This window comes from Triticum urartu, chromosome 4, assembly GCF_003073215.2.
Source record: "Triticum urartu cultivar G1812 chromosome 4, Tu2.1, whole genome shotgun sequence".
Classification (NCBI taxonomy): Eukaryota; Viridiplantae; Streptophyta; class Magnoliopsida; order Poales; family Poaceae; genus Triticum; species Triticum urartu.
This window is the reverse complement of record NC_053025.1, coordinates 609,790,994-609,861,805: the sequence shown is the minus strand read 5'-3', so window position 1 is coordinate 609,861,805 and position 70,812 is coordinate 609,790,994. Positions and strand designations below refer to the sequence as shown.

General features: G+C 44.5%; 4 protein-coding genes and 2 long non-coding RNA genes across 22 annotated transcripts in view; 5 read left to right on the top strand and 1 right to left on the bottom strand.

Annotated features, from left to right (window-relative positions):
- The window catches only part of LOC125553189 (monothiol glutaredoxin-S7, chloroplastic-like), a 4,462-nt gene extending 347 nt beyond the window's left edge, over positions 1 to 4,115 (top strand). The window contains exons 1-2 of the mRNA XM_048716983.1: positions 1 to 189; positions 3,859 to 4,115. The exon at positions 1 to 189 is cut by the window's left edge and continues 347 nt beyond it. Coding sequence (XP_048572940.1) covers positions 1 to 189; positions 3,859 to 3,914 — 245 coding nt within the window. The 3' untranslated portion in view covers positions 3,915 to 4,115. The remainder of the gene's footprint in view (positions 190 to 3,858) is intronic.
- A 3,450-nt stretch (positions 4,116 to 7,565) lies between these two features.
- On the top strand, positions 7,566 to 9,356 carry LOC125554412. Its single transcript, XM_048717975.1, has 2 exons — positions 7,566 to 8,014; positions 9,185 to 9,356. Exons 1-2 carry the CDS (start codon positions 7,613 to 7,615, stop codon positions 9,203 to 9,205), a joined length of 423 nt encoding a protein of 140 aa, XP_048573932.1. The 5' UTR covers positions 7,566 to 7,612; the 3' UTR covers positions 9,206 to 9,356.
- Positions 9,357 to 11,048: 1,692 nt separating this feature from the next.
- On the top strand, positions 11,049 to 15,798 carry LOC125553188. 6 transcript variants are annotated; one of them, XR_007303980.1, is made up of 6 exons: positions 11,049 to 11,721; positions 12,600 to 12,731; positions 13,202 to 13,543; positions 14,283 to 14,336; positions 14,543 to 14,884; positions 15,076 to 15,798. It is a non-coding gene; the product is annotated as an uncharacterized LOC125553188 (long non-coding RNA). The 6 variants fall into 6 exon arrangements; XR_007303978.1 differs by lacking the exon at positions 14,543 to 14,884 and having other exon boundaries at positions 11,053 to 11,721; positions 13,202 to 13,264; positions 13,332 to 13,543; XR_007303979.1 differs by lacking the exon at positions 14,543 to 14,884 and having other exon boundaries at positions 11,052 to 11,721; positions 15,061 to 15,798.
- Positions 15,799 to 29,086: 13,288 nt separating this feature from the next.
- On the top strand, positions 29,087 to 35,376 carry LOC125553187. Of its 8 annotated transcripts, none has more exons than XM_048716979.1 (7): positions 29,091 to 29,591; positions 30,490 to 30,630; positions 31,530 to 31,811; positions 33,753 to 33,810; positions 33,906 to 34,031; positions 34,162 to 34,245; positions 34,733 to 35,376. In XM_048716979.1, the coding sequence occupies exons 3-7, from the start codon at positions 31,530 to 31,532 to the stop codon at positions 35,137 to 35,139; spliced, it is 957 nt and encodes a 318-aa protein (XP_048572936.1). In that variant the 5' UTR covers positions 29,091 to 29,591; positions 30,490 to 30,630; the 3' UTR covers positions 35,140 to 35,376. The 8 variants fall into 8 exon arrangements, 5 of the variants coding, with proteins under 5 accessions (XP_048572939.1, XP_048572936.1, XP_048572935.1 ...); XM_048716978.1 differs by having other exon boundaries at positions 29,093 to 29,591; positions 31,530 to 31,843; XR_007303971.1 differs by lacking the exons at positions 33,753 to 33,810; positions 33,906 to 34,031 and having other exon boundaries at positions 29,092 to 29,591; positions 31,530 to 31,843.
- A 9,844-nt stretch (positions 35,377 to 45,220) lies between these two features.
- LOC125553186 lies at positions 45,221 to 52,302 on the bottom strand. 5 transcript variants are annotated; one of them, XR_007303966.1, is made up of 8 exons: positions 51,863 to 52,294; positions 51,452 to 51,713; positions 49,430 to 49,612; positions 48,503 to 48,625; positions 47,713 to 47,808; positions 46,994 to 47,391; positions 46,678 to 46,810; positions 45,221 to 45,561 (listed from the first exon to the last, which is right to left on the bottom strand). It is a non-coding gene; the product is annotated as an uncharacterized LOC125553186 (long non-coding RNA). The 5 variants fall into 5 exon arrangements; XR_007303965.1 differs by having other exon boundaries at positions 46,931 to 47,808; positions 51,863 to 52,302; XR_007303967.1 differs by having other exon boundaries at positions 46,678 to 46,892; positions 46,994 to 47,808; positions 51,863 to 52,302.
- An 810-nt stretch (positions 52,303 to 53,112) lies between these two features.
- LOC125554411 (mitochondrial import receptor subunit TOM9-2-like) lies at positions 53,113 to 53,641 on the top strand. The gene has a single exon (XM_048717974.1). The coding sequence runs from the start codon at positions 53,279 to 53,281 to the stop codon at positions 53,639 to 53,641; it is 363 nt and encodes a 120-aa protein (XP_048573931.1). The 5' UTR covers positions 53,113 to 53,278.
- The last annotated feature ends 17,171 nt before the right edge of the window (positions 53,642 to 70,812 follow it).

Here is a 70,812-nt window from a genome sequence, read left to right as displayed (position 1 = left end):
ACTTCCCGCAGTGCGGCTTCTCCCACACCGTCGTGCAGATCCTGCGCTCCCTCGACGTGCCCTTCGAGACGCTCGACGTGCTTGCTAACGAGGCCCTCCGCCAGGGGCTCAAGGACTACTCCAGCTGGCCCACCTTCCCGCAGCTCTACATCGACGGCGAGTTCTTCGGCGGATGCGACATCACCCTCGGTATGTATACATATGAGCCCTCTGCCTTTTCCTTCTCCCGCAGCTCTACATCGACGGCGAGTTCAAAATTTGAGAATTATTGCTGTGCTACTACACGCCTGATGTTATGGTGTGAATTGTTCTGTGACGAACCTATTTTCTTCTCTCTAGTATCGGGGCGTAGCAATGCGTCATTAACCTGAAATACTTTCAGTTGAGGGCGATAGTGGTAGATCTGGCATGTGGAAAACTCTATGTCTGTGTAGCTGTTTCAGGCATATAATTTGCTCATGTTCAAGGCACACTACATTCATGCTGCTTCTTGTAACTGAAAGAGTTTTGGGGCAGTGTCAGTTTTAAATAGGAGTAGTTGGGTTCTTCACATTCAAGAGATAAACTAGGATTGGATTGCACTCGTCCCTCTGTTTCTTTGTAATCTCCATATTAGTGTAGAAATGTGACGGACGAAGTAGCCGCACTGCTTTCTTCCGTAGTCTACCTGATGCAGTGCTTATGTGTGCGGGAATGCCTCAGGGATTCGATGCTCTATAACTTAGCCAAACTGTTGGGACTTGGGAGAGTAGGAACACGCATGGTGATGTTGCACTTGCTTAGTTATAGTCTGCAGTTAGCTTTAGAGAGAAAACAAAGATCGAGTTGACATGGCTTGGTGCCAATATCAGAATTTGATTATGCCAACCTATGGGATCAGAATTATCAAGACTAGCTGAGTTCTGATCAGCAGCTTTGTTGTAAACTAAGAACCAGCTTTGTACCTCCCTGAAGTTTTTCAGCATGGGTTTAGTGTTCCTTTCCTATGACTTAACTTGATGACAAACAATCCATCTTTACTGTATGAGCAACAAAAGACGCATGGATATTCCTGTTGCTAATTAGAATCCATGGTGTGCTCCCAGACATGCTCACCATCATTATCATAATCAAAAATAGTTGTATCCCCACTATTTGCACCACCTTGGGTAGGTGCAAAGTTTTCTTTTCTAGGCAGAAATCTTGCATAACAAGTCCATTTCATGCCAGGATGAGTTGGACTGTGGTAGTGTTAAAGTCTGGTGATAGTGTCAGACAGTACGGAAGCGATGTGGCTTGCTGCAAGTCCTGCGAATAAATATGGCTTCCTATAATCGTAATTTTGTCTCGTGACTTTGATCATTCCCAGCGTTGCCCGAAACCTCTGAAGTAGAAGCAATTGAAATAGAGCCCGAAATCTCAAATCTCAAAATGGGAACAATGCTTTGTTTCTTGCTGTAAGATCCCCTCTGTGCTACAAAATAGGAGCATTGCTTTCTTTCTTACTGTAAGATCCCCCTCTGTGCTATGACATTATCTATCTATGGCGGCAACATTATCAGGAAGGACCATCATAATGTAAGTTGGTACCCTTCTTTTCGCGGTTGCCAACATCAAACCGGCCAACATTGCAGCAGGCGAGGATCTCATTTGTTCTGCTCCTGTTTCAAGCTCGATTAGCATTCATGGCCGGATACTTCCTAGTATACATGAAAGCTCAACCATTATTTTTATTTATGCTTCGGTGTCAAATACATGGAATAGTGCCAGCCTTTGGGAACACCAATTTCCAGACTGGTGCAAAATTCCAGCCACATGGCTTAAATTTGTGGTAAGCCATTCCAATCAAGCAGCAGACTATGCATTGCTGAGTCACCTACTCGAAAGCTTTATTAGACCATTCCATGCTATGAATGTGTGGCATTCAAGCTTGAAAAAGATCAGCTTGCAGATCTCTACCTTTATATAATCTAGAACATCTGAATTCGGTGTTGAAGAAAATGTGAGATTTTTTGCATCGAAATTATGATTATCAAGAAAGATTAGTGTCACACTTGGTCTATGGACTGGTTTATTCAGTAGTCTGCCTCAGGGTTCCATGCTCTAACTTAGCCAAACTGCTGGGACTTTGGAGAGTAGGGGACACGTATGATGATGTGGCACTTGCCTAGTAGAGTTTGTAGTCAACTTTAGAGAGAAAAATATATTGAGAATGCCATGGCTCTTGCCAATATTGGAGGGGTTAATTAGATAAATGCCACTCCAATTATGGTGATTCATAAAAATGCCACTGCAATTTCCAAACTTTGAAGAATGCCACTGCAATTTTTGCAAACTTTGAAAAACGCCACTACAGACTTCGAAAGAAATGGCATGAAATGGCATTTTTCAAAGTTTGCAAATTGCAGTGGCATTTCTCGGAATCGCCAAATTTGGAGTGGCATTTATCAAATTAACCCAACAGCTTTGTTGTAAACTAAGAAGCTGTTTTGTAGCTTCCACAAGTTTTCCCATATTAGATGGTGCCAATTTCTTGGATCAGAAATTATCATGGTACATCAGTACTCAGACTAGCTGAGTTCTGATCAACAGCTTTGTTGTAAACTAAGAAGCTGTTTTGTAGCTTCCACAAGTTTTCCCATATTAGATGGTGCCAATTTCTTGGATCAGAAATTATCATGGTACATCAATACTCAGACTAGCTGAGTTCTGATCAACAGCTTTGTTGTAAACTAAGAAGCTGTTTTGTAGCTTCCACAAGTTTTCCAGGACGGGTTCAGTGTTCCTTTTCTACAAGTTAACTTGATGACAAACAATCCATATTTATTATGAGTAACAAAAGATGCTTGCTCCCCCACCTGCTCACCATCATTACCATCATCAATAGTTTCATGCCCACTATTTGCAGCACTTCAGATAGGCATACTTTTTTCTTTTCTAGTCCGAAACCGCCTAGTAAGTTCATTTCATCCCAGGATGTGCTGGGACTGTTGGGACTGTTAGTCTGGTGATGGTTGTCAGACAGTACGGATCACATCTGGTGATGTGACTTGCTCCAAATCCCCCAAACAAATATAGCGACTTCAATCATTCATAGTGTTTCTTTCCATGCTCTAAAGTCTAAACTCCGAAGTACTAGTAGCAGTTGAAATAGTAATCACAAAATCTCAACTCTTAAGATGGAAAAATTGCTTTTTCCCCCTGGAATATTGCTTTGTTTCTTGCTGTAAGATTCCCTCTGTACTATGCGTTTATCCCATCTGTGATTTCAACATTATCAGGAAGGACCATCATAATGTAAGTTGGTAACCTTCTTTTCGCGGCTGCCAACATCAAACCGGCCAACATTGCAGCATGAGCGATCTCATTTGTTCTGCTCCCGTTCCAAGTTCAAGTAACATTCTGACCAGACACTTCCTAGTACAGCTTCGAGCTCAGATCCATTGTTATTATTTATGCTTCAGTGTCAGTGACATGGAATAATGCCAGCCTTTGGGAACACCAATTTCCAGGACTGGTGCAAAATTCCAATCACTTAGCTTAAATTGCTGCCACACCATTCTAGTCAAGGAGCAGCAGATTATGTATTGTAGGCTCATGAACTGTATGTGTTGTAGGCTCATGAACTGGAAGCACTTTTTTAGTTTTATCAAGTACAGATGAGAAATGTACAACATTGCGGTGTCAAAAGGATCACCTTGTTGACGAAAATGTGAGATCTTTTTGTATCGAAATTATGGTTATCGAGAAGGATTAGTATCACTGCTTCTCCATTATACCCATGATTAGTGTTAATGTTTCTTGTATACTTGTTTGTGTTTGAAATCAGTGCTTGAATGAACCGAGTTTCTAACGCTTACGCTGCTGTATGTTTTGCAGAGGCATACAAGAGTGGGGAACTGCAGGAGACGCTGGAGAAAGCAATGTGCTCTTAGCGAATGACGGGCGACATCATACAGTAAACCATTATATATGCTCTAGCCCTTGTCGATCGTACGCACTCTTTCAGCCCACGGCAGAAAAGTGGAGATACAGTTGCTAAGTTGTAGATGATTCAAATTATGAAGCAGTGAGTTACAAATGTACAATGCACTTTGTCTAATGTCTATGATAAATTTTGTGCAATGTGTGGTCAATCGCTTGCACGATGGTTTCCTGTGACATGGAGGGCAACCCTGGGTAAGGTTTTTGATGATCTTCCTCAACAGCTTTATCTGCAATAGTGGGTGTCCAACTGTTTAAAAGGACGTTAAACGACACGATGTCACACAACAAAGAGTTGTAATGAGAACCCGAAATGGGGAGTTTCTTAAACGACTAAATTTTTTCTTCAATTTCAATGTTTGTTTAATAATCTCAAGATTTTAGGAGAAATATTTGACAGTCAAGTTTTTCCAACTCGAAGACCCAAATCTGAGTCAAGGGAACTTGAGCTCGGATCCGACGGTCCGTTAGTAAAAGTGGGCGTGTTAGCACGAGTGTTTCTTTCTTAATTTTATAATTTTATTTTTCCATTGTTTCCATGGCCTGGCCACATTGAAGCGCAGTTCTTTTTACCTTTTGATTATATTATCCAGAATCAGCTTCCGACAGAATCAGCCATCGAGTTCTTTTCTAAGATTGTGGTATGAGATTATGAGATGAGTTGTGTGCTGAAATATCTGTAATGTCCCTGAACTGAAGAATGATGATGGTCTCGCCTTTTTTTCCACATCAAGAGTACCCAATGAGATCCAGAACAGAAAACTCCTGCCTCTCATGCTTCAGAAAGGTAGCAAAGTTCCTCCATGAGGGAGGAAGGTAGTAAAGTTCCTCCATGAGGGAGGAAGCTTAGTGATGATGCCTCCGGCAAAAAACTTGTCCGGTAACATACAATTGAAGTGTTCAAGTTCTTTAACAAATGACTATCTCGTCCGCTTGCTCAACCATGAAGCGCTCATCAGTCATCATGTAGTCATAGAATTGTTCCATGATATACAACTTAGTGCCGGCATCTGAGACCCCAAACTTGGCCTCGAGTGCATCTCACGTATCCTTGCCATTATCATTTGACGCATAGGCAGCAACTATGTTCTCACCAAGAACACTCACGAGAACATCCTTAAACAAGGTATTCGTTTTCTGAAAAGCTTGTTCCTGTTGAGGATCAAGAACTCCTTCAGGTTTACGAAGGGTGGCGTCATAGTAGCTAATGGTTTGAAACCATAGAACGGCTCTCACGCGTCTTATAGTGCACGCCCTCAAACATAGGAGGTCTCATGAAAGTAGCAAAACCATTCGGGGTAAATTGCCTATAATAAGATTTTTTTTATTGTTGAAAATATGATCATATCTAGAACATATGGAGGCTCATGAGCAATTTACCATATGATTTTAATAACAAAAATAGTAGATAAAACATGACTATCATAGTAGAGATAAGACAAGTCATGCAATCCCACATAGAGTATGCAAATAGCATCTGAAGTAGTGAAGTTGAACAAAACATATCTAGAACAAGAAACTGTGGTAGAATCTCAATCAGAAAAGAACACGAAAAGGTACTGAGCCGTGGCAGTAACATTGGGGTTGGCGTTGACGTCGTCGCCGGTCATGTCGTCGAAGAGGTTGTCGACGCCGAGGAAGAAGTCGTCGACGCCCGTGGCTTTCATGATGAAGAAGTCAATAGTCCCGCATAGCGCTCTTCAAAAACCTTATCGCCCTTCTCCGGTATATAACTCGAAGTGGCGGGATTTTGGAGGCCTACTATCCCGACCTGCGGTGCACGCCGCAAGCCGGGATGTGGACGAACATAGCAGCAGCTCAAAGTTTGGAACTTGGTGGCGAGAGGCAGACGAAGTTCTGATGTGCCTATCTGAAGAGCGGCTCGGCTCATTTCCGCAACCCGCGACGCATCTTGACCAGGTGGGCGGCGGCGGAGGAGCGCACATGAATGTCTGTCTTATTCTCATCCTTATACATGTGAAGAAACAACCTTCCTTATAACAAGGTATAACTCTTACTAGGTGAGCAGTATGAGACTAATAAACTTTAATCCATCTCTTATCTTGCATGAATGGGCTAAGTGGGTCTCTAGGATCTATTAGGAATCTTAAAATTGCTATTGGGTTGGTTCAAAAATAGACTAAATTTCAGCACTAGTTATTTATCTCTCATGAGTTAGGTTGGACGGATTAAATGGAATAGATGGATTGAGATGCTAAGAAATATTGCCATTTAGCATAAAATAGGTGTTGTGTTATATTAACGGGGTGCTCGCAAAACTCGTTAGCTCCTGAAAAAAAAACTTGTTAAGTTTAACAAGTTAAAATCAGTTATCGGCTATGTGTTACTTCCTCTATTTTATAATATAGTGCGTCCGTGTTTTTCGAGATTTAAGTTTGACTATAAATTAAACCAACATGGGCGACTAAATTTGTGTCATTAGAAACTTCTTTCGAATACGAATTCAATAGAAAAATTATATCATTAAAAACTTCTTTCTAATACGAATTAAATGGTATAATTTTTGTTCCAGCCTTAGTCATCACGTTGGTTAAAATTATGATCAAACTTAAATTTCAAAAAACGCAGTGCACTATATTTATTATGAAATAAAGTGAATGTTAAAATATTGGCCTATAGTCCCGCTATCCCTCGGTCAAATCTCCGTCGCCATCCTCCAATCTCGTCTCGGGTCCGGCGCCATCCTCCGATCCCCCCGTCGCCATCCCCCAGAGCCCAGAGGTCAAATCCCTGTCGCCATCCTCCGGTGTCCCCGTTGCATTTCAGTCCGGGTAGTCTCCGTTTTCATTTCAGTCTGCTAGTCTCCATTTTCCCGCGGAGCATCCCCTATAAAATCCCCTTTTTACATAATTTTTTTGCTGTGACGCATATGCTTCATATGCTGTTGATTTTGAATATCTGTCCATGCTTCGTATCTGTGGTTGACTGGACTGTCGAATAGCTGCTCGAATTAAATTACCGTGAGTAACTGTTCACGCTGCACAACTGTGGTATAGCTGCCTAAATTGGATTATCGTTAATACCCATTTCCTGTTCTTTTCTTCTCTGCATCTATCGCTCTACTCCTACTGTTGGGGAAGACCATTTCGGGGATTTCCCATCCTAGTTCAAAGCCATATGCAATAACTAGCAGTGTTGTGTCCATTCGTATGACGCACCATAGTCATATTCATAGGAGGTTTTTGTTTTCAGAAAACTGATTGTTGTACACATTTCTTGCCTGTCTAGAAATAACTGTTTACCTGTTCTAGTTGGAATCCTATCATGGTAGATCTGAGATGATTTATATCCAGCCAGAAACATTTTAGCTGCTGCTTTAGACTGGGTGCAATTTTTGCCTGCTTCCTGGTATTTAGCCCATCTGTACATATTTCACACCAAGATAACACTCTGAGTTTGTTGCTAGCTATACATCGGTATAGTTTCCTCTAAACATTGCTAGTTAGACTTGCAGTAAGTTATACTACTTCATATAAAATTATTTCCGCATGTAGTATTTGGATTGCACAAGACTATCAGGTAAGCTTATCTGGCTGCTGCTGACTGTATGTACATCCCCTGTTCTCTTCCTTCTCAGATCTTCCTGCCCAGACAGAACAACTCAACGAGACTCGAGATCGATTCATCCATGGGGGCCGCACTGTCCCAACCTGAGGGCAACGGCGTCGAGGACAACGCCATGCCCGACCTGGAGATCGGTCGATCCACCATAAGCAACATTCTGCAGTCAGTTCTACCGTTTGCTTCCCCGCCATCGGTAGCGCAGCTCGTGCGTTCGCTGTGGGGGCTGGGCTCCCTCACCCTTGTTTTGTCCTTGACCACTGTGCTCCACCTGCCAGCTGCAGGGCCCGTCTTCGGGCACTACAGGGAAGCCTATTACACCATTCTCGCGACCGTCCTCCTTGTCGTTGTGCCGGTGGAGCTGGGGACCGCCTTTTTCTTGCCACGCTGCAACAACAGGGGCCGACTCCTCAGCTTTGCCACAGGGCTATTGCCCTGCGCATTCGTGCTGCTCCTCGTCGTCATCTCGGTTGGTGGTTTCGCCGTCCCCTTTAAGCTCTGATCTTATGCAAGGTCAAAACTACTAGCTGCACAGATGCCTGGATGTATTCTGTTGATTGGTCCGGTTGATTCGGAGGTTAATTTTGTATTTGGTGGAAGTTTCTCGGTGGTGTCAGTGATTATTTGGTTGGTTATTTCTGGGCAGATATGCAGTACATAGGTTTTGTCTCTAGATACTGGAGGATATGTGTTATACATATGCAGTATATAGGTTTTATCTCTAGATACTGGAGGATATGTGTTATACATACGCAGTATATAGGTTTTTGTCTCTAGATACTGAGGACATGTGTTATACATATGGAGCATGTATGTTTTGTTCTAGATCCTGGAAGATATGTGTTATACGTATGGAGTATGTAGGTTTTGTCTCAAGATACTGGAAGATGTGTTAGCGAATATAAGTATGTATGCGGCAGCGCTGTCCTCGGTCTGAAAACAAAACAAAAAGTTCTGGTCATGTTGTCCATGTGTTCCATGTATGCATTCTTCTTCCTCTCATACGAGGAGGTGTCTGTCAAGATGGATTTTATGCCTGGCTCTGCTTGAATTGAGTGTATTTTGTGTGAACTGAGCTAAATACTGGGGATAACTAAAAAGTTCCCGAATCTGCTGTATGCTTGTTTATTAGTGTTTGACTGGGAAATAAAACGAACTGGGCACATGTTAGGTGGACTTTTCATTATCTCTGAGTACATACATTTTGCCTTTTGGTGTTTTGACTTGGCAAATCGAATGAGTAGAAGCAGACATTAATTGGCCTGGTAAATTAGAAAATAGAAGCTGGTTATTAATTATTAGCAGAACTGTGGACAATTAGAAAATAGCCTGTTATTGGATTCAGATCGTTTGAGTACACATTAATTGGCCTGGTAATTAGATGCAGATCTCAGTTATATGTGCTGAGTAATGCTACTCATCTAAGGGATAAACAGACCACGCAGTTTCTGCCCTTATGCATGTGAGTTTGGACCTATGCCATCATCAGTAACGTTGCTCATGTGTTACGCTACAGTCTATTGTCTGTTTGTCTTGCTCTTGTATGACAGTTAATTTATTGCTTAAATGGAAGTTGTGGCAATGTATATGCCTGATAGGGCCTTTTTCATGGAATTAACGTGCTTCCATTGTTTACCAGTCCAGGAATGCTATCCTTTGAAGTTAGTCTTCTATCAATTCTAATTCAAGGAAATGAAGCCAGTGGTATGATTTCTTTGGCGCGCAACTTAATTTGTTATCGCTGGTGCTGTAGCTAGTGCTGATGTACTGCTCAAGGTATGTTACTGCACAGTTTTTATGATGTAGGCTGATTTTTCGTGGCATAAGGATTTCAAGGATTGATAAACTGATTTTTTTTTTCCTAAAGGTAAATGGTGGCACCCTGTTGTTAAATCTGTTGATTACATTCTGAACTGTCATTAGCAGTCGTCCTCTGAATAGTGAATAGACAACCCTTATATTCTGAATCGTCAGTGCCTTCTTCTGCAGACGTCTCCCAAAATATGCAGAGCAAGACGTGTTCTGTTCTTTTTTTTGGAAAGGTGTGCTCTGCATTTTTGCTCCACGTGGTCAGCACCAACGTCTTGCCGAAGCAGCAGTCGGTCGCGCAGCTTCTTCCACACGGTGTTGCAGATCCTGCGCTCACTCAACATGCTCTCCAGTGAGGCGCTCCGGCCGGCCCACCCTCCGGCAGCACTACATTGATGGCGAGTTCTTCAGCGGATGTGACATCACTGTCGGTATGTATGCACTTTGGTTTCCTTCTCCCAGGAGTATGGTTCAAAATTTTGACTCTCTGTTACAGTACACTGTACACGTGGAGTATGAACTGTTCTATGAGAAATCTGTTTTGTCTAGTATCTGGGCATCGGAATATAATTATTACTCTGGCATGTTCTGAATTTCTGAGGACAATAATGGTAGATTTGGCAAATGGAAACATCGTAGCTGTTTCAGGCATAAGATTTTATCAGGTTTAAGGAAGGACACATCAGTGTTGCTTGCGGCTTAAAGGGTATGTGTCAGTTTGGATGTGTCATAACTGCAACTGGTAAATTAGTTCAGATCTTGAAAGTCAAGTGATAAACTAGGAGTGGAGTGCAGTCAGAGTCAGGCACCCTGTTGCATTCTGCTTTCCTTTGTCGTTGAAGGCTATGTTCTTTCTCTTCTTTTTTGAAAAGAAAAAATGGAAACATTGTTTGAGAAACTACGATCGACTATCGTCAGTAAGGTCGAGATGGAAAGAATTCTCAACATGATGGGACAGGTCGAGATGGAAAGGAACCTAAAAGCATGAAATGGCTTATCAAGTTATAAGCCAACAGAGAGTTAAGCCCATTGCTTCACAATTTACTTGTGAAATAAACTACTCAGCACATAGTCTATGTGTTGGGAGTTGGGACTTGATGTTGGTTTTCTTGAGTAGTCCATGCCCAAGAACTCAGCCAAAACTGATGAGACTTGCGAGTGGTAAGTCTGTCACGAACGAACCTTGCTATACGTACGAACAGAGTGCCTGTCCAACATTGTATGATTATTAGAGACAATCGCAGATAATTTAGTTTGTGGGTCATAGCATTTAGAGATGATTTGGTCTCTGGTCGTACTAGTCGGACGAGAAAATCATCGTATGCAGAGCAGTTTCGGTCACGAACTCATATGGTGATACAGTCATGCAGCACTTTCTTAGTTAGAGGTTCTGGTCAGCTTTAGAGACAGAAGCTTAAGATGTCATGTTTCAGCGCCAAGGATGAGCCCATGATTCTAGCTCCTCACTGCCAAGGATGAAAAATCAGGCGCGCCTGTTTTAGCGCCGCGTTGTCGTCTGGTAGATGGCCGATTTTTTTTTTTTTTTATGAAAACAGAAAAAAGAGTCGTCGAGCCTGGGCGGAGGCCGTCGGGCGCTGAGATCGGACACGTGGAGGCAGATGCCATCAGGACGGTCAAATGCGTCGGGACGGGCTCTCACCGCAGCTTCGCCGCAGCTTCCTCAAATCGCCAACGCGGAACATTTTTGCGGGTTTCGGTCTTACAAAACAAAGCCCCCACACCACAGCTCAGTATCCCACAAACAAAACTGTAGATCGATTCCATCCTCCATGAGTTCAACTTCAACTTCAATCTCGGTCTTATCCCAAGGCAGCGGCGTCGCCGCCTCCGCCGCCGCCGACATGACCGACCTAGAGAGCATAACCCACATGCTGCAGTGGGTGGTGCCGTTCGCCTCGCCGCCGGCGGTAGAGCAGCTGGGGCGCGCGCTGTGGGGGCTGGGCTCCCTCACCCTTGTGCTGGCCCTCACCACCGTGCTCCACCAGCCGGCCGCCGGACCTGTCTTCGCCCACTACAAGGCCGCATACTATACCGTCCTTGCCTTCGTCCTCTTCGTCGCCGTGCCGGTGGAGCTGGGGATCGCCTTCTGCCTGCCCCGCTGCAGCCACGGGCGCCGGATCCATCATTTTGCCAGGGTTCTCGTCCCCTGCGCTTACCTGCTGCTCCTCGTCGTCATCTCCGTCGGTGGATTCGTCCCCTTTAAGCTCTGAACTACCTGCTGCTCCTCGTCGTCATCTCTGCCGGTGGATTCGTCCCCTTTAAGCTTTGATCTACGTGCTGCTCTTCCTCGTCGTCATCTCCGTCGGTGGATTCGTCCCCTTTAAGCTCTGATCTACGTGCTGCAGGGTAAGTCGATTGGTCTGGTTGATCGGCGGTTCATTTGTATTCTGTCAAAATTTGTCCGTGCTGTCAGTGGTTATCTGCTTTCTTATTGTTCTGGGTACATATGCATGCACTAGATAGTCTGTTTCTAGATACTTTCCAAGTACGTTGTGTTAGGGAATGTGAGTCTGTATGTCACGGTGTTGTCCTCGACCTGCACACAAGTAAATATTTTTTTTTCATGTGTCCATGTGTTGTTACATGTATGCACTCTTCTCACTCGCATATGAGGAGGGGGTCGTCAAGATGAATTTCATATGCCCGACTCTGCTTGAATTGAGCAGGTTTTCTGTGAAATGACTTAAATATTGAGGAGCACACAATAAATTCCCCAATCCAAGCAGGCCCTCAGTCTTAATAAACACTGCAACTTTTGTATGGATGCTTGTTAATGTTTGAATGGGAAGTAGAATTATTGGGCACAAATTAGGCTGACTTCTCATCAGACAGCTTCGTTTTAAGTACATACGTTTCGCTTTTTTGTGTTTCAGTTTTGCAATTGAATGAGTGTGCCGGTCTTTGATCGAAGCTGGGAATTATTAATTATTCGAAGAATGGTGAAAGACTACACAATAGCCTGGTATCGGATTCAGATTTGTCTAATACTAATTAGATCCAGATCTCAGGTTCATATGCTGGGTAACACCGTGCATCTAAAGGATAACAGAACGAGCAATTCATGCTCTTATGCATGTGAATTTTGACCTATGCCATCGTTAGTAAAGCTGCTCATGTGTTATGCTCTGTTTCTATTAATTTTGTATGACAGTTTATTTATTGCTTAAATGGCAGGCGTGGCAGTTTACATGGAATTAACATGCTTTCATTGTTTACAAATTCAGGGTTGCTATTCTTGGAAGTTAGTCTTGTACCTCAAGGAAATGAAGCCAGTGGTTACGAACTTACGATCTCTTTGTCGCACACCGTAATTTGTTATCTATGGGGCTGTAGCCAGTGCTGATTTAATGCTCAAGGTATGTTACTGGCCAATATTTATATATGATGTAGCCAAAATTTTCATAATTTGTGATATCCTTGCTTCATCAATCTTTGTTAAAATATACTCCCTCCGTCCCATAATATAAGAACGTTTTAGTGTCAAAAACGTTCTTATATTATGGGACAGAGGGAGTATATACTATGGAAATAAATGACTAGTTATCAGATTCATCATGTGCTTTTATACAATAAAATAGTACAGTTACAATGTTTCATATTCTAGTAACGCTATATCTTGCTGGCTATTTTATTGTCTCTTGAAACTGCAATATGAGTGTTGGGCTGCTCCAAAGCAGGAATAGTTGTGTTTGCCTGAGGAAGTCACTAAATCATACACTTATATTCTGAATCTTCATTGTCTTCTTCTGCGGATGTCTCACAGAATATGCAGAGCAAGACATGCTCTGTTTTTTTTCTGAAAGATTTGCTCTGCATTTTTGCTCAGCGCAGTCACAATTTCCAGATGATCAGCACCGACGTCTTGCCAAAGCAGCACTCGACGTGTAAGGTCGGCTTCCCGCAGCGCGGCTTCTTCCACACGGTGGTGCAGTTCGTGTGCTCGCTCGATGTGTCAGGTCGGCTTCCCGCAGCGCGGCTTCTTCCACACGGTGGTGCAGTTCGTGTGCTCGCTCGATGTGTCAGGTCGGCTTCCCGCAGCGCGGCTTCTTCCACACGGTGGTGCAGTTCCTGTGCTCGCTCGACGTGCTCGTGAGTGAGGCCGAGGCGCTCCGGCAGGGGTTCAATGAGTACTCCAGCTGGCCCACCTGGCCGCAGCATTGCATTGACGGTGAGTTCTTCTGCGGGGCGACATCACTCTCGGTATGTATTTTTTTTTTCTTTTTCGAAAAGGGGGATTCCCCGGCCTTTGCATCAGAACGATGCATACGGCCATCTTATTAACCAAAAAAGAAGTTACATGGTCTCCAAAGTCTCCAAAAGTAATAAAAAGCACATAAAGCTCACACAGAGCCAAAAAAAGGCTAGAAACACCCACTAGCCAAGACAAGATGCCACAACCGGCCGGCTCAAACTAGATAGGGAAACTGGAAATATTGTTTGAGAATCTGTGGTAGACTATTAGTAAAGAGGAGACGGAAAGAATTATGAACATGATGGAACAGGGTCAAGATGAGATGTTTTATCAAGTTAAAAGCCAACAGAGAGTTAAGTTTGTTGCTCCACAATTTATTTGTCAAATAAACTACTCGACCCATAGTCTGTGTGTTGGGATGGGACTTGATGTGGGTTTCTTGAGTAGTCCATGCCCAAGAACTCAGCCAAAACTGTTGGGACTTGAGTGCTAAGTCTGTTGATGAATATGGGGGAGTAGGGAACTCATAGGGCATTTTTGTGGATTAACGTGCTCTCATTGTTTTGCTAATTCAGGAATTTCTATTCTTGGAAGTTAAATCTTGTAGCATTTCTAACTCAAGGAAATGAAGCCAGTGGATATCATATCTTTGGCGCACAACTTAATTTATTGTCTCTGGAGCTGTAACAAGTGCTGATGTTTTTTTTTCTTTTAGAAAAGGAGGATGACCCCCGGCCTCTGCATAACAAGTGCTGATGTATAGCTCAAGGTATGTTATTGGCCAATATTTTGTGATATCCTTGCTACATTAAACTTAGTTTAAATATATATGCTATAGAAAAGGGGCGGGGGGAAATCCCTTTTTATCAAAAAAAAAATGCTATGGAAATAGTTGACTAGCTATCAGATTCATCATGTGCTTTTATTACAAGAAAACAGTATAATTACAAATGTTTCATACTCTTGTGATGCTAGATCTTGCTGCTCTTGTCTCTTGAAATTGCAAAATGAGTTCGGGTTGCTCCAAGCAAAAATAGTGGTCCCTGAGGATATGAGATGGAAGCAGGAATAGTTGCGCTTGTCTGACAAGTCACTGAATCTCTTCCCCAGGCCTAATTGCAGCGGTCACCCTTTGTCACTAAGCACCACATGCTACTGCCCAAGTTTTTGAACTGTACGCCTCTGTCTATCTACTAGACATGCGTGCCCCTTATATTTTGTTGTACTGCTGATATTTCATCAAGAAAAACATCAAGCTACTGCGTGTTATGCTCTCACTCTGTGGCCTGCGGGACAAGGATGTCAAGAATGCTTTTGGTAACTGTAGTGTCGTTGTCCGTTTATTCTGACTGCTATATTATACACAAGAGTAACTATGTTCCTAAAGTTAAAATGCTGACACCCACACCCTGTTGATAAATTTGGTGATTACATTCTGAGTTGTCATTAGCAGTTGGCCATTGATTACACAAACCTTATATTCTGAATTGCAGTGTCCTCCTCTGCAGGTGTCTCACATAATACGAACAGCAAAAGGTGTACTCTGCTTTCTTGTTTACCGCGGCCACAATTTCCAAGTGGTCTGCATTGACGTCTTGCCAAAGCAGCGCTCAACGTTTCTGGTCGGCTACCCGCAGTGTGGCTTCTCCCACATGGTGGTGCAGGTTCTGTGGTTGCTTGTTGTGCCCTTCGAAACGCTCAATGTGCTCGCTGACGAGGCGCTCCAGCAGTGGCTCAAGGAGTACTCAAGCTGGCACACCTCCCCGCAGCTCTACATCGAATTCGAGTTCTTCAGAGGGTGTGACATCACAGTTGGTATGTAAATATGAGGTTTGCTCTCTGGCTCTGCCTTCCCTTCTCCCACGATTATGGCAGTCTCAAATGTTTAATGGTTTATTTCTTCACATTCAGTAGGATTGGAGTGCACATGGCACTCTGTACCGGTGGAATATATGCTCTCTGCCTTTCCTTCTCCCATGATTATGATTACGGTTCAAAATTTGACTCTGCTGTAGTAGTACACGCCGATGTTCGTTATGAATTGTTCCGTGAGAAACCTGTTCTTTGCATCAGAGCATACTAATTCATTCGATGATTGGATGTACTTTTAGATGAGGGCAACATTGGTAGATTTGACATATGGGGGAGTGGCATTGTTTCATAGTAGTTGAGTTCTTCACATTCAAGAGATAAACTAGGATTGGGTTGCACTCGGCCCTCTGTTGCAGCGGAACACTTTCTGCTTCCCTTTCTTTGTTGGTGAACTTTTCTTTTGGGGATGTGGTGAGGACGGAGGGGATAACAATTTTTGGAAACTATGATAAGCTTTTAGGAAGGTGGGAGTGAATTGCAAAAAACCACCACATTTGGGGCTTCATCTGCGGAAAATCACCAGGTCACTAATTTTTTGCAAAAATCACCGCGGATTCGGTAAACATTTTGCAAATCGCAATAATCGGGTGATTTGGCTCATTTGATCACTTTCTGACAAGTGGGACCAAATTGTAAGGAGCTGACGTGGCATAACATTTGCATACACGCCCTTAGATCTAAAAAGAAAAAGCAATCAACCCCTCTTTTACACAACTGCCAGAGAGAGGAGAGGAGGAGGCGTTCCCCGAACTACAAGAAATATGCTTAATTGTGACCTTTTCGTAGTGACCGTGGGTGAATTGGTCATAAATCTATGACCATTGTGCGGCAGATGGTCGTAAGCCGTTTGGGGGGGGAGGGGGAGGGGGTCCAAACTCTAAATCGTCATGACCATTTTCGTCAAGAAGATCGTAATTTTCTTATCTAAAATGGTCATAACATAGACAACACTGATCTACACCTCTCATTTTAGTCTATCTTGACCGATTTAAATGGTCATGACTACTGATTCACAATGCTTCAAAATGACTGGTCAGACACATCACCAGTTTTGCTGATGTGGCGTGTCCATGTGTCAAGCCACCTCAACATTGCCTCAGACCTGACATGTGGTACCCGCCAAGCCGATTACGAGCAATTTAAATGGTCATGACTACTAATTCACAATGCTTCAAAACGACTGATCGAACACCTCACCAATTTCGCCTACGTGACGTGTCCATGTGTAGATCCACGTGTATATGTCATGTCCATGTGTTAATTTTATCTTAGGTGTATTACGAATATGGAATCCACGAATCAACCTCCTGCAAGTGACATGCAGGACCCGCCAAGCTGACATGTAGGGCTATCATGTGGTCACAGGAGACAATCAGACAACTGGGATGCGGAATAATAATGAACAAAAAAATGAGGAAAAAATATGGGGGAGTGCACATCCAAGATGCAAAATAATAATGTACTTTTGCAACTGCTTCATGTCCTGTTGTCAAATAATGTTCATTTTTAGAAATTCGTGCACACTTTTTGAATAGGTAAGCATTTTCTTTAAAATTCATGAACATTCTTTTGAATTCACGAACAATTTTTCAAATTAGTGAACATTTTTTAAAATTTGGGAAACCAATTCGAATTTTTGAACATTTCTAAAATTATGTTTTCAATAATTTTGTGAACATATTTTTGAAATCATGAACAATTTTTGAAATTCCGAATTTTATTCAAAGACGCAAAAAAACAAATTATGATAAAAGTGGGGCACCCTGCCCTGCACAGCACATGGGCCGGTCCAAATGGACGCACCGGGGATTTTTTTTTTGGGGGCGCATTTCTTTGCAGGGACTATTTATCGCATTAAGCGAGTCCACAAGGATATCTAGCGTCGATGTAAAGTGTCGGGCCGGCCCATTTAGCGCGTGTAGATTCAAAAATTCGGGAATAAACGGAGCATGGAATCGAACCCTGGAGCGCAGCTAACCACTCCGCCCACTTATGTTATTGGTTAGTAGTAGGATCAAGATCTACTAGAGGTGACCGAGCCGGTCTTCTCCATTTTTTCTTTTTCTTTTTTTGTTTTCTTTTGTTTCATTTCTTTTTTCTTCTCCGTTTTTTCATTCTTTTTCGTTTCTTTTTTCTCCATTTTTTGTTTGGTTTTCTTTTTTCTTCTCCATTTTTTGTTTTTCTTTTGTGTTCTCTTATGTTTGTTTTCGTTTTCACTCTACATTTTCGTACATGTCAAAAATACTTTTTGTAACAAATGATCAACATTTTTTGTATACACATTCAACATTGTCCCAATGATTTTTCAAAAAAAATTCAAATACTTTTACAACATTTTAATAATTATTGAACATTTTTTTCAAATACTTGTTCAATATTTTTAGTACTTAATCAACATTTTCAAATACTTGTGAGCATGATAAGCTTTTAGGAAAGTGGGGATGCGGAGGAGTTGTGAACATGATAGAACAAGATAAATATCATTGAAATCCTCGAAAATAGAGCTCATATTTATGGTTCAGTGCCAGTGACATTGTGCTTTAGCAACTGCTTCATCTTGGATGTCCACCATGTCCTGAGCCTTTGGTGCACCCACCCGCTAGCCGCATCCTCTAATGCTCCACCTACTCTGTTGTCAACCTCTCCATCTTCTGACTCCGGCACTGCCTGGGCCCACATTGCTGCTGCTATTTGGGACTAACGACACTGAATTGCTAATGCACGCCCTGATGTGCTGTGCAGCTGTTGGATGAATGACTTGATAGACATGGATGCAAATAATCATCTTCCCTGTAAAAGAAGGCGCGATGATGATTCGTGGTGTAGATGGTAAATGTATTGATTAATGCAACACCCAAGACACGAGAAATGGTTTAGATTGATTGTCTTCGCGACACGAACATCAAGGAATTGCCTGGTGTGCATATTTTGAGCCGTAAATGTATATCATTTCTATGAGAAGTCCGGCATTCAAGATGGCAAATCTTAATTAGAGCCATTCATGAATGGTATATATCATTGTAAGTTTAGTTCAGGCTTCCAAAACTGCTACTGCTGGCTTGTACAGTCTTCCGCTAGGCGTAGGTTCATATTTGTTAGTTAGATTGTTGCCCAAATGTGACAAACGTCTTAATTAGTTTGCTATTCCTTTAGAACATCAGCCTTGTCAAGAAAAAAACACGAAGCTAGCACAATTCACTATCTGAACAACTCATGATTTCTTGATGAATACAGTTGATATAATCTGTTTTTTTAGGAAAAGGCATTCATGGCTAGCTTTATTAACTTAAGTCACACTTACATCGTCTGCTAATAAAGAAAAAATAACTCGGAGCTGTATCCAACCACCACATCGGCGGATTAGACCTCCCAAAACTAGCTAGCTCAGTTAATATAATATGTTACTCCTATTACTTACCTTGATTAGTGTTATGGATATGAAATGGTGCTGTAGCTCAAATGGTAGAGCACTTAGTCAATAGTTGTTTCTGTTATTGTTTTACTTTTATTTATTATTTTATTTTTCATTTTGGTTTTTCTTATTTTGTTCTTTCTCTTTTAAATTTTTTACCATTGCAACATTTACCAAAGTTGGGAACATTATTTTAAATCATGAACATTTTTTGTTCATCCAAATTCAAAAGCAAATTTATCTAATTCAGAAAATGTTCATCAATTACAAAAATATTTAATCAAATTAAAAATTTACTCATTGAATTCAAAAAATGTTAACCAATTTCAAAAAATGTTAATCCAATTCAGAATGTGTTCCACAAATTCAAAATTTATCATCAAGCGTTCATCATGTATTAAAAAATGTTCATCAATTTAAAATTAGTTCATCAAATTGAAAAAAGTCCATCGATTCAAAAATTGTTCATCAAATTTCAAAAGTCTTCATCAAAATTAAAAGAATGTTTAATTTTAGAAATTCATGCACATTTTTGAATATGTAAGCATTGCTTAAAATTCATGAACATTGTTTTTAATTTACGAACATTTTTCAAATTAATGAACATTTCTTAGAAATTTCAAAAAAAATTAAATTTATGAACATGTTAATTCCAGTTTTTATAATTTTGTGAACTTTTTTTGAAATCATGAACAATTTTTTAATTTCTAACTTGATTTAAAGAAGGAAAGACAAAAACAAAGAAAATGAATGCGAAAAAAGGGGCACCTTGCCCCGCACCGCACATAGGCCAGCCCAAAAGGGCGCGTGTTGGGAGTGTTTCATCGCTTCCCATCGTGACGTGCAGAGGGCTGGTGGGTCTATCTCTGCTAATTAAACCAAGTCGATGCAGGCCGGCAAACAAGATTTTAGGTATCTTCATATTGCTGAACGTATATGGGCTCTTTTATATTTTGCAAAAAAGGATTCAGGTCTATTATAAAAGTGTGTGAGTGCGATGTCTTTGTACTGAATTATATGTAGCTATCAAGAAATATTGGTGTCGCAGTATGTATGCATACCAAATATTAGTCTCATGCCGATTTTATAACCAAAAAACAATTGTCTTTTCTATAACCAGACAAAATTGTTGGAATGTGCCAGATAGATTAACAAAAACACAAAATAAAATAAACTAAATAAAATTTTAGCAATTTTTGGATTTTAATATATGATAAAGATAAGACCACGGGGCAATAGTTTTTACTAGAGACTTCTCTCTTGAACATAGCATACGGTGGGTAAACAAATTACTATTGGACAATTGATAGAAAAGCGAATAATCATGACAATATCCAACACAATAATCATGTATATATGCATCACGTCCGGTACAAGTACACCGACTCCTGTCTGCATCTATTACTATTGCTCCACACATCGACCGCTATCTAGCATACATCTAGAGTAAAATTCATAAAAAACGGAGTAACGCCTTAAGCAAGATGACATGATGTAGACAAAGTAAATTCAATTAATATGAATAAATCCCATTGTTTTATGCTTAACAGTAATGATACAAATATGTGCCATCTCCCCTTCTGTCACTGGGATTGAGCACCGCAAGTTCGAACCTATCACAAATCACCTCTCCCATTGCAAAATCAATCAATCTAGTTGGCCAGACCAAACAGATAGATCGGAGAGAAATACAAAGCTATAACAATCATGGATAAAAGAGTTCAGAGAAGACTCAAATAATATTCTCGGATAATCTGATCATAAACCCACAATTCATCGCATCCCAACAAACACACCACAAAAAAGAATACATCGAATAGATCTAGAAGAACTTCGAGGGGAACATTGTATTGAAGATCAAACAGAGAGGAGAAGCCATCTAGCTACTAACTATTGATCCGTAGGTCTGTGGTAAACTACTCACATATCATCGGAGGTGCAACAAGGTTGATGTAGAAGCCCTCCATGATCGAATCCCCCTACGGCAGAGTGCCGGAAAAGGCCTCCAGATGGCATCTCGCGAAAACAGGAACTTGCAGCGGTGGAAAAGGTATTTTGGGTGGCTCTTTGTTGGTTTCCTGATTTTAGAGAATTTATAGAGCTGGAATTAGGTCAAAGAGAGGAACGAGTGGCCGACGAGGCACCACGGCGCGTCGACCGCGCCCCGGTGGCTCGTGGCCCACTCCTTCACCTTCTGGTCTCCTCCCGAACCTTCTAGTGTCTCTTATGTCCAGAAAAAAATCATCAAAAGGTTTCGTGGCATTTGGACTTCGTTTGGTATTGATTTTGTGAAAAATCAAAAATAGTAACTGGTACTTGGCACTAACTTAATAGGTTAGTTCTAAAAAAATGATATATAATTGCATAATAAACATACGAGGTTGATACTATAATAGCATGGAAGAACAAAAAATTATAGATACATTGCGGACGTATCAAGTACCAAGCTCCAGGTGCTTGTTTTAGTCCATACAATGCCTTATCAAGTTTGCAAATATGATGTGATGCATTTGAATTCTCATACCCAGGAGGTTTTCTCATAAACACTTCCTCTTCCAGAACACCAAGCAAAAATGCATTCTTCACATCTAGCTGTCTTATGCACCAGTTTCTAGATACTGCAACTGAAAGGATCCATCTAATAGTAGCAACATTTACTACCGAACTTAACGTGTCCTCATTATCAATATCATACCTCTGTTTGAATCCTTTAGTAACCAAACATGTCTTGTACGTCTCAATGGTGCTATCAGATTTTTTTTTACCTTATAAACTCACTTGCAGTCAATTATATTTCTGCCCTTGATATGTCTCCGTGGTATTTATAATTTTTTATTGTTCCATGCTGATATTATATAACTTTGACATACTTTTGGCAATAGTTTATATGATTTATTAGACTAACACATTGATCCAGTGCTCACTGCCAGTTCCTGTTTGTTGCATGTTTTTTGTTTCGCAGAATATCCATATCAAACGAAGTCCAAACGCGATAAAACTTTACGAAGATTTTTTGGAATATATGTGAATTTTTGGAAGAAGAATCAATACAAGACGGTGCTCAAGGGGCCTACTAGGCACCAGGGCGCGCCGCCGGCGCGCCCTAATGGATAGTAAGCACCTCATAATTAAGGTGGTTGTTGCCCTTCTTTGGCCGCAAGAAATATAATTTATGGATAAAAATCCCCTAATATGTTAGAAAAGCGTGTCGAATTAGATGGCTGCACGCACTGCATCGCGCGTCTCTCCGGCCGTACGCAATTGCCGATTTTGATGGGGAAGGCGGACATGCATATTCACTTCGCAAAAGAGAGGGCATACGTTTGGGCCGTTGATGTTGAGATGGGCGGTTCTGAAACACTGGCAGGCGGTTGGGCTATTTGTTGATGTAGAAGTTTCCTTTCAGGCGGCTAAAAAGCATCTACAACTGGGTATCCAAACACTCCTCAAACGCTTGGATAGCCCACCCGGTTATTGGCCAGTCACGAAAATCTGACCCAAACGGGCGTCTCAAATGTCCGTGCTGACCGGCACCTTCCTTATCCAGCCCAAATATGAGGCGGATCCATGGATATGGGGGCCCGGGCATGCCTGCTACGTCGGACCCGGCCCACTCGACCTCACATATATTCGTCCCCATCTGCTCGCCGGACCAAATCCTAACCACTTCACACTCCTCTCCCTCCACTTCCTCAGCCACCCGAGCTCACCTTCGGCGATTTTTGGTCGTCTCCGGCATGGCGAGCAGCGGATCTGACTCCGACCAATCCGGATCCGTTGACTAGGGTGTCATCCCATTTGGGTTGGAGGAGGCAATGGTGGTCCACATTGCACTCCACCGCTTCCGGGAGGACGGTGCCCAGCCAACGAATGGATCTGTCCGGCGCGACTCCATAGCATCGGCTCAACGGGCGCTCGGGTCCTCTGGGGTTGGATCATCTTGGTCCTAGCAGTCGGAAAATCTCTCCTTCCCCATCACCGGCGGGCAGACTATGAGTCCCATCAGGAACGGACGACCCGATGTGACCGGTCGGGCATACTATGAGTCCCATCAGGAACGGCGGCCCGCTGTGGGAAGGAGAGGATAAGGGCCGCTAAGGATCGTATCATGGAGAAAATGACAGCGGCGGAGGCGGTCACAGAGGACAAAACCACCTACGTCCGCATTGTGAAGAAACGTCAGCGGAGGAGCACGCGCGCCCTCGCCCGAGAGCAGAATCGGGTGTTCCGTGCCATGGCCAGACCACCATTGATGGAGGACAGGTCCGGCGACGAGCAGATCCAGCTTGATCCCTACCACGTCTTCGACTGGTACTTCCGCGAGAAGGACGCCAAGGGCACTGGGAAGGGCAAGGGCGGGCATGGACGATCTGCACCATAGCCAAACATGTCAAAATTTTGGTAGTCTGATGGCATGTCTTGTTAGTAGTTATGTAGTAGCCAGACGATATGTGTGCATCGATATAGTTATATGAGTTTGTATGAATTTAAGATATGGTAATTGAGATGTCCGGATATGAATTGCATTATTTGAAGTGTGATCGGTTAGTGTCCGCGGACACGACGGGCCTGTCCGCCGGCTTTTGAAAGACCGGATTTGCCCAACGTAGCTGTAGATGTTAAGCTCTCGATTGGAATGCACGCGGAAGGGCGCCCGAGTTTGTGCAGGTGATGGTTGCTTGGTTTAATGGAATGAACTGGTTTTCCATGGATGCGCACTGGTCGGAACGATGCGCCCTTACAGTGATCGAATAATTGCAAATACAAGCTCCCACAAGCCGTTCGATATGAGATCCAAGGGTCACAGGTCGAGGTCCTGGACTTGTGCGTACATATCAAAGTCCTGGATGGCTTTTCTGCAAACTTGTGTGCATGGTGGGCAGTCCTGCATGGTTGACCTCCCGACCGGCCGACTCCAGTCTGCACAAAGTGCTCCCCTACATAAACCACCATTCGGCGCCCCCCTATCCATTTCCACCGCCGAAGTGGATCCTGAAGGAATAAAGTCACCTAAACTATAATGCAAACTAGTGTAAAAGAAAAAAGGAAAGTCAAGGGTACTATAACGAACAATGTATTACCTATCTAAGTAGGTATTGTACACAGTTACTGTTGATATAAATAAATTTGAAATTAATTTTATTGCACCACAATTTTGTTTGTATGTAATTTTTGTAAATGTATAAAGTAGATTTGTAATTTGTAAATTAATTTAAATTACTTTAGCCTTAATCATATGGAAGTGAATGAGGGAAGTTAAGCATTGTAGCTTAGGTAACTTCCCTTCTTCATGTTAGAGGATCCACTTTCATCTACCGTTCCTAAAGCGTGGCCCACCTCCTCTGATCCTTCTCTGTTCGCTGCAGTGGTGTGCTGTGCTGCATACCAACACGACTACGGCCACAAGGGGTAAGCTGTCCATCCTCTCTTTTTCTTGTCCATATTCTTTATTGAGTTAATTACACCTGGGGTACATAAACTTCCGCGGTGGTAACGAATCCATACACAAACAAAAAAATCCATAAAAGTCATACATTAACTCTGATGCGGATTCGTTTAGCTACAAAACGCATGCAAAGTGGACAGATGGGCTGCCACGCACGCAATGGGGTCGGCCGTGTATGCATTTGTATCTTTACAGTTACCCCCCTCAGTTTATCGAGATTTAACCCATGACCATTCTCTCTGTATCCCAATCCCCTTCTTCAAATCCCTAGCTGCGAAGGCGACGCGGCCGGCCGGCTGTCGTGCACCATGGAGAGACGACGCGGTCGTGCGCCATGGAGAGGCGTTGGGAACAACGGCTTCAACCAAGCCGGCGGCTCTGTCAACGGCGGCTTCTATCAAACCAACGGCGGCTCTGTCAACCAAGGCGGCGGCGGCGGCTCTGGCACCGGATGCGACATGGATGGCAAGTGGAGAGTCACATCAGAGCTTAGTTTTGGCTCCAAAAAAGCGATGAAGATATGTTCTTTCCTCGATTTCTTTGCTGTATTTCTTGTTTTTGATTTTACTTTGAAATTTTAGGGGGCATGCGGAATTAGAGTTTCCAATGAAGGATTTGATGCGGCTTAATGTGCATGCAAAACGCCAGTTATTAGGGTTTGCAATGAAGGCCTAAGATTTCTGAGTTGTACATACGAGGTATGAGATAAGGTTATTTATTTGTTTCATTGACTTTTGCACTGTATGATAATTTTGACTAGATGTGTTTCTGTAATTTGAAATGTACAGGGGTTAAACTCCTGTGGGTATTTGAGGTGGATGAATGATGCATGGTAGGGGGGTTGCAGTGGAAAGAGCAACGGGCAGCTAGGGAGCAGTGGAGGGAGGCAGCTTCCCACAGATGGCCGATACCCACGCGGTTCTCCCCTCTCGACGAGGCAGTGGTCAAACTTGTGAAAAGGATGCGTGCCCGTCAGGTACTCACTGATATAGGAACAGACGGCACACATGAGGCCAACTCCACCGCGCGACCCTGTCCTGTCCGGCCCCGTCCGTTTGGGGTAAAAGGGATAAAAAAGGCGGCCCAGCGCGCGGGAGCAAACGGACTTTTGTCCGCTTTGTGTCCGCTTTCGACCCATTCATGGCTCAAACTTGCGCCGGTTTTGGGGTGAAAAGGACACCACGCGGACGGGCGGGACGCGCGCGCTTGTCCTTCCCTGGCCCGCCTGTCGGGGACACTAGCAGTTCCTCCGCTCCCAACGCTTCACCCTCTCTCCCCGCCCCGCCCCGCCGCCGGCGCCGCCGCTATTCTCCGGCCGCCTCCTCACCGCGCAGCCCCCCCGCCGTCCATACGAAACCACGTCTCGACATGGCCGCCACCACGCCTGCGCTTCCGCCGTAGTTTTGGTCGTCGATCGGAGGAGGTTTGGCCGTGGCCGTCCTTGCCGGTGGCAGAGCGGACACGACTGCCGGCGACGTACCACGGCGGCCGAGGCAGATTTCGACGAGAGCTCCAGAGCGGGCTGTAGCCGGCCGGCAACCACCCTGCTGCGTCGAGGTGATCATCGCGGCCTCTTCGCCACCACGAGCGCAAGGTGTTCGACCTTTTGCCAACAAAGGTATGGACAGTGGAGATGAGTTTTTCTTCCATCACTTCCTTTGTTCATCGGACGATTCGTCGTCGGATGATGACGATCTTGTGGTGGCTGCACTGGTCGTTCACGACCATATTCAACGGCAGCTTCCTCGGTACAGGGGGTCAGTCCCTGGCCGTGCTCCCAACCTGAACCGCAACAGGGAGAGAGGCCACGCCCTACTCTATGCAGATTACTTTGCCAACACCCCGCTCTTCAGGCCGGATAAATTTCGTCGCCGTTTTCGTATGGCAAAGCATGTGTTCAATCGTATCCGAGAGGGAGTGGTTGCTCATGACCCATACTTCGAGTGCAAGACGGATGCCCTTGGCAAGTTTGGATTCTCCTCTTACCAGAAATGCACCGCGGCCATCCGCATGCTTGCATATGGAATTCCAGGCGATCTGGTGGATGAGTATGTGCGTATGAGTGAGACAACATGTCTGATGTCAATGTACAAGTTTTGCCAGGCTGTGATCGAGGTCTTTGGGCCAGAGTACTTGAGGCAGCCAACTGCCGCTGATACAGAGAGATTGTTGGCGACCAACACAGCTAGAGGATTTCCAGGTATGCTTGGCAGCATAGATTGTATGCACTGGGAGTGGAAGAACTGTCCATTTGCTTGGCAGGGCCAGTACAAGAGGCATGTTAACGGGTGCACTGTCATATTAGAAGCGGTGGCATCGCAAGATCTTTGGATATGGCATTCTTTCTTCGGCATGGCAGGTTCTCACAATGATATCAATGTGCTGCAGCGTTCTCCAGTCTTCGCGAGGCTTGCAGAAGGCCACTCCCCACCTGTCAACTTTGAGATCAACGGCCACTATTACAACAAGGGATACTATCTAGCAGATGGTATATATCCTCAGTGGTCAACTTTTGTGAAGACAATCTCAAAACCCCAAGGTGAGAAGAGAAAGATATTTGCCCAAATGCAAGAGAGTGTTAGAAAGGATGTGGAACGTGCTTTTGGTGTGCTTCAATCCCGGTGGGGTATCGTTCGAAACCCTGCACTGTCATGGGATGAAGGGAAGCTTTGGGAGGTGATGACTGCTTGTGTGATCATGCAGAACATGATCGTCGAGGACGAGCGTGATGAGAGTATCTTCGACCAAGGATTTGATTACCAAGGTGAAAATATTGAGCCCCTGCACCAAGACCCGGCCACATTTGAACAGTTTGCCCAATTCCACCGTGAGATGCGTGATTGGCACACTCATGTGAATCTTCAAAATGACTTGGTTGAGCACGTGTGGGATGACGTTGGCAACCAATAGATGTATTTATCCATTTTATGTTCAGTCAAGACAATTTTGATTTGGTTGTAAAACTATTTTATTAAAAACAATTTTAATTGAGTTGTAAAACTATTTTAATTTTCAGACAAATATTTGGGTTCGAAACTAGTTTTAATGCAAATTTGGGCATTTCTTGGCCCTGACGGACAGGATGGGGCAAAAGGATGCGTCCGCGTGCTGGGCGCACGGCCACCGCATCTCAGGACAGGCCCGGACACGACCCCAAATCTCTACCCAAAGGAAGAAAAACAAAACAAAACAGACGTCCGATTGGGGTCGCGCGGTGGAGTTGGCCTTAGGGGTAGAGAAGCCGAGGCGATAGAAAACAGCGGTAGACCAACTGACAAGCGGGGACACGAAGCGAAAAACACACCAGATCGTTGTGAGCTCGTTATTTCACGGGAGCTTAGTAACTTGGGGGGATGGACGACCTGCCTGCGCGGGCCCCGCGATTTTCTGCGCCCGCCAGTTCTTGTTTGATAAAATAGAAATACACTATGCGCCCTCGAGTTAACAGCGCAAAAAAAAAGCATATCAATCGTCGAGTTGAGCGGGCCGCTGCGATTTCCTGGCCCGCGACTTGCCTGTGATTATTTCTGCGCACGCGATTTCGGCGGCGCCACCGTGCGGTGCACGCGATTTCATCTATAGGAATATCGTATGTTCTAATCTGGTAATAAGTATGTTGGGACTTGGGTATATCATTTTTTAAGTTTACATGTTAGTGAGTCATTTTTAGGTATACTATTTTATTTTTAAGTTCGTTGGGTATATAGTAGGAGATTATGTGAGTATGTTGTATATTTCTAATAAAAGTAAAAAAAATGTGTGTGGGTATCAGTATGCATCATACATTTTAATAAAATTAAAAAATAATTAGGATCATATTATATTTTTTTTTGATCACCTTAATTTGTATAGGAAAATAGTCGTCAAAAAGTGTGACCCCGCCTTTAAAAAGTACTAGATACGTTAAAATGTAAAAAAAATAGAAAAAGACAAAAAAGTCATAATTATACATACAAATCTTTTGGGACGACGTTTCGTATTATTAGGACATTCTGGTATTTAAAAAAATTAGAGGGTATGTCCATACCCTTTCTCTTTCATTAGGTATATACATATATAACCAGAAATATATTAGGTACATATGTGGGCACGCCATATATTTTGACTAAAAAAATAAAGTGCATTATTATAGAAAAAACACCATGTGGTTTTCATTTGAAGAGTAACCGTTGCTAGGAACCAGCAGTACTATATTATTTTTAGAAAGCAATGATTGACCGATGATGGTCGTAGTGCATGCAAATAAAACTCGGAAAACCATTATGTCATGGATTACACATCATGCATCAACGAATATAACTTACTATAATGGGCCTAGGTGCCCAAACACCTAGGTGTCCATCTATTTTACCTATATATAGAAACTGATTGAGATGAGAAATAAGAATTCCTCACCCAAAATGATGAATAACGCGACCCTTTATAAGAAAAACAGCCTTAGTGCTGATTTCATTTTAATAAGAGAAAGGCCAAGACCCTCACTATATATTTTAGAATAGGATGGACGACTTGTATTGGCTATTGCGCAACCCTCACGTCATCAATCAATAAAGATAACAGTTGTTCCATTACTTGTCTTGGCTATTGTCTCTCGTTTTTATTTTATAATAGGATGGATGACTTACGTGCACAACGCGTAAGTTGTCCGGTTGGCCCCCGCGTACCTTTTTGATACCTGACCAGTCATCAGTCGCCCCCTTGCCAGTACCATCCTAAGTGAACGATTCTAGCCTCCCGGGGGGGGGGGGGGGGGGGGGGGGGGGGGGGGGGGGGGGGGGGGGGGGGGGGCGGCATTTTATGTCCGTCCTCCGCTGTACCATCTTCCTCACCTGACAAGCCCCTGTTCTCTTTTCCTCCCTCAGATCTTCCTCCCAACACACAGCGACTCAGCGACACTCAACATCGATCCATCCATGGCGGCCGTGTACTCCGCAGGCAACGGCTTCGACATGACCGACATAGAAGACCTCACCAACATAAGCCACATGCTGCGCTCCCTGCTTCCGTTTGCCTCGCCGCCGGAGGTAGCACAGCTGGCGTTTGCGCTGTGGGTGCTGGGCTCCACCACCCTTGTCCTGGCCCTGACCGCCCTGTTCCACCTGCCGCCCGCGGGACCCGTCTTTGGCCGCTGCGCTGCAGCCTACTACGCCATTCTCGGGGTCGTCCTCCTCGTCGCCGTGCCGGTGGAGCTGCTGACCGCGCTCTGCCTGCGCCACAGCCGCGAGGGCCGCCTCCTCGCCTTCGCCTCCTACTTCCTGCCCTGCGCTCACGTGCTCCTCCTCCTCGTCATCTCGGTGGGTGGCTTCGTCCCCTTTAAGCTCTGATCTGCAGGGACTGCTCCGGTCGATCGGCCGTTCATTTCTTCTGCTTCTGTCAGTGGTTCTTTCATTAGTGGTCTTAGATACTTTGGTACCCCCTTCAATCCATATTACTTGTGGCTCACATGGATGCATCTAGATGTATTCTAGTGCTAGATACATCCTTTTGAGCGACATCTAATATGAATCAGAGGGAATAGTAGATATGTTGTGTTGGCCGATGTGAGTCTGCGTGCCCACGATGCTGTCCCCGGTCTGCAGAAAAGTAAACAAGTTTTGGTCATCTTGTCCATGTGTTCCATGTATGCACTCTTCTTCCTCTCGTATATATGAGGAGGGGTTCGTCAATAAGTATGAATTTGATGTCTGGCTCTGCTTGCACTCAGATTAGCCTGGTATTGGATATTTGGTTTCATATTGTTTTGAGCACATTAATTGGCCTGGTATTGGATTCAGATTGTTTCGAGTACATGAACTGGCCTGGTATTGGATTCTGATTGTTTTGACTACATGAATTGCCCTGGTATTTGTCTCAGATTGCTTTGAGTACACATGAGTTGTCCAAGTATTGGATTCTGATTTTTTTAGTACAATTAACTGGCCTGGTAATTAGGTCCAGATTAGAGGTGTATGTGCTGAGTAATGCTACTCACCTAAGGGATAATTGAATGATCAACTCCTGCACTTATGCATGTGAATCTTGATCTATGCCATCATCAGTAACATTGCTCACGTGTTACGTTGTCCTACATTGTTTGTTTGTCTTGCTCCTGTACTAGTTAATTTATTGCTTAAATGGAAGGTGCCGCAACGTATATGCCTGATAGGACCTTTTTTCATGGAACTAACGTGCTTCCACCGTTTACCAATTCAGGAATGCTATTCTTGGAAGTTAAATCTTGGAGTAGCTAGCATTTCTTCTTTAAGGAAATGAAGCCAGTGGTTATCATGTCTTTGGCGCGCAACTTAGTTTGCTGTCTCTGGAGCTGTAGCCAGTGCTGATGTATAGCTCAAGGTAAGTTACTAGCTGATCTATATATATGTGATGCAACCAGATGTTTTGCAATTCTGTGATATCCTTGCTTCATCAATCTTAGTTAAAAACTTCAAATATATATGCCATGGAAATAAACAACTACTCCCTCCGTTCCTAAATATTTGTCTTTCTTAAGATTTCAATAAGTGACTACATACGGAGCAAAATAGGTGAATCTACACTCTAAAATATGTCTATATACATACGTATGTGGTAGTCCATTTGAAATCTCTAAAAAGACAAATATTTAGGAATTGAGGGAGTAGTTATCAGATTCATCATGTACTTTTATTATAAGAAAATAGTAATAATTACAAATGCTTCATCTTCTAGTGACGCTATATCTTGCTGGCCATTTTATTGTCTCTTGAAACTGCAAAATGAGATTTCGGCTGCTCCAAAGCAGCAATAGTTGTGTTTGCCCGAGGAAGTCACTAAATCATACCCAAGCCTAATTACAGGGGCCACTGTTTGTCACTAAGCACCACATGTTACATTCTAAGTTTTTGAATTGTACACCTCTATGTAGCTACTGGACATATTTGCCCTTTACATTTTGGTGCACTACTGATATTTCGTCAAGAAAAATACTGTATCAAGCAACTGCGTGATAAAGTAAAACATGTTACATTTTTTTCAGTCTGCGGCATAAGGATGTCAAAGATGCTTTTGGTCGTTGTAGTGACGTTGTCTGATTTATTCTGAATGTGTTGTATTATACAAGGGTAACTATGTTCAGACACCTGCTCATTGTTCCTAAAATTAAAATGGTGGCACCCTGTTGTTAAATCTGCTGATTACATTCTGAACTGTAATTAGCAGTTGTCCTCTGAACACACACCCCTCATATTCTGAATCATCGGTGTCTTCTTCTGCAGATGTCTCACAGAATATGCAGAGCAAGACGTGCTCTGTTTTCTCTGTTTTTTGGAAAGGTGTACTCTGTGTTTTTGCTCAGCGCAGCCACAATTTCCACGTGGTCAGCACCAATGTCTTGCCGAAGCAGCGCTCAGCGTGTCAGGTCGGCTTCCCGCAGTACGGCTTCTCCCACACAGTGGTGGAGATCCTGCAGTCACTTGACGTGCTCACCAATGAGGTGCTACACCAGGAGCTCAAGGAGTACTCCAGCTGGCCCACCTTCCCGCAGCACTACGTTGACGGTGAGTTCTTCTGCGGGACGACATCACGGTCGGTATGTATGCACTCTGGCTTTCCTTCTCCCACGAGTACGGTTCAAAATTTTGACTCTCTGTTACAGTACACTGTACACATGCATGGTATTGGAGTATGAATTGTTCTGTCTGTGAGAAGTCTGTTTTGTCTAGCATCAGAGCATGAGATCATATTCATTAGTCTGGCATGTGCTGAATTTCTGAGGGCAATGATGGTAGATTTGGCAAATGGAAACATGTAGCTGTTTCAGGCAAGATGCACCACTGTTGGTTGTGTCTCAAAGAGTATGTGGCTTTGTCAATGCCTCATAGCTGCATCCAGTAGTTCAGATCATGAAATTCGAGAGATAAACTAGGAGTGTAGTTCAGAAGAGCCAGGCACTCTGCACTTTCTGCTTTTCATTGCCATTGAAGTTTTTTTTCTTTTAAAAGAACTGGCAATAGGTTTTCGTCCCGTCTCTCCCGCGAGAGACAGGGCGAAACCTAACGCGCCGCCAGCCCAGCCCCCTCGCTTCCCCACCTTCCCCTCGCCGCCGCCAGGGCGCGCCGCCGGGCGAAGCCCGGCCGGCGTCGGCGGCGGCGAGGATCTCCTTCCTCCTCGCCTGATCTGCTGCGGCGCGGGCGCGGCACCTTGGCGGGGACGCCTCGTTCTGGCGCAGGGTGTGGTGGTGGGGCTGTGTACGGTCGCGCTGGTGGCGGGATTGGGCGGCGGCTGGGGCGGCGTGGTGCGGGGCGGCGGCGGCCAGGCCCAGCAAGCAGGCGGCGGCGTACGGCGGGATGTCCAGCGGCGGCGGCGTCCGATCTGGGCTCAGATGGGCTTCGGCGGGCCGTGCTTGCTGCTGGCTTGTCTTCCATGCTCCGTCAATGGCAAACTGCTCCTGGGCTCGACCCGCAACACGAGTACGTCGGGGGCTCCGGCCCTCGGCGTGGCGGTGGTGGTCGGCCAGCTGGTTGTGGCATCACACATCCAGTCCCAGCGCCAAGTGGGAGACGATGCTGCCGGTGAAAACCGTGCTATGACTTCGGTCAGGGCGGGCGATGGCGGCGTTTTCGCGTCGTTATCTTGATGAAGACATCGCCACTGTAGCTACCGTCGACTCGCTTGCGCTGCTCCGGGGTGAAAACCTAGACCCGGGGTTCCCGGATCGAATGATGGCGACACTTTAGGCGTCGTTCTCCCTCATGGGGGCATTGTTTTTGGAGCAGCGGCTGGATGAAGGAGACAAGTGGTTGAGCGGTTTTTCATTTACCACATCAAAGACGGCGGATCTCGGCGGCGTGGTGCAATGGGGATTCGGTGTCCGATGCAAGGAGATGGACTCGCGCAGGAGGAGGACGCTGTCTGGCGTCATGGTGGTGTCGATGGCAGAGAGGCCTAGCGAGGTCGGTGCGTTAGTTTTTGCTCTGAAGATGGATTGGTGGAAGATGGCGGCGACAGCACATGAGAGTGCGTCAGACCGGTGTATACCCCAAACCTAGTATGTGGCTTGGTTGGGGCCTCCGGCATTAGATGTTAGGCATTTGTGCGATGTCTGTTTGGTATTAGGCTCGGACTATCGGCACACCTTCATCAAGTGGATAGAAATAGTGACATATGTTGCTAGGATGGTGGCTTCAGACTATCTGATGTACTACTTTGTAAGGTCTTTGTGAATAATTAATAAAATGGCTGCATGCATCGCTCAAATGCAGAGGCCGGGGGTAATCCTCCTTTTCTAAAAAAAAAGAACTGGCAATATTGTTTGAGAAACTATGATCGACTATTAGTAAGGTCGAGAAGAAATTCTGAACATGATGGAACAGGGTCGAGATGGAATGTTTTATCAAGTTAAAAGCCAACATAGAGTTATGTCTGTTATTCCACAATTTATTTGTCCAATAAACTACTCGACCCATAATCTATGTGTTGGGATTTGTGACTTGATGTAGGGTTTATTGAATAGTCCATGCCCAAGAACTCAGCCAAAACTGTTAGGACTTGCGAGTGGTATGTCTGTCGATGAATATGGGAGAGTGGAGAACACATATGGTTATTCAGTCATGCAGCACTTTCTTATTAATTTTTTTTTGCGAATAATGCAGCACTTTCTTATTTAGAGGTTCTGGTCAGCTTTAGAGACAGAAGATTAAGATGTTATGGCTCAGCGCCAACAACATATCAGATGATCATGATGCTCATGCTATCTGAAGTCCTCGACCAACTTTGCTGTAAACTAAAAAATGTGTTGTCAACTTGTATCATCCGATCCAATTATTCTAAAAAAAAACACTTGTATCGTCCATAGGTTTCCAGGATAGTTTGAAATCTGATGACAACCATTGCAAATTTCTTTTTCAGATGTACTCATTAGTAACACAAACCACTGTTTGGTTCATGAACCCAAGTGTGCTGCAGCACCTTACACCTACAGGATAGGTTATGGTATGTATTATAAGCCAATCCTACTATATTATAGTACCAAAAATTCAGGAATGCCATTTTTGGAAGTTAAGTCTTTGTCTGACAAGTCACTGAATTGTATCCAAGCCTAACTGCAGGGGTTAATTTTTGTCACTAAGCACCACATGCTACTTTCCAAAATTTTGAACTGTACGCCTCTGTCTATCTACTAGACATGCGTGCCCCTTATATTTTGTTGTACTGCTGATATTTCATCAAGAAAAGCATCAAGCTACTGCGTGTTATGCTCTCACTCTGTGGCCTGTGGGATAAGGATGTCAAGAATGCTTTTGGTAACTGTAGTGTCGTTGTCCGTTTATTATAACAAGAGTAACTATGTTCCTAAAGTTAAAATGCTGACACCCACACCCTGTTGATAAATTTGGTGATTACATTCTGAGTTGTCATTAGCAGTTGGCCTCTGATTACACAAACCTTATATTCTGAATTGCAGTGTCCTCCTTTGCAGGTGTCTCACAGAATACAGACAGCAAGATGTGCTCTGCTTTCTTGATTAACGCGGCCACAGTTTCCAGGTGGTCTGCAATGACGTCTTGCCAAAGCAGCGCTCAACGTTTCTGGTCGGCTACCCGCAGTGTGGCTTCTCCCACATGGTGGTGCAGGTTCTGTGGTCGCTCGATGTGCCCTTCGAAACGCTCAATGTGCTCGCCGACGAGGCGCTCCAGCAGTGGCTCAATGAGTACTCAAGCTGGCTCACCTCCCCGCAGCTCTACATCGACTTCCAGTTCTTCAAAGGGTGTGACATCACAGTTGGTATGTATATATGAGGATTGCTCTCTGGTCTCTGCCTTCCCTTGTCCCACGATTATGGCCCAGAACTTTGAGACTATCTGTTGCAGTACGCGCACATGGTAGCGGAGGCATGGTGCATTCTTCTTGTACCTGAATGTGTCTGGCAGTGTCAAATGTTTAATGGTTTATTTCTTCACATTCAGTAGGATTGGAGTGCACATGGCACTCTGTACCGATGGAATATATGCTCTCTGCCTTTCCTTTTCCCATGATTATGATTACAGTTCAAAATTTGAGTCTGCTATAGTAGTACTGTACACACCGATGTTATTTAGGAATTGTTCTGTGAGAAACCTGTTCTGTGGTGCATCAGAGCATACCAATTCATTCGATGATCTGACATACTTTTAGGTGAGGGCAACATTGGTCGATTTGACATATGGGGCAGTGTCAATTGTTTCATAGTTGAGTTCTTCACATTCAAGAGATAAACTAGGACTGGGTTGCACTCGGCCCTCTGTTACAGCGGAACACTTTCTGCTTTACTTTGTTTGTTAGTGAACTTTCATTTTGGGGATGTGGCGAGGACGGAGGGGATAAAGACTAGATAACAGTTTTTTGTGGAAACTATGATAAGCTTTTAGGAAGGTGGAGATGTCAGTATGATTGAAATCCTTGAAATTAGAGCTCATATTCATTTTTCATATTTACAGTTCAGTGCCAGTGATATGATTAATGAATGCCAGCCTCTTGGCATAAAGCTGACTTACGTGATGCTCATTGCTCGGACTATCTGAAGTCCTGAACACCATTTTTTTCTCTGAACCAAGGAATGATGTCAGGTTTATCAGGGCAGGTGCAAAACTCCAACCACATAGTTCGAATTGTCGGTAAACTATTTACAGTTCCTTTTCAGCTGCACGAGTAGCAGAAGGATCGTTTGGTGTAATCCCCACCATTTTATCTCTGCTGTTACCACATGAGTAAGTGAATCTCTCTGCTAGCTGCTAGCTAACAGCCTAACCTGTCCTGTGTATACTGTATATACTTTAGCAACTGCTTCATCCTGGATGTCCACCGTGTCCTGAGCCTCTGGCGCACCCACCCGCTAGGCGCTAGCCGCATCCTCGGCTGCCTCACCTACTCTTTCGACAACCTCGCCATCTTCGACTCCGGTACTGCCTGGGCCCACATTGCTGCTGCTATTTGGGGCCGACGACACTGAGGTGCTCATCCACGCCCTGGCGTGCTGCACGTGTGTTTAGCTCCAGCGGCATGGAATGGTAAACCTGCATGCAGCTCTTGGATGAATGACTTGACCGACATGAACGCGAATAATCATCTTCCCTGTAAAAGAAGGCGTCACGATGATTCGTGGCGTAGATGATAAATGTATTGATGAATGTACCACGACATGATCAACGGTTTAGTTTGTCTTACGACACAAACATCCAGGAATATATGGCTTGTTTCTACAGCTTTGATGTTGCATATTTTGATCCATAAATGGATATCATTTCCACGAGAAGTCCAGCATTCAAGATGAGAATTCTTAATTAGAGCCATTCATGAATGATATATATCATTGTAAATTTAGTTTAGGCTTCCAACTGCTGATGATGGCAAGCAAAGGGAGCTGGTAGCTACCTCTAGTGCAGTATTCCGTTGATTGTAAGTTCACGTTTGTCAGTTAGATCGTACCCGATATGCGACAAACGCCTTAATTAGTTAGTTACTCCTTCAGAACATTAGCTTTGTACTAATAGTCGTCACTAGGTGGTCTTTTTATCTGAATATAATTTTTTTATTTCTAGTGTTCTTGATACTTCCTTAACAGTTGATAAATAAATTGAAAATCTTCTCATAAAAAAGAACATCAGCCTTGTTAAAAAAAACTCAGAGCTAGCACAATTCACTATATCTGACAAACTCATGATTAATATGTTACTCCTATTAATTACCTGGATTAGTAATATGGACATAAAATGGGGATGTAGCTCAAATGGTAGAGCACTTAATCAAAGCGTGTAAGAGGCAGTGGGTTTGATGCCTCCCATCTCCAGTTTAAACTCTCTTTTTTCGCTTTCTTTTTCATCTGCAGGAAATGACCGGAGAATCTCCAGGTTCCAGCTAATTGGGCCAATAACATCCATCGGCTACGTTTCTATGAGCCCAGGTAGCTCGCATGAGTAGTTCCTATTTATCGCCTAGGTCGATCTTTGTCGACCAAACACGCACCACCGTGGTGTGGTCGATCTTTTTTTGAGATAGCTAACCACCTGTTTCAAGCAGTGTGGTGTGGTCGATCTTCCGTTTATTGAAAACGATTTATCTCTTAAATTGTGTTTCGAAATCTTAAACAATTTTCACCGTTGGATTTCTCGCGTTGAGATCTTCAAAACTAGATTTCACATTGATAGGTTTGACGGACTTTTTTTCATGAAAAAACAGACAAAAAAGGACGAAAAATCCGAACTGGTAGCACGTTTTTCTCCTTTTCCGAAAGCCATTTCCGAGAGGCACGGCTATACCTCTCACGGAAGTAAAACCGTGTCTCTCACAAAAAAAGGAGAACGCGTTTTTTCCGTTTTCGAGAGGCACGGCAAAACCGTGCCTCTCACGGAAGAAATTTTTTTTGCATTTTTTCGTTTCTGAGAGGCACGGCCGCGAAAGCAAAACCATACCTCTTAGGGAAGCAAAACCGTGCCTCTCGCAAAAGAAAAAAAAAAGAGAAAACACATTTATTTTTCGTTTACGAGAAAGCATGGTTGTGCCTCTCGCTAAAGCAAACCATGTCTCTCGCGGAAGCAAAACCATCCCTCTCGCGAAAAAAAAGAGAAAACACTTTTATTTTGTTTCCTAGAGGCACGGCCGCACCTCGCACAGAAAAATAAATAGAGAAAACATGTTTTTTTTCGTTTCCTAGAGGCACGGTCGTACCTCTCGTGAAAGCAAAACCATGCCTCCCGCGGAAGCAAAACCGTGCCTCTCGTGATAGGAAAAAACACAATTTTTTCGCGCAAATATTTTTTGAAAATTATTTTGATCCAAAAGCTAAGAAAGACCGGTGAAAAACCAAAAAGCCGGAAAAAAACTCGAAGAAAACCATCTAAAAAGCAGAAAACGTGTGCGGAAAATCAATAAAAAAGCAAAAATCCGGAGGAACCGCCCAGAGCGCGACAAGTGGCGGTGGCTGAGAGCGCAAGTGACGCGCTTTCAGCCCTTCCCAGTGACCCTTGGGGACGCGGGAAACGAGCGCTTGTCAGTTAGTTACTCTCGGTCGATCTTTTGTCGACCTAACACGCACCCCCATCATGCTCGGTAGGTGAAATTAGGCCGCCCAAGTAGCGTAGGCTCCCTCTTCCATTTTTTGTTGTTGCTCTTTTATAGGTTTTCTATTTATGTTTTCCTTTTTATTTCCTTTTAATTTTAATTTTTCGTTCGGTTTTTCTTTTTCTTTTTCCGTTTCCTTCTTATTTTTCATGTCATGAACATTTTTACAAATTCACAAATAAATTTGTTCATCAAATTAAAAAGTTTATTAAATTAAAAAAATTCCATCAACTTTAGTTTTTTTATAAAATTCGATTTTTTTTTCATCAAAAATAAAAAATATACATTAAAATTTAAGAAATGTTCGTGGATTTCGAAAAATGTTCATCAAATTAAAAATTTGGTTCACCAAACTAACTTTTTGAAGAGATTCAAAAATTGTTCATCTAAAATAAAATAATGTTCACACACAACTCTCTTAGTTGCATCTCCACCGCTAGATATGTAACTATAAGTGTTGCCCCCGTCCCACAACTGCATGTCTCAACTAAGTTGTGATCCGTCCGATCTATTTGTTGTAATCTTTTGCACAAACTTGATTCTGCTTCATTTTTGTCGCGCGTCCTACATCATCGTGATGTCCAGTTGTCGACCCGTTTTCGCTAGGCTCATTTTTTGTTTGACCTCGGATATGTTTTTTCTTAGCTATTTTTATGGGTTTTTTTTGTCATTTGTTATTGGCATGCTTTATAGAAGCGCCGCATCCAGGCAAGGTTGCCTTGGCCCGCGCCAAAACCCCTGTGCGAGGAGACGAGGACTCCCTGCCGCCGCCGTCCGGACGCGTCCTCTAGCGGCGGCAAGGCAGGGAGGAGGGAAGGAGGGATGAGTGCATGGCTTGAGGCACCCTTGAGGAATGTGAGCTCCTCTTTGCCCATCCTCGACTCCGGTTTTGTCACTTGCTTGGGTGGTTGTTTGCCATCGTCATCGGTGTGGTTCGGGATGTCACAAGAGTAGAGGTGGGGTTTTTCGGAGTTTCTTATGGGTAGAAAATGCAGCCGATGTTACGAATAAAAAACAACATAATTTCAATAATTTTGGCCCATAACCAAAACCTGAGAAAAAGTAAATATTTGGAGCCCTAGTCAAGTGCAAATTACCGTAATCAATTGATTCCTTTGCATACAACTAATTGGAGAACAATAATTTTGAATTTCGATATCACAGCCGGAATATGTTTTTTAAATCAACTATGCATGAATATTGCACATAATATTTAAGATGAACAATTACTTTATTTTATTTGTGAATAAAAGTTCCATATTCAAGATCATTGACTATAGTAATTAAGCTGACACATGAACAGAAACTGGAGAAAAAATTATTTAAATGGGCAACATTAGGAAGAGGTCATGCGTCATATCCAGAATGCAGCAGGCGGATTCTCAACTGGATCATCTTCGTCGTCAGCATCCTCAGCATAATGGGGCACAAGGTAGGAGCGGCCGGGTCGGCATGGTGCCATGACGAGCTCGCCATCCCTACCATGCTTAGCACAGAACATGGTGACATGGAGCAGGTGGTCATTACCATTGTGCATGGTGCACCTGTTGCACTGGCTAGCCTTGGCCCCTTCCGCGAGCGGCACCACCGGTCTTGCCTCGACGAGGCAGAACCTGCCACGCCCAGTGTGGAGGAGCGCACAGCTTGACGCGCCCTCGAGGAACGTCAGCTCCTCCTTGCAAACCCTCCACTCGGGCGTCGGCAATGGCTTGGGTGGCTGATCGCCGGCGAGGTTTGGGACCTGGCAGGAGCAGAGGTAGTTCAAGTCTTGGGTGTCGTTTCGGTATCCGATCCCAACCCACGCGTCTAGGTGAGCATCGTAGTAAGCACGACCATGGAACGGCATGGCCCAGTCGCCTCGGCGTGTCCACTCGCCCCCTTCTTGCTCGGTGTCCAGGGAGAAGGTGACGGGGCCGCGCGAGACGAATAAGGTGCGTCCGTCCGGATGCACCGCGCATGAATGGACGTAGCCGCCGCCGCCGGCCGGGAGCGATGGCGCATTCTTCCAGCTCCACTCCATGATCTGTCCTCTCATACGTAGCATGGTCCTGTCGTCGTTGTGGCTCTCGTATCCGCCGTGCAACTCAACCACCTGCTGCTCGCTGAGATAGTGCGGCGGACAGACGCTGCCGCTGCCGAACCTGTACAACTTGTTCCCGACGGCAGCGACGTGGCAGCCCTTGTGCGTGAAATGGGCAGGCGGAGGCTGCCCCATGTCCAGCCTCGCCGTCTTGGTGTCGTAGACCAAGGTGATTTCCTCATGATAATCACCACGTCGTGTGCTCCCTGTGACGACGATCTTGCCGCCGACGGCTGAGAAGTGTTCCCATGAACCGACCAACGTATAGCCCAGCCGGAGGACCGGCTCGGGCAGCTGACACGGCGGCGGCGTCTGCCGCGGCACCCGCCGTGGGCTGTCCATGCCGGTGACCGCGTCCTCGTCGCCGCCGTCCAGGTCGTCCACGTCGAGTCTGTAGATACCGCGCCCCGTCTTCATCTCGTCCAGCACCACGTACAGATGCCGCCTCGTCGTCGTCGTCGTACGCAATGAGTTCGCAGCGACGTCGGCCTCAGCGGCGCTCGAGGCGTATGGACGTGGATACGCGCCGGCAGCAACCAGGGTGTCGCCGGCGGCGGCGCTGCATCCAGAAGGGCCGCGCCGGACATGGGAAAGTAGGGGCTGAGATCGGGCGAGGAAGGACCGCCACATTGCGTCGTTGATTGATTAGTTTAGTTGTTTGTGTCGATGTGTGAATCCAGTCCCAGATCATCAAATTGTGACCACTTTGATGGGGCTCCTAAATTTTAGCAAGTGGAAGTTAGGAAACAAAATATTTCTACTTATCTACCGTGTCTGGAGTAAAATCTACCGTGTCTACTATTACTTGCAGCAAAAGAAAGGGCAACGAAGAATTCACAACTGGCTTCAGATATTCCTGATTTGGCCTAGGATCTGTTTTGATTGATTTGACCTAGGATATCCTTGTTAACTCGTGTGTTTCAGAGTTTTATGGATCAGGCTTGGTTACACGAACCAGCCTGTGGTTGGATGATTAAATGGACAGTGGTATCCCAGCCCATTAGGATGGGTGGTGGGCTAGTTAATCAACACTTTTTAGGTGAGGGCCTATGCATTTACCGTGGTTACCGAAATTACCGTGCATTTTCAGCTTCAATTTTTCCGTACGAAGTGTCTAATTTTATGTAGTTTTTGAAAAGAAGACCATCATGGCTAGCTTGTATGAGCAGTTCTTATTTATCGCCCAGGTCATGTTTGTGGACCAAACGCTCACCCCCAGGCGTCGCTAGGTCGACGTTTGTGGACCAAACGCTCACCCCTTGGATTAGTATCATTTTATAATTTTCATTTTCGTTTTTCATTTTTTATGTTCTTTTTTCATTTCTCCTTTTCCTTTTTATTTTTCATTTCACAACATTTACCCAAATTCATGAACATTAATTTAATCATGAACAATTTTTGTTCTCCAAAATTAAAAAAATGTTCATCAATTTAAAAAATGTCAATCCAATTAGATAAAAAAATCATCAAATTCTAAATTTCATCATCAAATATGAAAAGTGTTCATCATATATTAAAAAATGTTCATCAAATTTAAAATTAGTTCATCAAATTGAAAAAAGTTCGATGATTCAAAAACTATTCATCAAAATTAAAATAATGTTCATTTTTCAAAAATTCTTGCACACATTTTGAATAGTTCTTAAAGTTCATGAACATTATTTTGAATCCAAAACATTTTTCCAAATAAGTGATTTTTTTGAAATTTAGAAAATTAGTTAAAATTTATGAAATTTTTTAATTCCGTTTTAAAAATAATTTTATGAATATTTTTTCGAAATCATGAACAGTTTTTGAAATTCCAAATTTGATTTAAGGAAGCAAAAGAAAAACGGATGAGAAAAATTGGGCATTGTGCTGGTCGATAAATAGGAGGTCCAGCTCACACGTGCAGATGGCTGGCGGGTCTGTTATCTTTGTGAATTATAAACCAAATCAATGCAAACATGATTTTCGGTATTGCTAACATTTATGGGCTGATGATTTTTTCCCAATTAATATTCAGGTCTATTATAAATGTGTGTGAGTGCGATGTCTTTATTCTGAATTATAGGTAGCTACAAAGAAATATTGGCGTCGCGGTATGTATGCATACCAAATATTAGTCTCATGCCGATTTTATAACCAAAAAACAATTGTCCTTTTCATTACCAGATAAAATTATTGGAATGTGCCATGTGGAATATAGTTTCAAAAATTTCGTCATGGGGTGAAAAAATATTATTTTTGTCTAGACACTTAGAGCGGAGTGCATTTTCAAAATTTCAGGAATAATTTTGCATATGCAAACTGAGCGTAGCTCAGATAGTTAGGTTTTTTATGGTGGAATAGCTCAACAGGGCTCAAGTCCTAGACTTGACACTGGTGTACGCATTTTTCCTTTATTTATTTCAACATTTCTGGTGATGTTCGTTTAGTGGGAGAAGATGTTTCCATCGAGATGCTTATATGGACAAGGTGTGTGTGTCTGTGCGCGCGCGCGTTCATGATGAGTGATACTCGTTCAGTGGAATGAGATATTCCCGTTGACTACGAGACGCATGTGGTAACTTCGTCAATCTCAAGATGTTATGCCGGGTCAGTATTTTGAAGGTGCTCATAGAGATAAAGTATGTGTGCACGTCTTCATAGAGATGAAAGTATGCACATGTATTATAAGTGTTTGTGATTGTACTGTGTTAATTTTTTATATTTTGTATATGATGATCACATATTTTTCTGCCCACGGTGTGTGGTTTCATGCTGATTTTTCTGCCCACCCGCAAGGGCAACAAAAAGCAAGCGAACGCACGCTGGGAAGCAATTGGGTTAATTTTATTGAACGAGCAAAAGTTAACATCACTATAAAGAAATATCACTGCGCGTTAGTTTTTATGAACGTTCCAAACGTTCCCTGCTGGCCCATCTGGCACACAAAGCAGTCAGTCCAAATACAGAAAAAAGTCGGGCACAGCCCATTGCGTTACACTCAGAAGAAGCCCAAAAATAAACAAACAAACAAAAAACACTGTTCTGAGGAGCCCATGCTTTGAGCGCTCCCCAATGATAGAAAATGCATTTGGAAGGCACAATCGGCTATCTCCCTCTTAATTCCCCCAACTTCAATGAGCTGAGTGCATGTACAAAATAAGGAGCCCATGTGTTGAATGTTATTGGGCTTGATTCCCATGTGATGAGAGAGAAATATATTTTTCTACTTTATGCATTGGGAAGATTTAAGTACTCTTTTGTGGAAAAAATTCAAATGCTAAACTTACACTTATTTGAGGACAAATGGAGTAGGTAAGTTCATTTACGGTGCTATGCATGTAGACGTTTCTAACATGACATGCTACATACTAGAAGTTGTTGCGCGCTTTGCTGCGCCGTTCTTCTTCTATGAGTTCTACTTTTTTATGGATGTACTATGATTGGTTGTTAGGTTTCTGGCCTTAATTATGCTGGGCCGATCCATTAGTATAGGTTAGCTAGATTTCATTTCTTTTATTATTTTTACATGTGTTTTCTTACTGAAGTTCTAAAAAATAAGTAAATGTGTAATCAATTTCAAATGGTATTTTAGAAAATGCCCATGAACTTTTAAAAAATATGCTTGTATATTTTGAAATATGTTCATGACATTTTATAAAATTTTCATATGATATGTTCGCACATTTTGAATAAATGATCACAAATTTAAAACAAGTGTTCAATTTTGAGAAGTGTCCATGCTTTAAATATGTCCATGCATTGGAAACATGCTCATATAGTTACAAACTGTGTTCATCTCAATAAAAAGTTACAAACCATGTTCACGTATTACTTAAAATGTGTGCACATATTTTAAAAGTCATACAATCTAAAAAGTATTCATTTATCTAATAAAAAAGTTCATGTTTTGGAGAAATTTTCATGGAATTTAAAAATAGTTTGTGAGGTGTTTAAAAAATGTTCACACTGATTTTGAAAAGAAATATTCACGAAAAGCAGAATTTTTTTTTGAAAATTTAAACAAAAGTAAAAGAACATACTCCCTCCGTCTCTAAATATAAGTCTTTTTAGGGATTTCAATATAAACTACATACGGATGTATATAGACATATTTTAGAGTGTAGATTCACTCATTTTGCTCCGTATGTAGTCCCTTATTGAAATCTCTAAAAAGACCTATATTTAGAAAGGAGGGAGTATATTTGACAAATACAAGAGTGGGGGTAATTCCATTGATAGAAAATGTATATATACATAGGGAGAAGCTGCCTCCAAGCGATGGCAGTTACATGTTAAAAGAAAAGGAAGATCACTACTTAGGATTGGACACACGAATGATGATTTGTTAATTAATACATTTTAGGTAATAATAGACACATCCTAATTTATTCCTACACTTTCTCTGTTCAATCAATTTTGGCCGTTGAAAGTCTTTTATTGGCTGGGTGTGGTAACGCTCTCCTTTCTTGGCTAGACAAACCGACATGCAAGGGACCAGCTAACCAACTGCCCATGTACACAACAAAACCGGACACGCAAGGGACCGAGATGCCCACCAACACGTCTCACCCACTATCACCCAGGGGCCATGTATGTTTCACACCTCTGGATTCACTAGGAGAGCTTATTTCAAGGGAGCTTAATAATTGTACTAGGGGTTGGGGCGCCACCTGGTGGCGTCTCTTGAAAGGAAATTGGGCGGCGCCAAGTTGGCAATCGCCCATTCCATTTGCTTTGTTGCTATATTGAGCGCCCATTTCATTTGCTTTGTTGCTATCTTATAACACATGGACATTGGATGTAAGAAGTTGCGACAACAAATTTTGAAAGAACTAAATAAATGACACTTAAATACAAAGATAGCATCTGAAACACAAAACACCGGAAGGCATGAGATAGAACCAGACAGGGATACAGTTCAACATATTCAAGAAGTAATGAATCACTATATGCTGCAATTTTCTGCAGTGACAAGAATTCAACATTCAATTGTGACATCTACCGCTATACGAAAACAATAACAGAACGACGGAAAGTTTAAAGGGTGTTCAAGCTGAATACTCAAATTGTAAAATCACCACAAAAATGTGATGAAAATGCCACTCAGTTCCATGAAGATCTTTGGCTACCAGTTGTTGACATGGGGGATTCTGAGACATGTCCTGCAAAGAAACCATACAATTCAATAAGCTAGAAATTGTGTAGACATCAACTGGAGTAAAAAACATGTTCTCAATGCTAGTTGGCAGAGGAAGACACTTTTCAGCATGTCTCCTAAGAATGTAGAACCCACCATGAGAAATCGTATCTCGTGTTCTTGTGGCTCAGGACCCAAGCTTGTGAGCCCACCTTACTAATTAAGGGGCATATCAGATACTGTAAAACATCTGAATCACCTTGTCGTTCTACCTTCTCTAGACAGACCGGATATATTTTAGAATTAAAAATAGGCACAACTCACAGTTTCAACCCAAGGAATTCAATGTAAAAGAGCATAATAGATTCTAGAATAACTCAGGGAGATCTGAAACTGAGAGCAAACCTTCAGTTGGAGAGAACATAGTACTGATAAAGCTTATGGAATGTCAGATGGTACAATTCGTGTTATATTGATAAACTATGACACTTTAATTTCATACAAGAAAAATGCAACTGACTGTAGGAACCGAATTGCAGGACCAAACTCTCACTTGGTACCAAAAATGCAACTGACTGTAGGAACCAAAAATGCAACTGACTGTAGGATTCAAGATAATTACAAGAGACAAATCGCAAGAGCAAAAATTTACACCAGAAAAAAATTGGTACCAATAGAGCCTACAATTATATAACGAAAACAGAAGCAAATCACACCCATACTCCTCCTCTTCTTCTTGGTTTTATAGCATACCGTGCTGATCAAATAGAGGTCACGCCTTTGATTTCAGCATCTTATTAAATTGTTGCAAAGGATTAGCTATCTATAGCACATACAGATCCATTCTATTAATCAGCCCATAAAAGTACACTGTTACCATACAATAACAACTTCACTAACAGATTCAAAGCTAACGCAGAACAATTTGCAGCAGTATAGGCCATGTGTTGCTGTGTGCATAGTACTTGTGCGAATAGACACGATTCCAGAAATAAAAGAGAACATAGTACTTGTGCATTGCAGAACGGAACATGACGTGAACACGCTTACATGAACACCATTGTCTAAAACAGAACACACATACATCTTCTCCCAGCAAGACGGAAAGGGCAAGAGAATAAAAGGGGGCGAGGGCGCATACCTTTTAGGTGGCGACGGTGTGATCGTAGGCGTCCACCAGTGCCAAATCGTCCCACACAGCTTCTTGCCCTACCCCATCTCCTCTCTCACCAAGTTTGCATGGCTTCTTCCTCCAACCCGCTTCGCCTTCCCACCTACGAAGAGGACGAAAAACGAAAGGTGCCTCCGCTTCAGCAATATCCACCGCCGGCACAAGTCGAGCTAGAGGTGTGCACACTTGAAATAAGAAGAAACCAGATGGTTGAGGAGCTCACCAAGATCCAAGCAAAATTCATGGGAGGGACGAGGCAAAAAGAAAGACACGGATTCAAAATCACCTTGTCTTCTTGCTTGGCATCAGCAACGACCAAGGAATCTGCGAGCTGCTGCATCCTACCGCTTCTCCCATCTATGTGTACCGCGTGGCGAGGGGGCTTGGCGATGGCGACGACATCACAGACGGCTAGAAGGTGAGGACGACAGTGACCGTGCCGTGGACTACTCTGCAGTGGGAGAGGACTTTACCCTGCCGCACTGCCCTCCTCTAGACACCTCATACACTGCTAGGCGGCGCTGCCGAGGCAACCCCCCTCTCTCCCTCGCATCCACCCCTGTCCTGTCCCAGCAACGGGCACGGCGGTGATGTGGATTTGGCAGAGAAAGAGGCGGCGGCGGAGAAGCAGGGGAAGGGACAAGGGGCGTGGGGCCTCGTAGAACACCTTCTCGAGCTCATCCACTTCTTAGATGAAAATAGGATAAGAAAAAATGGTTATGGCAGTATATTGAAAGCACCAGTTGAGGTATAAAATTTGTGATGATAATGCACAACAAAGATTTAGCCATACTCTATAACTCCAAAGATTTCTTTGAGAACAAGCGAGCTGTCCCCAGAACAGAACTTTTGGAGTTAGATAATTCCCACATATTCAGTTATAATGAGGGAAGTAAGGAGCTGAATACATTATAGTACAACATCATGACATCTAAAACATTTTAACTCTGTTTTAGAGTCAATAAAATTCTCAAGTGCAACCGAGAGTCGATACCAACAGCTTACCTATGATAAGTACATGACTTTTCCGAACAATGTATGCACAACAAGCTTATGCTTCCTGGTTATGTATAAACCCAGATAAGTCCATAACTATTGGACCTGCAATATCATAAAACACAAAATATCCTCAGCAGTCAGCGCTCTAGCATTGTGCAACCATAATCTTACACATCAAATTTAATTTTGAATCAAACTAAATTATCACTCCTACCAAATACAAGGAAGAGAATAGTTCACAACAAGTAATATATAATATGTTGAGCATTATCCTGCAGACTAATAGTTCACAACAAACAGAATCTTGAATGTTTAGGAAATACTATGTGTTCTCTAAGAGTACCCGTTCAATAGAAGAATAAAAATACCTTTTCCCCGAACAATTTGTAATTTTTTTTTGAGGAACTGGCAAGAGCGCACCGAACAATTTGTCCTGATATCTCATTCAGAATTTCAGCAACTTCATTATCTTCTAACATTGATGCTTTCCTAAGACGTATGAGATCCACTCCCAAAAGCAAAAGCACAAGTGCTTGACAACTTTATTTGTCCATCAGTAACTGCAAAGTTGTCCCACTCCAATATACTTATGAGACAAGAGCTCTAAAAAATGACTGTACAGGACTTGCTTCTAAATTTACCTTTATAGACTATAGATCTAATTTGGAAGTTCAAAGTCTAAACATAGTAATCAAAAAGAAAAATGGCAATACAAAATTGGTTCATATAGAACTTGCTTATCTAGTATTCCAAATCCCCTTAAAATAGCAAATGGCGAAGAGGAGGAAGACCATACCGTCAAGAACGTTTGTTCCAGGGAGAAGGGACCAAGGGACGCCACAGATAGCGTCGTAGCCATCTACTTGGTTTGTGAACTTGAATAAGGTTTCCATGTGCAATCTTTTAAAACGCTCATTATCTGCACAACACAAACAATCAAACTCAATGCTTTCCGACCTCAGCAAGCAATGGAAATTACGTATTACACGATTTGCATGAAGACGAAACAAAATACTGAAGCTATACTGGAGAAGAATGCTGAAATTTCAGTGAAATCTCTCTTGAGATCTGCTATATGCAATCTCTATAAAGACAAATATTTAGGAACGGAGGGAGTAGTAAGCAAGATGACAACAACGCAGGTCATATAGTAAGCTAGAAAAGATCAAGTAAAAGACTTCCAAAATGGCAGGAGAAAAATAACAATGGCCCAGGTCTTGGCCTATCTTGTATGGAGTGAGAAAGGGAACATAATTGGTTTTTGTAAGATGACTAAACTGTTGACTGTTAAGTAGTATGAACATAACAAGATTTTTTTATATTGAGCTAAAAATAGATGTGCGGGTAATCGAATGGCCGAGCACAACAGATTATAGAATTCTGGAAGAAACAAGTAATATTGCAAAAGAGAGTTGAATGAATCTCATTGAGTATAACAAAGTATTAGAGTGAGATAAAATACCGACAAAAGAAAATTGGGCTTACAGATAGACATAGCAAAGCAAATTTGTCATTTTCACATACAGTGTGGGCATGGCACTAAAGCATCAGTAGTGGTGTTCAAAAGATAAAGTTAAAAGCACAGATACTTAGTGAGAATCAATCAACATGTTTTCTGTTAAAAAAATGGATAAAAAGTTTGAGTCTAAGTCTATAGTATGGAGATACAACTTGCTACATCACGAAGTAGTAAACATTGACCAGGCTACGTATTTGAGCATACCATGCCCTGGCCTGGTTTGGCAAACGTCTTGTTGATGGTGCAGACATAATAGTCGATCTTTGGCTCTTTGTGTCCAAACATTGTGAAGAGCTTATCCACATGGTGTTCGTAGAGCTTCACTTCATTGCCCTAGAAAGCAATGTTCCTCCAGCTCGCCAAAGTACTTGACACCACCAGGCGTGCCTGCATTTGTTTTGTGTTTTATGTTAGCTGCAGTTCCAATAAAAGGTAGGAATTGTTTTGGAGAAGACTATAGAGAAACCTTTTTCACTTAACTGGTAAAATGAAAAGAATCATAGGAGAGTAGCAGCTAAAAAGAAGCCTTTTTCATTTAGCTGGTAGTATATCAGGAACTTACGAAAATAGAGAATTAGCACAGGGTGTATCCATATGGGCAGACATTGAAAGTAAGATGTGCAGGCTGACTATTGGCCATAGCCATCACATTGGGAAAATGCTAGCATGATCTACTTCAAGTCTTTCACCATCACTGTATAGTGTGTAAAATAAGTAAACATGGCACTAAAAATATTCAAAAGAATACCATTGAGAGAGTTGACTATAGAGAAATGAAGCTCACTTTGAAAGAACAGTCATGGCTGATCATTGTAGAATAATGACAAAACAAGAATAAACGCATAATAGTAGCACTCATTTCTTGTGATAAATAAAAAAAACTACCCCAATTTTGGTGCATCACATCACTAACTTTCAGGATTTTAACCTCAAATTAATAATTGGAAGTAAGATAAAATGGAAAGAAATAAAGGAGAGCAGCATATCAAAAGAATGGTTTGTAATGGAGGTGGTACTATATCAACAAGTTGAATGGAGATAGAGATTAAGGGGGTGTTCGGGAGCCCTCCGCTCCTCAACTCCGCTACGGGAGCCGGCTGAGCCGCACCGAACGAGTCAACTCTGTAGATTTCATAATCCAAAGCGGAGCGGCCCGTTGTACAAATCGCTGGAGTCGGGAAAGTGACGCTCTGCATGCTCCGTCTCGATGGCTCGTACCAATTTTTACACGCCACTTACCGGTTCGAGAGAAAAAACAGGAAACAGAACCCCACAAATCTCTCGTACTCCCTGCTTGCCCCGATTCCCTTTCTCCATGCGCACACGTAGAAGAGCTGGAGTTGGGTGCCGAACGTTTTGCAAAATTCTAAAATATGCAAGTAGAGTTGGGAGTTGAGAAGTAAGGAGTGGAGTTTAGAAATTAGAGGAGTGGAGTGTTGCCGAACATGCTCTAAGTTAAATGGAATTAAAGAGTTAGCAGAGGATGTGTCCATATGAGCAAAGATTGAAAAAAAGAGACAGAAAGCTGCAAACATAGAGAATTTATCATGCTCGGTTGACAAAACAGAAGCACAATGACAACAAACATACATGCTCTATGTTGTCCACATAATCGTGTGACCTATATCATCTCTTTGAGAAATGTGTAAGCAGGGATAAGATCTTGTAGTAACCATTATTTTCGATGCGTCGGTAGATTAAAGGGCTCATATAACCATCGGACATATCAAGAATAGAGCAGGAAATTCATAGAAGCAAGTTAGGTAGATAATTTAGAAAAAACACAAGTCCATGCAGAACCCTGAGAGGCATGAATCAAATATTTTAAAACTACAAGTACTTTAGGCATGATGCTTACAGCTAAGGATTGGTGTAATTAATCCTGAAGCGTAGAATGAATGCAATGACCAAACTAAAGTAATATAATCCATGGACTAATCCTAGAGATAGTCAGGTAAATCAGAGACTAAGTGAAACTAACGCTTAACCTAGGAGCAGCAGATACGAGCTCGGAATCCACGAGCTAGTGTATCAAAAGCAAATCTGAATGAATCAGAATCTCAATGTGCACTTTCGTTGACGCCATCAACAGTGTGTGAGGGCTGCAGCATATGCTCTTCCTCCACTGCATGAAATTTCCCCACTCTGATGGACTGGCCTCACCACGCCAAAACTATAAAAAGAGGAAGAATATATCTGTGGTGGGCAGGAGTTGAAGTTCTGTACCTCATATACTTGGTGGCCAGCAGCGAGAAGAGGGCGTGGGCGATGGCCTGCGCTCTGTGGCCTTCCGTAGGCACTCCTCCCACAGCTCAGTCCTAGAGGACACAGCGGCGGCAAGGTGGTGCGAGGGGTCGTGGTGAAGATCTGGTGGATGGTGGCCGCGCCTGCGACTGGGAGCAGGAGGAGGAAGACCGACGCCCATGCCCCCGTCCGGTCGCCGAACCCCATCGGCCACCTCCTCGCAGCCGCCACTCTAGGTTCCGTGCTTCAATAATCAAATCAGATCATGACTAGAAAAATTTCCAAGGCCGATAAATAGAAAAAATTTCTGTCCAAGGAAAACCCCACCCAGGAAAGCAAATCAAGAAGAAACCATTAAATCTGCAGGCAAGCTAGGCTAATTAATCAACCAACCTTGTAGGGCAACCTAGGGATCTTCCTGGGGCCGGTGCCCTTGGGGGTGAAGAGGCCGGGGAAGAGAAGGTCATGCTCGTCCCCGCCGGCGAAGAGCACCTGCTTGGTACTCCGCGGAACCTCGCCAACAACGAGTTCCCTCCGCGCGCAGCCTCCCGGAGGATGAGCAGCGAGAGGCAGACCGACGGCCGGTGTTCCCCGCCGCTGCCGTATAGCAGATCAAGTAGCACTTGTCGGACACCTCCATGGATCCTGATTCGTGATTGAGAGGCAAAAGGAAGGAGATTAGGGAAGAGGGAGGATTTGTGGATGCTCTTAGAGGCCATGAGAGAAGGGGAGGAGGTGTCGGCGCAGCATCGGGGGTGCGAGGTGGGGTCGTGTGAGGAGGCGTGTGGGAGAGGGAACGATAGACAAACCCCGATCCCTTTCTTCCTTTCTTTTCTCTCGCGTGTTTTCTTTCGGTACAGTAAAATCGACGTGGCTATCGCCAGTGGTCGCCTTTGATGCACAAGTGAATGGTTTTAATAGATTAGAGACAAGGAGGCACGTCGCCATGCAACCGAGCCTTATCAACACCCGCATGCAAAAATATCTACCATGTTATATGAAACTTATAAACCAGGACGAAGGTAGCAGTACAGTGCTACAAGAAAGCTAGGCAGCATACGATTTGAACAAGACACAGCTAACTGCGAACAGGTCTAGTCGACAAGGTACATGCATAATGGAAACTGGGTAGACAACATGGATGCTGCAAAAGGGGCTTTCCCGAGATGCCGCAATAGAGATACTGCAAAGTTGTGGTCGCCGGAGAAGCCGCAACACAAGCGCCATGCTGCAATGGGGCAAAGATTTTTTTTTTATTCGAGGAGTTTGCAATAGGCGTCGCTGTTGTGAGCTCCCCGTTCACAATGGCAGCACCGTCCCAGCCGTTCGCAACATCGCCTCTATTGGCGAGCTCACGCGGTGTTGCCATGGAAGCGTCGTCGGTGCTGCATTGTTGGCATCACCGTCGCTGCCGCTGACAACATCACCTCTGAGATGAGGTTGGCAGCAACCGGGTGGTATTGTATGCACCAGCTACTACGTACTCTTTGCTGACAGGCCGATACCCACCTCCTTTCGGAGTTGTCCACGTTGCACGCGTACGCCTGGTAACGGGCAAGTCTCCAACTCGTTTCCGTTAAGTGAACTGGAAAAGTTTCTTTCTTGAAGGTCAAGTTATAAGAGACAGGATTCGGACCCAAATAAATCTGATCGTTCCCAAACTACTATAAGTACAAGACCCGGCACCGAGGCGCTGACCCTAAACCCACGGAGAGACTCTCGATCGAGGCCTAAGAAACCCTAGCGATCCTCCTCTCGAGACCCGCTCGATCGACGTCCCAACCGAGAGCTAGCGGCGGCCAGCATCACATGGAGTCGGCGATGACGACGTGGACGGCCGTGGCGTCGTCGGTGGCGGACCAGGGGCGGAAGCTGGCGGCGGCGGCTGGGCCGACGTGCTCGACCGTGGCGGAGAAGGGGCGTCAGGCCTGCTCGACCGCGGCGGACACGGGGCGCCAGGCGTGCTCGTGCGCGGCGGAGGTGGGGCGGCAGGCGGGGACGGTGGCCTGGAAGCTGACGCGGAGCACGGGGAAGGCGGCGTGGATCGCGGGCACGAGCTTCCTGGTGCTGGTGGCGCCGCTCATGATCCTGACGGACCGTGAGGCCGGGTTCAACGAGATTGAGAACGCGTGGACAGAGCACCAGACCCTCTTGGGCCCTCCTTCCTGGTAGCTGTCGCCGCCCGACGTCGTCATCGGCGGAAAAAAGTAGTGCTGCTAGCAGTATTAGGGGTTTTCGATCTAGCTAGATTTTTTGCTTGTTTGATTTACTTGTCCTGGGGCAGCAAAAGTAGTAGCAGTAGTAGTGGTGGTGGTTTTGGATCGAGACAACTCTTGTGGATTTTGCTCAACGATTTTCTTCTCGGTTTGAATCAAATATCGGCATTGTGTGTTTCGGGAAACAAGTACGCAATTGGTTCAGTTATATGCTTGCGAATCATCAATTTTTCTTCCTCTTCCATAACATTGATTACACAACTGGAAATATTATCTCTTGGGCACAGCCGTTGATTAGCAATTCCGATAAAGAGTGGTGATTGTGGTCGGCTTCTGAATTAGTTCCAAGTACTCACCCATGGGTGGTTAACTATCAAATATTTCTTTGCAATGCTCAAACGATGATTATGAACATGTGGCAACTAAAGAAACACGTACTCTAGCGTGGCACGATCTTTGTAATATATGTTGGCCTGTCTGTGTGTTAGGAGAGCAGTTTTTCTGTTATTGCCCGGTGCTCATCTTCAGCTCAGCACTGCACGTTCCACACCTGCATATACATGTTGCAGAATTACTGTGCATTTGGTTCTTTACTTTGACTCAATTTTTTCGGTGATTCATGACATGTAAGAGAGTACCTTGAACATCATACATCTTTTGTGCTAATTTCTTTCCTTTCCTGACCAGCACGATTTGGCCACCTACATCTTGTCACTTCTCATGTCCTCCTTTTTTTTGAACCACACGGAAAAACTGTATGTGTATTCATTAAGAAAGGAGAAGATACAAGCCAATGAAGGCCTGACTGACTATACGTCAGGTGCCTAAAAATAAAATTGCACCAGTCACTTTCATCCAGGGCCCTTAGATCTTTATCCAACGGTAGAAAACAAATTGTGGTACTGTTTATCTTCTAGCTCCATTGTCTTCTTCCTCGCGTAGCCATCAGCGAACCCAGGCTAACCGCCTGCCCCCCTCCCCCGACCGCCCTGCTGGCCATCCCTCTAAGCCCTCCCGCACCGGAAATCAACACAAGCAATCCCTTGCACCCCCTACCCCCTAAGATAGATAATGGGGCCACGGCTTCCCCCTGAGTAGATAGTGGGGTTGTCTTCTCCTGCGAGGTCCGACGTGAAGGAAGGAAGAGGGTGACCGACGCGAGAAAAAAATTCAGCTACATGAGAAATAGCAAAACCGAAAAGCTAAACAACGAGCACAAAGGACCAGCTCGGGCATTGCCGTGTGTTCCCGAGTGGCTGATTGGTTGTGCGATCTCCATGGACGGTGTCATGCTTCCCATTCCGCGGTGCGCTGCTCCATCCTTTCCTCTACAAGAGTGCCGCCCTGTCACGACCCTCTGTCCGAAGGTCCGCCCCTTCCATGACGGGAGTCACCCCCCCTCGAAACCCTCTATCGTCATCCCTAAGGGACACCCCACTTCATGCTGGATCAGGCGACCGGTCGTTATCCTCGGGAGCTGACTGGTTGCTCCGTTGCTATGCCCATTTTTGCTCTGCTAAATTCAGGCGCCTCGTCGTCGGATATGGTATTTTTTGCTGATGTGTTAGCTACTGGCTAGGGATCGAAGTTGCAGCCATGGCTGGTTCTCACGTATAGCTTCAATTCCAAATCTGAGGCAGAGGAAGGGGAAAAGAAGATTACAAGCAACGGCCTCAGCCGTGTCCAACTAGCCAATCCCTCCAGGAAAACCATCTTCACTACTTATCCTACCGCTTGGTCCACTCCTTGCCAGCGTAGCGTGTGGACCGGCGTCGGATCCTCTTGTGGGTCCCAACGTCAGTGGAAGACCTTGGCAGGTTGACTAGGTCTTGGCTGACTTGGCCTCCTTTTCCTGTAGCCTGATCAGTGGTGCTAACATGATGTCGTCTCGTCCTTGGCCGGATTTGGTTGTTCAGGTCATCGGGGACGTGTGCAACACTCCGTGCGGTGCTTGCTTTGGTCGTGAAACTGGTCATCATTGGGCTGATCTGGCTTTGGCTCCGTCTAATCTGGTCCATCGGCATGCTCATCTCCGGCCGATTTGTGATTTTGGTCATGGTCGTGTGGTGGTTTGTAGTTAGCTGATCATGGATTCACGTGCTGCTCGTGATACATCTCCAGCTTCTTTGGTCGTGGTTGGCTTCATCCTCAATGCTCACGTGCGTGCTTTTTGCTTCCCCCTGGTTTATGCATGTCCACCCCAGTGCCCCCACCCCTCTCTATGGACTAGGTGGAGATAAATCTTGTGGCGTCTAGCAGGTGGCTTTGGTTGTTCAGTGATGTGTCGTCTAGCAGGTGGCCTTGGTTGTTCAGTGATGTGTCGTCTATACTCATGCAAATGATTTGGATCATTGCGATCACCCTCATCGTATAAACTGTAGTTGAGATTGGGTTGTGTTTTAGGCTTTGGAGTTGTGTTTCAGGCTTTGCAACGGACGGGTCTCACTCTAATGCTTTGTGTCGTATCTTTTGCTCTAGTCTAGGTTGATGTCGGTCGTCCCTCTACTTGTGGATGTCCTCCTTTTGTGCATGGGGTGGTGCTTTGCTTTGCTCTATGATCCATGCTCTCTACAGACAAACTCAACGATAATGCGTAACTTGGTCGTAGAGGCATTCTACCGTCAAGCTGATAATTCCATCATCTAGACCACCAACGATAATCCGTTTAGGCTTTTAACATCTGTTTCTTCGTCTTCTTGGGTATGATGCAATATCACCAACTCTTCATCATACAAATGAAACCGTATGCTATCTAATTTTTTCTTAACCGTGCAATGCCCATTTTGGGCAGTGCTCTGATTGAACTAAATTGAGTAGAGTAAGGGTTCTTCCACTGTTAGAGAAAAGCTCATAAATAGTTTGATTTTTTTTCAAATGATTGAAAATAACTTATACAAAAGCAGAAACATCAAAAAGATATTTCCAAACATGTGGTGAAATCTTAAAAAAAAAACTTGAAAACAGAAAAGGTCACGATCGAATCTTGCAAGTTAAAACATGTGGTCTGGGACACAAACACTTTTATTGAATAATAAAGCAGGTCACAATACAAACATCAATCAGTATGAACATACACATGCCAATCGACGCCGCAAGGACATTTTATTTGGTTCACGAATAAGTGGCACACACGTCCTCAGCTACCACCATGGATCGGTGGGCGGTCTCGCTGAACCGCAGCTGCCACAAACGAAGAATAGAAACAAGTTCGCTAGAGTAGAAAGTCATAGATGCATAATTTAACCTATTTGATTCGGGCGGAAACATCAGCAGTCGTAGCTTAATTATGGTTGTTGACACAGGTTGATGGTCCACGCGCGACGATGCCGCCAACGAAAACTAGCAGAACGAGGAGGATCAACATCAGCCGAACCGAGGAGGCTGAGTAGCTGTTCTTTGCCATTGTTGTTAGTTAACGAGATGGGCCAGGTTTGCTTCCTTCCTGTATGTATTTGGAGTGGCAAACTAGCTGGGTGCCCTTGCAATTTGTGACCCAACGCAAGCACTTATATAGGGTAGTCGTTAGGTGCAAATGGGGGTTGGTGGAAGGAGGTATGCATGCATGAATGTGCCGGACAAGGAAAGAGTATGAACACACGTGCTATGAATTGGGAGACAGAGGTGCCGGACAGGAATTTCAGAATCCAACTTACATTGACTGACTTAAGCTATTCTTCATTTCACTTTCCCGGACTGTCTTTATCGGTTCTTTCTAAATGGCCCTATATTGTCTCCTCTAGTCATTTTTGTCGGCATTCATCTGACAAGGATCAAGTGGACAAGTGGGAGTGATGATCGGAATCATGGAATGAAGCGATGGTTGATGCCGGTGGGGAAAATGAAGTCTAGTCTCAAGTAGCATGCAAAATTAAACGGATGAAAATTCAAACCCGAGTCCGATCTTTGTACAGAGAAACAAAAAGACCAAATTCATTCGTGAATAGTGTATTTTGTGCCTTTTATCTTTTTTGACACTACTGCACTTCGGAGTGTTGTTGCACAGGCGGCGGGCGTGAAGCCGGTACATGTAGGTCCTCGCAGAGCGGTGCCAATGATGGCTTGTGTCGGGGATATATACCCCGCGGCGTAAACCGGTCGGACTAGACGTTTCATTGGTAAACCATCAGAGGATTGGCGGTTTACACGATTGGCGGTGTAAACCGGCCGGAAGTTAACCCGGCCGGACGTGGCGGATTGAAGACCCCGCTGACAGTTGGCGAGTTACTGGCAACCCGCCTTGACCTGGCGGTTTACAAGCAACCCACCTGGTTATTATGACTCACTGGTGATCCGGCGGGCAGGACAAGCAGATGACAAGGCCCAAGACCCAGAAGGCCGGTTCACGTTTAATGGTGGGCCGGTTTAAGAGGAAAGGCAGGAGGAATATTAACTTACAAGGAGCTAAGACCTGGACTTGTATCCGGTTTGTATTAGAGATAGACTAGTCCTAATCCTAATAGGACTCTACATGTAACCCGTTCCTCCAACATATATAAGGAGGGGCAGGGCTCCTTAAAAGGGACAAGATTCACAAGTTTCACGAGTTGGACAAGTTAGGTTTAGACAACAGCTCTCGAGATAGAGCAATCTTGTAACCATGGTCATCATCATCAATATCAATGAAGCAGGATGTAGGCTTTTACCTCCACCGTGAGGGGCCGAACCTGGGTAAAAACATCGCGTCTCTTGTCCCGCTCAACCCCTCTCAAGCTACCACATAGATGCTTTGGCCTCGCGACTAAGTCCTGACACTAAGGATATCTGCCGTGACAATTTCACGACAGTTGGCGCCCACCGTGGGGCCTGCGTACGGTGGTGTTGATTTCTTGGAGGGATTTTTCTAAGGGATCAATCTTAGGGTTTGAGAAGTTCGCAATTTACGGATAAAGAAGAACTGGCACGAAGCCACAATATTGGACAAAGCTGCAGCCGATGGAAGGATGCGTCCGAGTAAACTGATGCCTTACGTGTGCCTGCTCGTTGGAGAAAAGACTGCTCTTCGGGTCCCATCTGGAGTCAGCTATACTTTGAGCCGCCGCGACTTCGACCTCCTCCGATTTGCCCAGCGTATGGCCAAACTGCCTGCCGGTTCACCTGGGTTGAATAGGTATGCTGATAATAAAGTTGTTCGAATCAGGCTCAGGATTATGATCTTCGGCCAAAAAGACTACCATCGCAGCAACAAAATTTTTACAAGTCTCGACGAGACAGGAGCCTGGCTGGATTACCAAGTAAGAAAAAAAGACTATCATAAGGACTCGGAAAGAGTCAACCGAGCCGACCCGGATTCGCCGACGCCAGACCCGCCTGCTAGTCCGATGTCCCGTCACCTCCACCTCGATTCCGGACCGCTACCTTTTGCCGTGGATGGCCGCGGCCACAGCAACCCGGCCTCGGTGTCCCTCTGCGTCCGCCTCGAGCCGAGTCTGCCTTCAAACTGTCGCTGCCGGACCATCAGCGCGTCGCTTCGAGCCGCTATCGCTAGCGCGCCTCCGCTGCCAAGCTGCCGGCGCGTTCCAAACTCATCAACCCGTCGTGGCCCTCCCTCATGTCACGATCGGTCCGCTGGTCTGCGCCCCTACGACTGGCCTCAAGCCGCTACACTCAAGCTGCTTGTATCCGCCACGTGCCGCCGTTGCTAGAGCGTCCACGAGTCGCCGCTGCTCTAATCCGCCGTGCCTGCCGGCGCCCGTGCCCGCTGAACCGGCAGCAGCCGCGCCACTCTAACCCGTCGCCGGTTCAGCCGTGCCTCGCCTCCTCTGGGTCGTCATCATTAACCCGCAGCCGCGCCACTCCAACCCGTCGCCGGTTCAAGCCGCGCCTTGCCTCCTTTGGGTCGTCATCATTGACCCGCAGCCGCGCTTCTTCAACCCGCCACCGGAGCCATCCTCCGAAGCCGCTACTCATGCTGCTGCCTTTTTATACGACTGCAAAATCGCCGCAAACCGGTTACCACCGCTACCGCTGTGATGTGCGTGTGACTCGCCGGAGCTCCACCCCCTCTAACCTGCTGGCACTGCTGAGCTGCCCTCACACCTGATGGCCCGCTTGACGTATATGCGCGCTATGTACTACTTCTCTACCACACTGGATTCGTTTTGTCAAACTTGAGCTGAGCTTGTGGGGACAAGACAGACTAAGGGATACGGGGCATTCTCGTTTAAAATATTCTCTCCAGCACTGGTAGCAGTACTGTTTGCATGTACCAAGTAGCAATGAACACTTGAGGTGCATTCAGGATTTCAAAGCACTCAAACGCAGTCATTACTCAGAAAAGGGGATACGGTGCAAGGGCCACATCGTACATTGAATATATTTTTGATCCAGTATCCACGTTCATCCAACAAAAAATATCAGGTGCTATCTTTTCTGATTATTTTTGATATATATCATTTTTATCAAAGAACAATTACTATGGCATCTGATATTTTTTGACGCAGGACAATTGTTCATTACAAATGAGGCGTTATATTACAGGCACGTAGCACGCGCTAGCAATGCTCTGCACCGGCGTTTCGTCTGTATCAACCATCCGGTGAATGAACGTGCGCAGGTTACTGTCCCAGCCGGACCGGTTTACATCAGCTTGCTGGGACCGCGCCCGCGGTTAACTCGCCCGTCCGTGACGGTTTACGACACTGGTGCTGATCTTCTCCGTCCGCACCGGCTTACAGTGCCGCGGCCGACTCATCTGTCGGAACTACCTCTGATGTTGCGGTCATCTTTGCTGTCCGTCTCTCACGGCCCGGTCTACATCGACATACCGGACCGCACCTGTCTGCATGAACTGTTTATTGAGTATGAGCAAGTCACTGCTTGCGTAGCCTGGATTTCTTTCAATAAATTGAAGGCAAATTATCATTCAGCCACCGCCTGCACTGGATGGTTCAATGGGCAGGCGCACAAATCGCCGCCACTACAGTTTGGTTAACTTCAAATCACCAGTTGGAAGGAACCATTGGCCGAGTTGCTGACACGGCTCATACGGGATCATTTACAACCCGCCGCAGTCACCTCAACCTTCTGTGGATTCACATCGTGCTATCAACACCAATGATATACAAGTTATGCCGGTTTATATCACGGTCAAATATGGAGAATCTCAAGCCAACTCCTCGAGTCACCTTGAGACTTGGGGGCTACAATGATATGACTTAGCAAACGTTGCTGGTTTTCAGTGAAGTCAAGAACCCCAATACGTTCAAGGGAAAGATATCTCCCACAAAGCTTTGAAGCTCTCAATATCCGGTTCAAGATCCCGGTTCAAGAAGAATTTATCTCTTGCAAAAAGTTAAAAATTGCGGAAGAGGACCTGCTGCCAGGATGCGCGGTTGAAACATGGGTATCCTGCCTTACTGGCCTGGCATATTATTGATCACATGGGGGCTTCTGCTTCATAAAGCAGGGTCTCTGTTCTTTTACATCATGTGTGGTTACACGGAGTTGTTCTAAAGCGGCTTCCGGTTTACCCCTTGAGTTCGCTTTTGAAAAGCATCATGTTATATCACTTGGAGGATTGGTCGTGTCCGAACCAATACCATACCTCTTGATAGGCGAGAGCCACCAGATCACTTGGGGACTTGGTCACGTCTGAACCAGTCATGCCTCTTGATCGGCCTAAGGCCACAGAATCACTTGGGGGCTTGGTCGAACCCGAACCATTGTCATGCCACTTGATCGGCATAAATGCCACGGTTTCATTTGGGGACCTGGCTGACTAGAACCATAGTTACACCTAACGGGAGCTTGGTCGTGTTCGGCCATGGTAACGCCATCTGATCAGCTCAAATAAACCTTTTTTGCAAACGGTTTTGTCATTGCTTTTGCTTCGCATTTTTCTTTGAAAGATATTTCTTTCTTTTATTGTGTTTTTTAAACCGACAAAGTTTTCAACCAATCAATTGACGGAACACAGTTCATGTCAATCCGGAGACTATTTGCCCGATTTGATCCTTGTTGTTAACATCCTCTTATGGAGTAACACGGTGTTTATCACAACCCGACACGGTTTTATCATAAACCGGCACAATATGGAAGGAGTTATCCGTACTTGAGATTTGGGTTATCACCCTTACTACAAAAAGTTGGTAAAACCAACAATATGATTCAATGTCATAGGTATGATATATTTCACATTTGATTATTCTTTAGTGCAGCCTTGGTTATAAATCCGGGTTATATGTTGGGCATTATGACCCGTCCGGCGGTAAACCGCCAGGACACTTTAAACTTGTTGTATGCAGAAACAGGCTTGTTAAACCGGCCTGGCTTGGACTATAAGTCGCCAGTATATATATTTGGATTGCGCCATTGGAATCATGCGCTTATAAATCATTGGGTTATATTATTCAAATAACCAAACTTGGCTGGATTTTCATTATGATATTGAATGAATAAGGTTTTCATACCGGATTATATTATCTTCAATAGCCAACATGGCTGGATTTTTATGGTTATTAATAACCGGTATTATTGAGTTTTCAAAGTCGCTATAGCACAATGTCTATTATTTTATCAAAGGATATGGTTTATTCTACAATGGAAGGAATAGTACCGAGTCGCTGCAGGCTTACAACCCGGCACTTGGGGGCTACATTATTCAAATCGAGATCACATGCAAGTCTCATGTCGCTGCAAGCATGCATCATGACACTTGGGGGCTAATGCCAAGTCATTTTTAGTCTTATTGAAGACCTGACTCATCATATTATAATGAGCCGGCCCTTGGGGGCTACCAATTGCTCCTGTCAACAATTCAAGGTACACAAGTTTTTATCCATTATATTGAAGGGTCCACTCCTCAGTTGGTAAAGCACAAAGCTCTTAACCTTGTGGACGTGGGTTCAAGCCCCATGATGGGAGTTACATCATATGATATTATTTTCAATGAAGTATATATAAAGTCCCAGCTCAATATTATCTTACTGAACTGGCCCTTGGGGGCTACACTGATTGAAGTTTTTATAAGCAATTACAAGTCCCAGGTTGCTGCAAGCATGACAACCCGGCACTTGGGGGCTACATATATGGAGTATTCAGTTTATATAATTGAGATGAACAAACCGGATTTCTTCAAGGTTGAAACACTTATTGGAGCAAGTCTTAAGTTATCACTATGTTCTCCTCTTAAGACTTGGGGGCTACAGGTATTATGCATATAAAGGAGGAACATCTTCATTTTATCAGTTTTGAGCAAATCAGGAAGATCAATTACATGACCCAGTGTCGACAACAATTATGACCCGGCGCCATCAATATTTATAAACCGGCCATTTTGGTAATATTAAACCGGCAAGTTTTACATCTTCAAACCGGCTGAATATCAGATAAGTATTTTCAGACCCATATTTCTTAAACCAGCGCTTTGGGAGCTGAGTCAAAGGAGTTATTCTTCACAATATTTCTCGGTGACAAACCAATGTCGGCAAATTGATTATGAAGCTGGTCTGTTGACCCGGATTTCCCAGAAGGAGGAAATAACAAGGACTTAAGGATGATCAGGTACCGGTTTACAAAAATTCTTAACCCGGAGCATAACCTGTCAAATTTGTTCTTGTGTTTATTTTGCAGCATAAGTTTACCATTAATAAATCCAAGCTAAACTTGGGGGCTAATGTCGGGGATATACCCCGCGGCGTCAACCGGCCGGAAGTATAACCCGGCCGGACTAGGCGTTTCATTGGTAAACCACCAGAGGATTGGCGGTTTACACGATTGGCGGTGTAAACCGGCCGGAAGTTAACCCGGCCGGACGTGGCAGATTATCTGAAGACTCCGCTGACACTTGGCGAGTTACTGGCAACCCGCCTTGACCTGGCGGTCTACAAGCAACCCACCTAGTTATTATGACTCACTGGTGATCCGGCGGGCGGGACAGACAGATGACAAGGCCCAAGACCCAGAAGGCCGGTTCACGTTTAATGGTGGGCCGGCTTAAGAGGAAAGGCAGGAGGAATATTAACTTACAAGGAGCTAAGACCTGGACTTGTATCCAGTTTGTATTAGAGATAGACTAGTCCTAATCCTAATAGGACTCTACATGTAACCCGCCCCTCCAACATATATAAGGAGGGGCAGGGCTCCCCAAAAGGGACAAGATTCACAAGTTTCACGAGTTGGACAAGTTAGGTTTAGACAACAGCTCTCGAGATAGAGCAATCTTGTAACCATGGTCATCATCATCAATATCAATGAAGCAGGATGTAGGCTTTTACCTCCACCGTGAGGGGCCGAACCTGGGTAAAAACATCGCGTCTCTCGTCCCGCTCAACCCCTCTCAAGCTACCACATAGATGCGTTGGCCTCGCGACTAAGTCCTGACACTAAGGATATCTGCCGTGACAATTCCACGATAGCTTGTGAATGTCTTGCCAGTACTATCTTGACGTGGGCTCATGCATGATACCGACACATGTCCGAATTGGCGGTGCAGTGTCCCTGCCTAGGGGCCTGATCTGACCAATCAATGGGGCAAGGGTGCCGGACGTCGGAGCAGCGGCCTCCAACCCCTACGATGTGGTCATCCATGACCTGATATGGCATTCATTGTCGACCCCTCTCTCATTGAGTGGGCGGGGGGGAGGGGGGCTCAAAGGCGGTGCCGCAGTGTCGGGAAGCGGGATGGCAAGGTCCTCAACCTGCTTCTAGTGTTTGCAATGGCGGCATCAAACTCTCTCATCGCCAGAGTTCAGCTAACTAGTTATTGTCATCAGGTAGAAATATTTCTAGAAGTGACAAATTCAACAACAAGTATGCATGGACTCCAGGTGAAACCGATGATCTTGCCACTTCGGCTTGATCAAGTAATGTCAACGTGCGTGTGTTATGCCCTTGTAGAAGATGTTGGCTCAAAGCTTGGCTTCGAGGATGAGAATCCCCAGTTTGAAAATTGGTTAAACAAGTCAACACTCGCGAATGTGCCACGACCTCTTCTTGTAAGCTTTGTCTGGGGCTACCACACTTGTCATTGTTTGTTCACATGTTATAGATTGTGTAGTGGGATAGTGGAGATAATAACCTTTTTTGGATGGCCTCTAGGTGATTTTTGTAAGCTAATATGTTTGGCATCATTCAATAATTATAATATATGGTTGTGTGCATCAACCAGTACATAGCCCCAGGGTTATCATTCATTTCAAAAATAAGGTTTTTTTTAAGAAAAACACTCAAAAACAATTTTATAGATTCAATAAGAATTATTTCAAATACCTTAGGAAAATCTCCAAAAAATAATCTAGGGTGCAAGGGATCGGATTTGTACGAAGTAAAGATCATATACCCATAGGGCAACACAAATAATTCATTAATGAAACATACACCGAGACACCGGCATATAGTTACATACTGTTAATGAAACTTACTCCGAGCAATGAAAAGATCATACACCGAGCACTATTGGTGAAGCATTTCGAAAATAAGGGTTTATTAAAAGAAAAACACTCATAAACAATTTGATAAATACAATAAGAATTATTTCAAATTCCCCGGGTGAGGGAGTCCTGGATTAGGGGGTATCCGGACAGCCGGATTATAACCTTTGGCCGGACTGTTGGACTATGAGGATACAAGATTGAAGACTTCGTCCCGTGTCCGGATGGGACTCTCCTTGACGTGGAAGGCAAGCTTGGCAGTACGGATATGTAGATCTCCTTCCTTGTAACCGACTCTGTGTAACCCTAGCCCCCTCCGTGTCTATATAAACCGGAGGGTTTAGTCCGTAGGACCAAGAACAACAATCATACCATAGGCTAGCTTCTAGGGTTTAGCCTCTTCGATCTCGTGGTAGATCAACTCTTGTAATACTCATATCATCAAGATCAATCAAGCAGGAGTAGGGTTTTACCTCCATCGAGAGGGCCCGAACCTGGGTAAAAACATCGTGTCCCCTGTCTCCTGTTACCATCCGCCTAGACGCACAGTTCGGGACCCCCTACCCGAGATCCAGCGGTTTTGACACCGACATTGGTGCTTTCATTGAGAGTTCCTCTGTGTCATCATCATTAGGCTTGATGGCTCCTTCGATCATCGATAGTGATGCAGTCCAGGGTGAGACTTTTCTCCCCGGACAGATCTTTGTATTCGGCGGCTTCGCACTGCGGGCCAACTCGTTTGGCCATCTGGAGCAGATCGAAAGTTACGCCCCTGGCCACGGGTTTGGAAGCTTAAACTACACGGCCGACATCCGCGGAGACTTGATCTTCGACGGATTTCAGCCCCTGCCGAGTGCGCCGCACAGTCACGATGAGCATGATTTAGCTCTGCCGTCGGACAGTGCTCAGGAGATCACACCTGCAACCGCTCCGACCCTCAATTCGGAGCCGATTGCGCCATCCACGGACGGTTGGCTAGACCCCGCCACGGAGGCTGCATTCTTGTCGCGACCGGTTTTTCGGGTATTAATTTCCAGAAGATGGCCGTTGTGCTCACCAGCCCCAGGATTACTGTTAGCTGATGAGGCACCAACTTGATACAGAAATTCCAAGCAAAAATACAAAATGTGTAGTACAAGACCATTCGGGTCTGTGAGTACAACAATTGGTTTCTAGTGGTCGATGGCGGAAGCGGTTTGTGGTTCACCACGGTCTATGGGACTCCATTTCCCACAGGAACAGCTGACCAGGATAACTCCTATCTCCGCGAGGCTGCTATCTCCATTGCGTAGGTTCCGGGGCTGTCATCGCAATGCTCCTCTTCAAGCAAGCAATCTGGCCAAGACAATAGCCAGGGACAAGCCAGTGAGTACTTTTGAATGTACTCGCAAACATTATGAACACGGGTATAATATAGCAAACGATAATCATGCTCTGAAAATATTCTATAATCATAACGTCCGTCATGAAAATAAAATCCCGATGCATGCAAGCAGGTTATTTATGTGCTACAGGAATATGTAATGACAGAATAGTAATAAAATGCACCGATCGGATGTCTGAAGCGACGTCTCGAAAGGATAGTAAAAGTGAGCATGCCTCAATCGGGCGTCTTAGCGACACCACATAAAGGGCTTATAAGGTAAATAAATAACAAGCATGCCACAGTCGGGCGTCTCAGCGACACCACATAAAGGGCTTATGAAGTAAATAAAATAACAAGCATGCCACAGTCGGGCGTCTGAGCGACACCACATAAAGGGCTTATGAAGTAAATAAAATAACAAGCATGCCACAGTCGGGCGTCTGAGCGACACCATATAAAGGGCTTGTAAGTAAATGAAATAACAGACCTGCCACAGTCGGGCGTCTGAGCGACGCCACATAAAGGGCTTATAAGAAAATGAAATAACAAACATGCCACAGTCGGGCGTCTGAGCGACGCCACCTAAAGGGCTTATATATATAAACATAATCATAGTGAATATCCAGGAGGTGGTACCGTCCCAGGGATTTCATTATTTCAAACAATGCAAACGGTTAGTCCATAATGATAATAATCATAACCATCATATATCACAAGTCATAATCAATATTCGGGTTTAGTAGTTTCTCCTCCGAAGACCGACACTAAGACCGACACTTGACCCATCCCAGACTGTAGTCCTTAACCATGGACACGGCTATTCGAATAGGTTTAATATCTCTGCAGAGGGTGTACTCTTTACCCACGAGTAACGGATTTCTTTAGTTCATCGGAACTAATTCCGTCTACGGTCTTTTAGTTGAAAACACGCCTGACTTGCACACACCAGCTTAACTTTACTCGTGTCTGGAATCACCCATGACACATGTTAAGCAAAACTCTAAGTGGGGAGGCTACAACCTCGCGTAGCATGGGATCAAATTTCTATCACGCGCTCTAAGGGGTGCCCCCCTCTCGGTCCCAACCGGAAACACCCATGCCCCCGGACCAGGTGGCATGCCTACTGGCTACAACCGGTATATTCCACCATGGCCTCTCTGTACGGTGTGTGCTTGAAAGGGGTTGACGACTTACTGAACCGTACCCTACCTGCGGCAGGGACAAGTGGTAGTACAAAACAAGTATGGGGGTTACTGGAACAAGACTCGATCTACGGTCGACTCAGGAGGTTTATGAATTCCCTGCATGACATGTATAACAAATATATTTCAACCAACAGAATCACCACCCATTATACCTTACTATGCCATACCGGACATAACCGTCCCGACGGAGACCGGCGACAAGCTCACGCCTACCCAAGGCAGAGGCTTTCCCGGGTTCCTTTCCGGCATGCATGCAAGGCACATGAGGATGATTACCATCACATGTATATTCATTTCCAACAGCAAGGAAATCACTAATATGCATCCATGCAAATGATCGTATCACCACATAAAATAACGAGTTCTCCGAAATGAGGTGGTGTTATAATCGTATCAACTAACACATCAGAAATATTATGCCAGGGTTCAGAATGCTTGCCTTCAAGGTGTGGAGAGGTGGGGGTGCTCTCCAAAACTTTTGAAAGTTTTCTTCCTCTCTCCAAAATCCTATTTTCAATAAATTTGAATTAACACACAATTTCAAAACAGCACAAAAAAGTTGTTTGAATTTTTTTCAAATAAATATGATAAAAAAACTAGACAAAAATTTAAAGAGGACAGAAAAAGAATCAATCAAAAATCACTTTCTGTTTAAAAGTTATAAGAGTTTTAATCCAGGGACTTTTTTGTAATGAAACAGAAACTTCTCAGGGGGCTGAACAGAAAAAGATCAGAAAAACGCTTCAGACTGAAAGCGTATTTGCCCGAATGCGTTTTCAGAAAACGTTTCGTTTAAAAGAAAAGAGAGACTGATGGGGGGGTCCCACCCGTCGGGTTTGAATTTTCAAACGGGGAAGAAACAGAGCTCGTCGGCGCCCGAGGGCTGCGGTGGTCGCCGGCGGCGATCCACGGCGAGTTAGGAGGATCGGAGAGTACCTACGTGTTCAGCGTGTCCTTCTGCGTCGGTGGGTGGTGGTGGTGGTCGTCGGCGAGCACCACGTCGACGACGGTCCTTGCTCCGGCGGACGGCGGCTCGGGTGGAGTTAGATCTCGTCGGGGAGGGCTGCGGAGGTCAAATTGAAGCCTGGGTTAGATCACTGGGTGCTCGAGGAGACTACTGACGTGGTCTGGGCGGCGGGGATGGCCTCACCAGAGTGGATCGAGCTGGTGGCCGAGGCGGATCGGGGCGGCCGGGGTTGGGGGAGGAGACCTCCTCGAGGTCCTCCTAGTGGCTTGGCGGGGTGTTGATTGGGTGCAGTGGTGGTGCGTGCTCGAGAGCGAGCTCGGGACCTCTTTTTATAGGCGATCCGAGGCGGTGGCCGTGAACGGGGATCTCAGGCAATGGTTACGGCGGCGCAGTGCTTGGTCGGGGAGTTTAGGAGGTTGGGCAACAACGTGGAGGTCCACTGGTTCCGTTTTGGCGCTAAATGAGCTTGGATTAGGAGCCCTGGGTGGATTCAACGGAACGGGGTGGCGCGGGCCCGTCGGCGGCAGAGGGCGCGCCCTGTGCCTGCCGGGCCACGGCGACGGTGCTGCGGGGTGCGCTGGCGTGCATGAGGCCACGCAAAGGGCAGGGGAGCATTGGGCGGCTTCGAACGGCGTAGAAGCTGCCAACTCCGGCGATGCTCGCCGCCACCGACACCTGTGCCCGTCCAAGGGGGCGTGCCGTGCTCTGGCCAGGGAGGAGAGGCCGAGCGCAACACGTCAGGGCGCACAGTTGATCGATGACAAGTCCCTGACAAAAAACGATTCTGTAAAACTCTGAAACTCTGAATTTTACTGAAAGTGCACAGTAACAATGCCGGCCAGGTGTTCGACTAAAAGATTTTGGCATGTGGGGAATTTTCCTTGAGCTGATTTTTGGTGGGATGGCCTCTCATTGCACCTGGAGGCTGCCTGAATTTTGGCAGAATTTTTGGAGAAGAGAAGATATGAATTTCACCAAATTTGACAAATCTGGTCCAAACTTGCAGAGGATGAAACTTGAAAATTTTGAAAAGAAGAAGAGTGGATCTTGATGGTCCTAGGTTGTGGGTGCTAAGGACTATCCAGAGGAGTTGGTTTGAGATCAAAACTCAAAGGAAATTAGGTACTTGCTTTGCAAATCACCTAGGCTTAAAATAATTGACAGAAATGTTTTGGGGAATAGAATAAATGAAATAAAATCCAAAAATGGGTTGGACTTGTTGGAACAGAATGAAAATGAGGTTGATTCACTCAAAAACTTCAAATAACATCATTGGGTTTTTGCATAAAGTTGAATCATAAGCTACTACCAACATCCCATAATTTTGGTGGAGGCTAGAAAGAAATATTTAAATGGGTTGTAATGCAAAATTGCACTCTAGACCAGAGAAGAAAAATTGATGCAGAGCTCAAAATATCACATGAATAAAAGATATTTTTGCATAAAAGTGATTTAAAAACATCACATGACATCTCCAAATTTTGGTTGGAATTTTAAGTGAATTTATCAAATGGCTGTAGTTCAAATATGGCCATATAACCTTGGAAAACCATTTCTCAGGAAAATAAAAATCAAGAAAATTAATTATGTAATTAGTTCTACTAATAAAAGAAGAGTTTTTCTTGAGAGGTTAAACAAGTCCAATAACATATTTGAAAAGTTTTCACTTTGGGGAAAAACTCCATAATAACAAGGGAGAAAAAAAATCAAAAATAAAAAGGGAGCCCAGAAAATAAAAGTTTTAATTTCCTAGCAAAAATTTTAATTTATTAAAACAAGGTCAAAATTTTGGAGTGTCACAATTCTCAGCGGCGATCGAGCCGAATACCAACCTTACCCTTCACGAGAGCCGTGACTCCAAACTACCGGATTCTTCTCCGGCCACGGACTCCGAACCGCCTAAGCCCGTGCCTATCGAGTCCGACTGGGCGCCGATCATGGAGTTCACCTCCGCGGATATCTTTCAGCACTCGCCCTTCGGCGACATACTGAACTCATTAAGGTCTCTCTCCTTGTCAGGAGAGTCCTGGCCGGACTATGTCCGGCGGGATTGGGATGCAAATGACGAAGAAATTCGCCGCCCACCCACCACCCACTTAATAGCCACTATCGATGATTTAACCGACATGCTCGACTTTGACTCCGAAGACATCGACGGTATGAACGACGATGCAGGAGACGAGCAGGAGCCACTGCCCACAGGGCACTGGATGCCAACTT

Coding starts and splice junctions, on each gene's coding strand:
- LOC125554412 (XM_048717975.1), top strand. CDS start 7,613: ATGGGGGCCGCACTGTCCCAACCTGAGGGCAACGGCGTCGAGGACAAC. Junction 8,015..9,184: donor TGCTCCTCGTCGTCATCTCG/GTTGGTGGTTTC, acceptor ATTGTTTACCAG/TCCAGGAATGCTATCCTTTG.
- LOC125553187 (XM_048716978.1), top strand. CDS start 31,544: ATGCAGAGCAAGACGTGCTCTGTTTTCTCTGTTTTTTGGAAAGGTGTA. Junction 34,032..34,161: donor AGTCCTCGACCAACTTTGCT/GTAAACTAAAAA, acceptor TTTCTTTTTCAG/ATGTACTCATTAGTAACACA. Junction 34,246..34,732: donor CACCTACAGGATAGGTTATG/GTATGTATTATA, acceptor CCTCCTTTGCAG/GTGTCTCACAGAATACAGAC.
- LOC125554411 (XM_048717974.1), top strand. CDS start 53,279: ATGGAGTCGGCGATGACGACGTGGACGGCCGTGGCGTCGTCGGTGGCG.